Genomic DNA, 72,089 nt, shown 5'->3' on the forward strand with positions numbered 1-72,089 from the left:
TTTTAATTGTAATTTTTTTTTTAATTTTTTCATTTTCATTTTGTGTTTTTCTACATATTTTAATTTTTGATAAAGTTGTCTTGAGGTTTTATATATTTTTGCCTTGTCGTGAAGTGAGAACTGAAAGATTCAATGAGAAATATATCTCTAATGAAATTCCAGGAAATATGTTTAAGTGAAATGCAGGAAAAAATGCGTATAATTTAATATTACGTACAAGGACTTTTTACTATTATTTAATATTTGCCTAAGGCAAGGGATGCCTTCGTCAAGGACTTTCTAAAAAAAACTGTACCGTATGTCACGTTACACATGGGGTAAACCACGAAAACAGCCATGCCCATTCGCGGGATTCGAACCTCGGACCGAACTACCAGTGTTCAGCGACTTTACCGCTCGGCCGCTGGTGAGCTATTTTAGTATAGAAAAAATTACTTAAGAATTATTTCATTTAATGAATTACATTGATTTGTATAATACAATTAGAAATCCTGATTTGTTTTCCACCACCAACTGTCGAATGGTTATAGACGCTAAGTATTGATAGTTTGACTCTCTCCAGTTCAGGAAAATGAGGTTACTGCATGGTTGATTATCGTGGCTTTCTCAATATGTAACATGAATGAGAGTCAATTTCCAATCAAATGTGCTTCCCGAAGATTTGCCTTCACTTTCGAAATGTGCTTTATCATATGAGTATAACCTAACTTAATTTATTTTACAAACTGTGTCAATTTTAGTGCATTATTTTTGCATCCATTTTCGATTAGCAAAATTAATTTAATCTAATAAACTTAATGTAAGTGTTGTAGTGAAATTGAGCAAATGTTAATATATTTACTACTTGATAAAAATGATACTTTTCCAAACAAATTGTATGCAATACAGTTTTTCTATGTCATATGCAGAAAATACAAAGTCTAAAATGATATCAACAGATATTATATCATAAGAAAACAAATTCTTATCATAGTTGTTATTCATTTAAATAAAGGAATAAAAGAGGCAGAAAATATGGTTGGAGATTTAGGAATTCATTGTTTCAGACTATTTTCTCAACACTGTGTTTATTCGACTCCAATAATTTGCGAAGAATGTGTTAAACTTGCATATTTCCAACAATTTGGGTCTGTTAAACAACAGACAAGTCAACAAAGAGTTTCATTTCTCTTATTTGAGATTTTCTAGCGAATTTCTTACTTTGAGATTTTCTTGCGAATTTCTTGTTTTCAGACTTTCGTGCGATTTTATACGTATTTGAAAAACGTGTTAAGTTTTGATTATATTGCGAATTACCATCTTAAGATGAGTTTGAATATGCATTCGTCACACCCATTTACCATCACGTGTTTTCTAGGGAGTGTATTTCTTGCCATACCTTTGGGTACTGCGAAGAGTGTCTCTGGTAAGTTTTCATTCTGGAATAATTTCATGAAATTTATTTGCTCTGCAACATCATTTTCTACCCTTGACACATTTACAGAGTAAAGTGAAGATCAGTTTATGGGCTTAATTTTGTTGTTTGTGCTCACATATTTTGAAAATTATTTTTTTTATAAAATTGAATGCATATTTTGCAACGTAGGTTTCCAACGTACTTTTTATGTATTAAAATTAATAGGAAGAGAATCCAAACTTGACTATGACTGGAGGGAACGATTCAAAACAAACGCTATGAAATTTAATGTTTTACCTCAATCTATAAAATTAATTCTGCCGGTATGTTTCTTGAGAATATTTGCTGTAATGCTATCATTGGATGTCTGAGATAATACGTTGAATGAAATAAAGAGTAATAAATATTTTTTTATTTAAAATATGCTTATTTGCTGTATGAAATAAATGTAATGTTATCTAATAATAATTTATAGATCTTAAAAAGAAATGATTAGCTATTTTAAAAGAGCGTCGCTGGTTTTTCATAAGCTCTAAATACTGTGATCATGAATGTCAAGATTTGAAAAAGTATTCAATGAACATCGTCTCACATTTAATTAAATTTACCAACGTATTACCATATTCCTCTTTCGTCGTCAAATGAGCATAAAATCGTTTTGTTAAATTTAATTTATTTAAAATAAATTTCAAAGAATTTATGAACTCTTTATTTTTACACGCTATAAATTTACATATTAATTCGATAAATATAATTTTTTACTAAATGTATTTATATCATAGTTTTGTTTTCTTAGTGATTATTCTCAATCATGAATTATTTCTATATAAATGTAAATTTCTGTATAATGTGATTATGCTTGTATAAATATTTCTCAGGGAAAACTATTAAACTGCATGTTTCACGAACAGCAATGGAATCGTTTTCAGCCGAAATTAAAATGCAGGAAAATTAGGCAAAACAGCAGTCTTATTTTGTCATAGATTATCAATGAAACTTTAAGGATATTTTATGTAATATATACCCCCAAAATATAGCTGCTGTTTTAAGTATCATGTTGACGTGTTCCTCTTGATGTTTGAAAATGCATTGTTCAAAAGTAAAACTATTGATGTATATTTCAGTATTAATTTAGCCAAATGTAACAAAACATTAATACATATAACGGGAAATTATATGCTTTCATATTATGTCTTTTTTTCCTTTCTGTATTACATTTGAGCACTTTGGTACTATCATAACCACCTTGGGACAACTTTGCGATTTTTATTTAGCACAACTTAGTGGCCTCCCTAGTAAAACGGCGTCCTAGTAAAACCTAAAACCTAAATTGTTCTTTAAAATCATATAAATGCGAGTAATTTATATTATATCTACATTGCTTAGTTTAGAAAGGTAGTCAAATTATTATTTTAAATATTAAAAATTAAAAGTTTTGAGAGAAACATTTCGAGCCATGTCAATGTATTATATTTTTAAAATATACATTTCTTTGTCATAAACCTAATCTAATAATGGCAATGCTTAATTAGTAGATATACTTCGTAATATGTTAAAAAAACCCTCACTATTATTCCTCTAAACAGCAGTATGATTAATACTTAATTCGGCTCTTCTTTGTATGACTTTTTTTTTTTTTTTTTTTTTTTTGCTAATTATTAGAAATTTATTATGGAATATTACATATTTCAAATATTTTTATTTTACTGCCTATTTTACATAAATTTAAAATCTCATATTAGAACTTGGATTAATTGATATAAAACGAGTAATTGCTATTTAACAACACATTTTATTTAAACAATACTTGCTACCTAAATAATATTTACAGAATTTAGCTTTATGCATTTAATTTCAGTTCAAAATTCCAATTTGTAACCTACTCGTACGTTTACATGATTAAAATAACACAAAGGTAATATTAATTAGTTTTAGGTATGACTACTGTAATTACGTACGATAACGTGATTACGGTATTATTATGTAGAAATAGTAATTTTAATTGTAAAAATTATTTTTAAATGATTTTATTGTATTTTATGTTTTCGATATGTTTAAATTTTTAATGAAGATATTTCGAGTTTTTATGTATTTTTGCCTTGCCGTGAAGTGAGAACTAAAATAATTGAATGAAAAATATAACGTTAATGAAATTTAAGAAATTATGTTTAAATGAAATGCCGCAAAAAGTGTGCATAATTTGATATTCCATACAAGGAAGTCATGTGGTGTACACATCAGATTTTTTAAGAAGGTTTTAAGAAGGTTCTTCTATTGGTTACATTTATAAAGTATATTTGTAGAGTAACTTTTTAACCGTTCTTGATTATTTCTTGTAATCGTTTTCTATAGCATTTATTAAAAAGCAGCCTCTAATCTAAAAGTAAGAGAATAAAATTCAGTATTTGGTGTAGCGTGGATTATAACAGAATGAGATTTTACAGAAGAGCTCAAGAAAATTAAAGAGATCAAGGTTTTTTAACAAAACAAATTGTCATTGTCAGAGTAAAGACATTTTTCACAGATAAGTGGCGTCGTACCGGTTTCATAGCCAGTATCTACTGTTTAAACATAACAGCTAGTGCCCACTTCTCAAACAACAAGCAAATACAATTTAGCGTAATTAGAGATCCAAAAACTGCGTCAGTTAAAGCAGTAATGTAAGATTACCTGCGTGGCTTTAGAAGCTGCATTAAGAGCAAATTTCTGAGAATTAATGTTCCAGTAACAAAGTACCTTACGAAAGAATTCAAAGATTCCAGTTTTAATGCTCCTAAAATGTTTCGTCGAAGCCACGCGTAACGATTCTGATCTTCTGATCTAAAACGTTTCAACATTAATCTAAGTGAAAGTGGCAAATATGGGAGTTTTGTTGGAACAGTATCTGAGGAGCACTATATATTATCGCATAGCAAAAATTCATTTAAAAAGTATTTTAGTTTAGTGAATATCATACATTTGCAAGGAGCAATTAGAAATCTCTGATTTGTTTTCCCCATAAGCTGCCGAGTAGTTAAACCCGATGAACTTTGGTAGTCTGGCTCGACCTCCAGTCCAGGCAATCGGGGTGGCTCCGTGGTTGATTTTAGTGGGTTTTCCCATGTGTAACGTGAATGCTGTTCTACTGCACATATACTGCAGGGTGATCTCTTTTAAAGTGACAGTGCTCGGAGCGCCCTGTAGCGCGATCTAATAGCCGAAATGGCACCAAACTTGGTGTTTAGACTAATCAAGACATGGGAAAAAGGATTCCGTGAAAAAAAAAAAAAAAACTTAGTTCCAAAAATAGCCGCTAGGGTTTTTTGTGGCGCTGTTGTAGCTTGGAATAACGAGAATTAACATAAAACACGGGTTGTGCAAACAAGAAAAATGCAAATGTTGTGCGATGACAGGGCCAGTAATAGGTGTTATAAAAGCAAGTAGTAGACACCTCCGACAAATAATCTCAGCTGAAGTAAACGAGCTCCAGTGGACGTGTCTCTCACGTTACCGGAACGTGTGTTATAGGTGAAGCTGTATTACATGAATCAATGAATTGCATCCGCAGCTTCCCTAACCTCACGCTCCGTTCCTCTGACCTCACGAAATGCGATTTTTGGCTCTGAAGTTATTTGAAATCTCAAATTTATGTTGGTGGAGTAATTTATGTTGGTGGAGTATCAAATTTGTCTATTCTAAAGGACAACATAACTAAGACAGTGCGGAATATTCATCGTGATATGTTACATATGGCTGTGCAGAACACATTATTTCTGAGTTATTTCTGAGAATGATTCTAACATTAAATGTGGTCTAATTCCTCACCGGGGAAATTAATGTAGTAAATAAACATTAATAATTTAATTGGGCAATTGTATGTCTTGATGTCCCATGTCTTGATCAGTCTAAATACGAGTTTTGGTGCCATTTCGGCTATTAGATCGCGCTACAGGGCGCTCCAAACACTGTCACTTTAAAAAAGATCACCCTGTATATAGAAGAAGTGAGTACATATGCTAACACTATTCGAACTACTGCCGAGCAATTAGCATTACACAAATAAATATTATGAAATTACGAAATCTGCTCTGTTTCCGACAGCAACTATCGAATGATTATAGCTGCTAAATAATAGTTTAAACCAAAGAGGTGGCTTCTGCCCCGGATATATCTGGGTGTACCCATACGAAATTGAATGCCACCCCAGCAGGGACATGCTTAGGAGGACCAACCCACGGTAACACAACTCCGTGGACACGGCAAATTTAATGTTCTATTACTAATAAAAACAAAAGGGATTCACAACATGGGCACGATTACGGAGCCCTTAAAGAGTTGCTAAAATTCTATTATCATACTGCATAAATCAAGGAAATAAGGGATTACAAGTGAATATGTAAATACATACACTATGGTTGCATTACATATGATTAAAGTGGTACAAGTGCATAGATATACATAGAGTTGCAAGGTTAAAAATAGACATTCATATGATATTGGTGCAATTATATATATATAGAAACAAAGAGGGGTTCACAACATGGCTTACGGGGCTCTTGAAAAGTTGCTAACATTCTATTGTCATACTGCATAAAAAAAAAGTATAAATTTTGTTAGTTTGACTCAAAGTTGAGTCCAGTCAAACGAGGTTGCTGCATGTTCGACTATTGTGCCTTTCGCTATACGTAACATGTAAACATATATGCAGGTCCATTTCCCTTCAAATGTGCTTCATGAAGTTTTCCCTTCCCTTTGGGAATGTAGTTTATCATATAAAATAACCTAACGTAATTGATTTTACAAATTGTGTTTATTTTAGTACATTAATTTTGCATCCATTTTCAATTAGCAAAATGAATTTATGCAATAAAGATTTTTTACGTCATGCGCCGAAATTTCGACGTTAAAATCATATCAACAGTTATTAAATCGTAAGGAATAACATTCGTCTAATCTTTGGAATATGGTAACAGGTAGTTTGGTGACATTTTGGTAAGGCGATAAAGGTTACTAGCTAGGACTTTAGCAGTGTACATGGATAAAGTCAAGAGTGCGCGCAATGCCATTTTTGTGCAATTCTGGGATGTTTTTTTAAGTGAAAATAGGTCGACGTGTACGTGAATGATACCGTTTTTGTGCAATTCTTAAAAACCCGGCAAGCAGTGGGGGATTGTGCATTTTCTCCCAATTTCGCACCTAATCGTCGTCATGATTAAGCACTTTTATTCCATAAAAGTTCTAGCATAAGCGTAATTCGGCTAGCAGATTGTTGGAAAAAAATGTTGAGTAGAGAGAGAGAGAAAAAAAATAAACACGCCCAAAAGAAATAATAAAAACAAAATAGCGTCCAATTTAAAAAACTAGCAGGTTGCTGTAGCAGGGTTGGTCGCCACATTTTCGGCAAATAATCGCCAAGTTACCATAATCCGAAGATTAAACTAACATTCTTTTGATAGCTGTTATTTATTTAAATAAAGGGGGGAAAAGCTTATTTTGAGAAAGGTAGAGAATTTCCTAGGAGTGTTGGGAATTCATTGTCATAGACTATTTTCTCAACACTAAGTTCTTTGACTCCAACAGTTTGCAAATAATGTGTTAAACTTGCATATTTCCAACAATTTGGGTCTGTTAAACAACAGACAAGTCAACAAAGAGTTTCATTTCTCTTATTTGAGATTTTCTAGCGAATTTCTTACTTTGAGATTTTCTTGCGAATTTCTTGTTTTCAGACTTTCGTGCAATTTTATACGTATTTGAAAAACGTGTTAAGTTTTGATTATATTGCGAATTACCATCTTAAGATGAGTTTGAATATGCATTCGTCACACCCATTTACCATCACGTGTTTTCTAGGGAGTGTATTTCTTGCCATACCTTTGGGTACTGCGAAGAGTGTCTCTGGTAAGTTTTCATTCTGGAATAATTTCATGAAATTTATTTGCTCTGCAACATCATTTTCTACTCTTGACACATTTACAGAGTAAAGTGAAGATCAGTTTATGGGCTTAATTTTGTTGTTTGTGCTCACATATTTTGAAAATTATTTTTTTTATAAAATTGAATGCATATTTTGCAACGTAGGTTTCCAACGTACGTTTTATGTATTAAAATTAATAGGAAGAGAATCCAAACTTGACTATGACTGGAGGGAACGATTCAAAACAAACGCTATGAAATTTAATGTTTTACCTCAATCTATAAAATTAATTCTGCCGGTATGTTTCTTGAGAATATTTGCTGTAATGCTATCATTGGATGTCTGAGATAATACGTTGAATGAAATAAAGAGTAATAAATATTTTTTTATTTAAAATATGCTTATTTGCTGTATGAAATAAATGTAATGTTATCTAATAATAATTTATAGATCTTAAAAAGAAATGATTAGCTATTTTAAAAGAGCGTCGCTGGTTTTTCATAAGCTCTAAATACTGTGATCATGAATGTCAAGATTTGAAAAAGTATTCAATGAACATCGTCTCACATTTAATTAAATTTACCAACGTATTACCATATTCCTCTTTCGTCGTCAAATGAGCATAAAATCGTTTTGTTAAATTTAATTTATTTAAAATAAATTTCAAAGAATTTATGAACTCTTTATTTTTACACGCTATAAATTTACATATTAATTCGATAAATATAATTTTTTACTAAATGTATTTATATCATAGTTTTGTTTTCTTAGTGATTATTCTCAATCATGAATTATTTCTATATAAATGTAAATTTCTGTATAATGTGATTATGCTTGTATAAATATTTCTCAGGGAAAACTATTAAACTGCATGTTTCACGAACAGCAATGGAATCGTTTTCAGCCGAAATTAAAATGCAGGAAAATTAGGCAAAACAGCAGTCTTATTTTGTCATAGATTATCAATGAAACTTTAAGGATATTTTATGTAATATATACCCCCAAAATATAGCTGCTGTTTTAAGTATCATGTTGACGTGTTCCTCTTGATGTTTGAAAATGCATTGTTCAAAAGTAAAACTATTGATGTATATTTCAGTATTAATTTAGCCAAATGTAACAAAATTTTAATACATATAACGGGAAATTATATGCTTTCATATTATGTCTTTTTTTCCTTTCTGTATTACATTTCAGCACTTTGGTACTATCATAACCACCTTGGGACAACTTTGCGATTTTTATTTAGCACAACTTAGTGGCCTCCCTAGTAAAACGGCGTCCTAGTAAAACCTAAAACCTAAATTGTTCTTTAAAATCATATAAATGCGAGTAATTTATATTATATCTACATTGCTTAGTTTAGAAAGGTAGTCAAATTATTATTTTAAATATTAAAAATTAAAAGTTTTGAGAGAAACATTTCGAGCCATGTCAATGTATTATATTTTTAAAATATACATTTCTTTGTCATAAACCTAATCTAATAATGGCAATGCTTAATTAGTAGATATACTTCGTAATATGTTAAAAAAACCCTCACTATTATTCCTCTAAACAGCAGTATGATCAATACTTAATTCGGCTCTTCTTTGTATGACTTTTTTTTTTTTTTTTTTTTTTTTTTGCTAATTATTAGAAATTTATTATGGAATATTACATATTTCAAATATTTTTATTTTACTGCCTATTTTACATAAATTTAAAATCTCATATTAGAACTTGGATTAATTGATATAAAACGAGTAATTGCTATTTAACAACACATTTTATTTAAACAATACTTGCTACCTAAATAATATTTACAGAATTTAGCTTTATGCATTTAATTTCAGTTCAAAATTCCAATTTGTAACCTACTCGTACGTTTACATGATTAAAATAACACAAAGGTAATATTAATTAGTTTTAGGTATGACTACTGTAATTACGTACGATAACGTGATTACGGTATTATTATGTAGAAATAGTAATTTTAATTGTAAAAATTATTTTTAAATGATTTTATTGTATTTTATGTTTTCGATATGTTTAAATTTTTAATGAAGATATTTCGAGTTTTTATGTATTTTTGCCTTGCCGTGAAGTGAGAACTAAAATAATTGAATGAAAAATATAACGTTAATGAAATTTAAGAAATTATGTTTAAATGAAATGCCGCAAAAAGTGTGCATAATTTGATATTCCATACAAGGAAGTCATGTGGTGTACACATCAGATTTTTTAAGAAGGTTTTAAGAAGGTTCTTCTATTGGTTACATTTATAAAGTATATTTGTAGAGTAACTTTTTAACCGTTCTTGATTATTTCTTGTAATCGTTTTCTATAGCATTTATTAAAAAGCAGCCTCTAATCTAAAAGTAAGAGAATAAAATTCAGTATTTGGTGTAGCGTGGATTATAACAGAATGAGATTTTACAGAAGAGCTCAAGAAAATTAAAGAGATCAAGGTTTTTTAACAAAACAAATTGTCATTGTCAGAGTAAAGACATTTTTCACAGATAAGTGGCGTCGTACCGGTTTCATAGCCAGTATCTATCACTGTTTAAACATAACAGCTAGTGCCCACTTCTCAAACAACAAGCAAATACAATTTAGCGTAATTAGAGATCCAAAAACTGCGTCAGTTAAAGCAGTAATGTAAGATTACCTGCGTGGCTTTAGAAGCTGCATTAAGAGCAAATTTCTGAGAATGAATGTTCCAGTAACAAAGTACCTTACGAAAGAATTCAAAGATTCCAGTTTTAATGCTCCTAAAATGTTTCGTCGAAGCCACGCGTAACGATTCTGATCTTCTGATCTAAAACGTTTCAACATTAATCTAAGTGAAAGTGGCAAATATGGGAGTTTTGTTGGAACAGTATCTGAGGAGCACTATATATTATCGCATAGCAAAAATTCATTTAAAAAGTATTTTAGTTTAGTGAATATCATACATTTGCAAGGAGCAATTAGAAATCTCTGATTTGTTTTCCCCATAAGCTGCCGAGTAGTTAAACCCGATGAACTTTGGTAGTCTGGCTCGACCTCCAGTCCAGGCAATCGGGGTGGCTCCGTGGTTGATTTTAGTGGGTTTTCCCATGTGTAACGTGAATGCTGTTCTACTGCACATATACTGCAGGGTGATCTCTTTTAAAGTGACAGTGCTCGGAGCGCCCTGTAGCGCGATCTAATAGCCGAAATGGCACCAAACTTGGTGTTTAGACTAATCAAGACATGGGAAAAAGGATTCCGTGAAAAAAAAAAAAAAAACTTAGTTCCAAAAATAGCCGCTAGGGTTTTTTGTGGCGCTGTTGTAGCTTGGAATAACGAGAATTAACATAAAACACGGGTTGTGCAAACAAGAAAAATGCAAATGTTGTGCGATGACAGGGCCAGTAATAGGTGTTATAAAAGCAAGTAGTAGACACCTCCGACAAATAATCTCAGCTGAAGTAAACGAGCTCCAGTGGACGTGTCTCTCACGTTACCGGAACGTGTGTTATAGGTGAAGCTGTATTACATGAATCAATGAATTGCATCCGCAGCTTCCCTAACCTCACGCTCCGTTCCTCTGACCTCACGAAATGCGATTTTTGGCTCTGAAGTTATTTGAAATCTCAAATTTATGTTGGTGGAGTAATTTATGTTGGTGGAGTATCAAATTTGTCTATTCTAAAGGACAACATAACTAAGACAGTGCGGAATATTCATCGTGATATGTTACATATGGCTGTGCAGAACACATTATTTCTGAGTTATTTCTGAGAATGATTCTAACATTAAATGTGGTCTAATTCCTCACCGGGGAAATTAATGTAGTAAATAAACATTAATAATTTAATTGGGCAATTGTATGTCTTGATGTCCCATGTCTTGATCAGTCTAAATACGAGTTTTGGTGCCATTTCGGCTATTAGATCGCGCTACAGGGCGCTCCAAACACTGTCACTTTAAAAAAGATCACCCTGTATATAGAAGAAGTGAGTACATATGCTAACACTATTCGAACTACTGCCGAGCAATTAGCATTACACAAATAAATATTATGAAATTACGAAATCTGCTCTGTTTCCGACAGCAACTATCGAATGATTATAGCTGCTAAATAATAGTTTAAACCAAAGAGGTGGCTTCTGCCCCGGATATATCTGGGTGTACCCATACGAAATTGAATGCCACCCCAGCAGGGACATGCTTAGGAGGACCAACCCACGGTAACACAACTCCGTGGACACGGCAAATTTAATGTTCTATTACTAATAAAAACAAAAGGGATTCACAACATGGGCACGATTACGGAGCCCTTAAAGAGTTGCTAAAATTCTATTATCATACTGCATAAATCAAGGAAATAAGGGATTACAAGTGAATATGTAAATACATACACTATGGTTGCATTACATATGATTAAAGTGGTACAAGTGCATAGATATACATAGAGTTGCAAGGTTAAAAATAGACATTCATATGATATTGGTGCAATTACATATATATAGAAACAAAGAGGGGTTCACAACATGGGTTACGGGGCTCTTGAAAAGTTGCTAACATTCTATTGTCATACTGCATAAAAAAAAAGTATAAATTTTGTTAGTTTGACTCAAAGTTGAGTCCAGTCAAACGAGGTTGCTGCATGTTCGACTATTGTGCCTTTCGCTATACGTAACATGTAAACATATATGCAGGTCCATTTCCCTTCAAATGTGCTTCATGAAGTTTTCCCTTCCCTTTGGGAATGTAGTTTATCATATAAAATAACCTAACGTAATTGATTTTACAAATTGTGTTTATTTTAGTACATTAATTTTGCATCCATTTTCAATTAGCAAAATGAATTTATGCAATAAAGATTTTTTACGTCATGCGCCGAAATTTCGACGTTAAAATCATATCAACAGTTATTAAATCGTAAGGAATAACATTCGTCTAATCTTTGGAATATGGTAACAGGTAGTTTGGTGACATTTTGGTAAGGCGATAAAGGTTACTAGCTAGGACTTTAGCAGTGTACATGGATAAAGTCAAGAGTGTGCGCAATGCCATTTTTGTGCAATTCTGGGATGTTTTTTTAAGTGAAAATAGATCGACGTGTATGTGAATGATACCGTTTTTGTGCAATTCTTAAAAACCCGGCAAGCAGTGGGGGATTGTGCATTTTCTACCAATTTCGCACCTAATCGTCGTCATGATTAAGCACTTTTATTCCATAAAAGTTCTAGCATAAGCGTAATTCGGCTAGCAGATTGTTGGAAAAAAATGTTGAGTAGAGAGAGAGAGAAAAAAAATAAACACGCCCAAAAGAAATAATAAAAACAAAATAGCGTCCAATTTAAAAAACTAGCAGGTTGCTGTAGCAGGGTTGGTCGCCACATTTTCGGCAAATAATCGCCAAGTTACCATAATCCGAAGATTAAACTAACATTCTTTTGATAGCTGTTATTTATTTAAATAAAGGGGGGAAAAGCTTATTTTGAGAAAGGTAGAGAATTTCCTAGGAGTGTTGGGAATTCATTGTCATAGACTATTTTCTCAACACTAAGTTCTTTGACTCCAACAGTTTGCAAATAATGTGTTAAACTTGCATATTTCCAACAATTTGGGTCTGTTAAACAACAGACAAGTCAACAAAGAGTTTCATTTCTCTTATTTGAGATTTTCTAGCGAATTTCTTACTTTGAGATTTTCTTGCGAATTTCTTGTTTTGAGACTTTCGTGCGATTTTATACGTATTTGAAAAACGTGTTAAGTTTTGATTATATTGCGAATTACCATCTTAAGATGCGTTTGAATATTCATTCGCCACACCCATTTACCATCACGTATTTTCTAGGGAGTGTATTTCTTGCCATACCTTTTAGTACTGCGAAAAGTGTCTCTGGTAAGTCTTCAATCTGGAATAATTTCATGAAATTTATTTGCTCTGCAACATCATTTTCTCCCCTTAAAACATTTAAAGAGTAAAGTGAAGATCAGTTTATGGGCTTAATTTTGTTGTTTGTGCTCACATATTTTGAAAATTGTTTTTTTATAAACTTGAATGCATTTTTTGCAACGTAGGTTTCCAACGTACTTTTTATGTATTAAAATTAATAGGAAGAAAATCCAAACATGAATATTTCAAAATAAATGCTATTAAATTTAATGTTTTACCTCAAACTACAAAATTAATTCTGCCGTTATGTTTCTTGATAATATTTGCTCGAATGCTATCATTATATGTCTGATTAGAATACTTTGAGTGAAGTAAAGAGTAATGAATCTTTTGTTACTTAAAATATGCTTATTTCTTGCGCTTAATAAATGTAATACTATTTGATAACAATTTATAGATCTTAAGAAGGAACGATAACTTGTTCCAAATGATGAGAATCTCTGCTTTTATTCATAAACTGTAAAGACTGAGAACGTGAATGTCAAGATTCGTAAAAATAATTCAATGAACATCGTCTCACATTTAATTTAATTCATCAACGTATTATCGTATTCCTCTTCCGTTGTCAAATGTGCATTGAATTTTATTGTTGAATATAATCTATTATAAATAAATTTCAAACAAATTACTTACTTCTTATATTTTAAACACTATAAATTTATATATTAATGTAATAAACATAATTAGTTACTTCATGTATTTAAATTATAGTCCTGTTTTCTTAGTGATTATTCCCAATTAGTGATTATGCTTGTATAAATATTTCTCGGTAAAGACTATTGAACTGCTTGCTTCATGAGCAGGAAGGAAATCGTTTTCAGCCGAAGTAAAAATGCAGTAAAATTAAGCGAACGAGCAGCGTTGTTTTAGCATATACTATAAATAAAATTTTAAAGATATTTTATTTAAAATATACGCGTACGCAAAGTTGCGGTCTGAACTTTAACAATGACGAGTTAGATTTTAAACAAAACTTTAAGCATATTTTATTTAAATATACCCCGAAACCCAAAACATTGCTGTTTTAAGTTTCTCTTTGATGTGTTCCTCTTGATTGTTTGAAAATGCATTGTTCAAACTAAAACTAATTTAAAGTAACTAAAATTATATATATTATAATTTTACATTGGGTGAATAATAACAGAAGTTCAATACATATAACGTGACATTATATGCTTTCATATTATGCCTTTTTATCTGCAATAGATTTGACTACTTTCGTAGTATTGCAATCAACTTGGCGTAACTCAGGTATTTTTTGAAGAAGTAAATAAATTGTAATTTCAAATCAGAGAAATTTATTTCATTATCATACATAATATTATGTACATATTTTTATCTCAGTTCGATAATTATTACGGAAAACAATTTATAAAACAACTTACAAATATTATCTTCCACGTGTATTTATTCCTGTGTACCACAGACTTATCGCCATTTCTAAGTTTTCGAAGCAAAATTTAGCATTCGTTAATTCTTTTCTTCTGCCGTATATAAATCTGATAGATATTATTTTTCATTGTTCCCAAATATGAATTCGGATTTCTGATAGAACTTTCTATATTTACTGTGCCAGCAAATTTCGGTAGTTTGATTAACAACTGCCAATTGTCATTGAAATAATGATTGATAATGCCAAGTATGGTTAATAAGAACTCAGATTGTCTAGTTTGCTCTTCTCTAATTAGCTTGCAAGTTAAGCTAGAAGCAGAAAAAATGCGTAAATTATTACTCAAAGTGCACGTCTCCGCATCACTTTCAGTATCCAGTATTCCTACATTTTTATCCAATAGATGTATTGTCGCATACGCTAAATAAAAATAACTTCCCTTAACGAAAACATCTCATTTGCTAAAGAAAGACTCAGCTTCATTTTTTTTTAAATAAAACAAAATGTTAGCTAAAAAATTTAAGTAACTGTTCAAACATGGATGTGATAATTTTTTAAATTTTTTATATTATTATATATTTTTATATTTTAAACTTTTATATTATTTGTTTTAAAAAATCAAATGTTCAGTAATAAGATTTAAATAACTTAGCTTAAACGGATGTGTAAATAAATGAATTAACCAACGTAGTTCAGTTCACTCAATAGTGACAAATTAATATTTATAACTCAATATTTTTACAAAATGAGTAGAAAATAAACATAACTAAAAACATGCGGAACTAACGGAAAGAAAGCTTCTATATTTTTCGGATCCCAGTACTAATAAATGGATGCCCAAAGTAACACAAATTATTATGACATTAAAATTTAATTAAAGTCAAAATTATGGCATTAAAGTCCTAATTATGACATTAAAGTCCTAATTTTGATCTTTAATGTTATAAGAACTATCAACTTCTTCTGTTTTTAGACGTTTGGTTTTATTCTACCTACAGAATGTTATGAACAGCAATACATTGAAACTTTTCTTCGAATATTTAAATAAGTAATTACAATCTAAAATATACGTTTAGGATATAATATTTGTTTTTTAAAGCCTCATGATATAAACACGTGCATAATTAAAATAGGTCTTTCCTTCGGGGCACACAAGAAGGTTCAGTATTTGAATTCGAAGATTTAGCTCTTGTTCCCTCTAGAGTAGTCATTAGTTTTAGATCGCGATGACAAACAGTTCTATCTGATTAACATATGATCTAACTTCTATACGATCTAAACTGAAGCTTGAAGTTTTACAAAAAGTAAATTTGCGCTCTGTTTATTTTGAAAAGAGATAAGGGATATCTAATTACTGTTAAACCTACTTTTACTTCTAATCCCCATCTTCAATGTACTGTGTTTCACGCAACATGTATTGAATATTTAGCGAAATTCGATGGGAAATATTCTGTATCTTTATAAAAGATGTAAAAAACTATCATACTAATGCTGCTCATGAACATAAAAACGTAATCTCAAAAAGTGAGGGGAAGAACCGGCACGTTATCTTCTTTAGGAAATTGATGCTCCATAAATTCACTCAAATACGAATCTAAGTGATATCGCGCTGTTTCTTCATGTCTTTTTCTGTCCCCGTTTTTGAATTCCACATTGTTTTGAATATTTGAATCAGTATAACCAAGGCCGTAACTTTGAAAATTCTTATTCTTCTGTAGAGAGAAGTTCATGTATCTGAATCCCCCCCTCTCAAAACACATAAGAGAATGCAGAGAAATAGCGGTTACAAAAGGTGTTTACGCATTTCTAGTATGGTTTCGAGGGTATTTAATTAAATTTTCCATTTGAAATTTTCCAATGGAAATTTCGATTTCACTGTCGAGAGCTTTCAATTCGTTACTTCTTTCTATTAAGAGCTCGTAATCGTCTCTTAAATCTTGCTCATCAAGCTCCTCTCCTGACTTTAATTTAGCATCAATTTGATTAATTAAATGGGTTGTTAATTTTCGAACTGTTCTTCTTTTAGTTTCTTTGCTAGTTCTAACGCTGCCATTTTCTTAATACAGTACAACAGAAATACACTGGTGAGCAAAAATTAAGGACGAAAAGTAATTTCATAAACTGTATAAAAAGTTGCATTATGGAACACATACGTTTTCTGCAGTGGCTGCTCCCACAGCTTCTCTCTGCTTTCAGTTTGAACGGTTTGACAATACACAGACTGTTGCAGTTACCAGTAGAGCAGACTGTTACAGTTACATTTACCAGTTTATCTGATCAAGTCCTCAAAGTCCTCAAGCAACCCTCTCTTTCCGTGTAGTGTCTACAGGATTTCGGATTTACATATATTTATATTATTGTGGAGTTAATTATCTTTCCTGGGCAATTATCACCAATTTTTCGAAGGTCATACAAGACCGCAAATGAAACGGTATGGCTGATGCTCTCTTTGGATACGCTTTTGAGATTACGTTCTTCCTTTCTAATTATCTATGACTCCGTAAAGTGATTTGACCTCTTATTCATGATCATATATTATATTATAAGAAGAGCACTGGCTTAATCTGTTAAAACGCTACACACACTTTCTTTCAATTTGCATTTCTTAGCTTAAAGCAATACTTTCATGCTATTTTGGGATGCCAGATGACGTTTTATTTTTCATGGAACACTGGACGATACGCGAATAGCCCTAGTAAGCCGCCCATGTGTCCGTATCCTCTCTAACATGTCACTTGTCATGAAATATTTCAGGATGCGCCATTATTTGACTTATCTTTTGAAATCAAGAAAGCATCTCTGACCGGAATGCTATTGCTCTGTACATGTGAAGAATAATTCAGTTGAGCTGAAAATATCATATGGTATTTCGGTATTGTTTTCTGCAATGGCAGTTGAACTTTCGACGAATGAATTTCAAACGCAAGTTTTAAGTTCAGAATTTCTGTTTCGTGTGAAATTTTCGTCAGCAGTGGTATGCATGTATGGTCAGCAGTCACACAAGGAAATAAATGTATACTTAATTATATTTAGCTGAAAAAGTCTCTTGAACAGAACAATTTATTTACAGTGTATGGGTTATACATTATGGCTGCAAGTAATGAGTTTTTCTATTCTTTGAACTCATATCTTTAAGACAAATATATATTCATTGGCATGAATTAGACATTATGGCTATGTTTTCAACGGAAACTCGTTAATATATTTCTTAAAAAGAGGACCTATCCTGAAAACGCCCATGCAATCACCCGACTGTCTAGAATCGAACTCAGATCGAAGTATGTTCACCAACATTATTCCTTGGCATCGCATAGGTCCATATAGCTTAGTAAGACATCAAGATTGTTTTCCCACCGTCTCAAAATAAATTTGGAAGTTTTATTCTCTTGCAACTAGATGAATTTCAACTGCAATCCAATGAAAACTTTGAAAGAGCGGGTAAAGAACCGGTTTCACACCTTCATGCAGATGCAATTCTACCGCATATAGTAGCACTTCCCTGTAACTTGAAATATTTCCACACTGAGTCTTGCGTTGAGAATTTTCCTAGTGAAATACCAAAGGATCATGGATTATAAATTTCGAAGCACCTACTATCATAAAGATCGTTTCACTTCACATTAGATATTCAAAAAGCGAAGAGAAAAGGTAAACTAAACAATAGCTAAACATGGGAAAATTTAATGTGAATGTAGCACTTTATTGTTGGTCTGCTGCGCTTTACCAGCTAAGATAGTACTTGTAGGTAGTACTTGCCAGTAACCTAAGATTATCCAAGGCGTTGTGGTGAGAAGTCCTATACTGAGGTCTCAAGACAAGTGAACGTGAATACGAGTAAGGAGGAAATGCTTAAGAAGGTATCGTAATAATTTTGTGGAAACATTTATATGGAAGAACGTTTATGAAAGTATAAAGGAACATTACACTAAGAGAGAAAATCTAAATTATTATCAGGTTTTAGCCAACATTTCTGTATATGACAATTCGAAATGGTAATATGAGGAGTATTTTATTCATTTGTGCAAGCATTTTACTTGTATACCAACGAATTCTGACGAAAAATCTGCATAGCTTTATTATCTAATTATTGACACTTCTTGCAAACGTTAAGAAGATCTAACCAGAAAATAATCAAACATCTCAATCAATCATCATCACACACATTCTAAATCTTATTATCTGAATTATCTTCCTGAAAGCATTTACGATGCTAAGCAAACACAAGAAACAATTTAAACACAATACAGAACAGAAGATCTAAGAGAAATATATTTTATTTCAAAGCCACCGCTCTGCCAGGAAAAGACAAAGTAGTTTAATTAAATAAATATGAGAAATATACAGAAGCTGATAATCTGTTTGTACATTTAAATTGTTTAAAGCGCACGAGTATATGACAAAAACTAGTGTATAACACATTGGTTATAATTTTTTTTTATAATAAACTGTGAATATAATGTCAGGCATCGATGGCATCATCGAATGGAGTCCTGCTTCAATGACAGACGCATTTCATTAAAATATATGAAATATTTAAAAAATTCTAAGAACACAATTTTCGAAGTTTGTGACAGCTGAACCTGTATAAGCTTCATTCATTTGTCTGAAAGTTGGTAAAGTGTTATCATAGATTTTCTTGAAACGTTATCAGAGATAAATTTTGGTATTGTTCAATGACGAACCATAATATTATACATGCTCTTGGAAAGAGAGACGAAGTAATTGTGAAACTTTTTCAACGACCGAGTCTCAGTTTTAGTATTTGAATGTTAATCTCTACAAGTCTGACATAATTGACGCGACTCAAATAGGTGCGGAAAATTGACACACACTGTGCAAAAATTGATCTGCATTTTCGTACAAGGCTGTTTTCCTTAAATTTTACCTTTTATAGAACATGTCTGTAATCAATGTGCGCACCGTTTTAATGCTGGAAAACCACTAAAACTTGAATCATCACTATACAAGCTAAAAAAATAGCATATAATTGTGAAAACAAAATACTCTAACAACAACTATAATGATAAGTTATAAAAATAATTCAATCTGTAGCTTCAAATCTTTAAATAAGATTTATATTTCTGATTGTAATCTTATTTAAAGATTCGTAATCTTTGAATAAGATTTAAATTTCAGAGGCTTTACTCATGTTCGATTTTAATGCTAATCAAACTAACGTGAAAAAAGACTCAAAAGTCATTTTTGAATGAACTACATAATCTTATATGTATTCGGATATTTGCATAAATCTATAATGGGCCAGGTATTATTTTGAAGAACTAGAGTCTAAATGGAACGATTACATCGACTACCTGCGAGTGAAGTATGTTAGCAGGGGGATTCGACGAAAACATCGCGTACGAAAACATGGCGGAGAAAACAACGCAAGACGAAAACTCCATCGTAGAAAACATGGTGAGAGAAAAAAAAGCAAGAAAAAAATATCTCAGTTCTAAAACATCGTGGTGCGAAACATCGTCGAAGAAAAGAATGCAGTTCTAAAACTTCGCAGTTTAAAAATATCGTCGTCTAAAATATAGTCCTATAAATAACGTAACTTCAAATCATTGCATGAAGATAACTTTGCATGACACATGTTTTCAACCTTTAAAATTTGCCAGTGCATATTCGAGTAATGAATTTCAAGTGCGAGTAAGAATGAGGAATATTTTACACTATGTACACTGCGCAAAAACAAAAAACAAAAAAGTGGGACAGTTCGATATCCCCCGTTCTCCAATTCAAATTGCGTTTTCCATGTCATGGATGCCCGACTTAAGATATACATTAGATTTATATATAGCAACATTCTAACATAGGTATTTTGACACAAAATCGGACTTTTTCTGAAATGGCATGCCCTTTTTTTTTCCATATTTCAATTTTATTACTCAAATTATGCCAGACTATCAAATTTTGTAAAAATCGCACGAGTAGTTTTTAAAAAATTAGCTCCTCAATGTTAATTGAATTTGGTATACATTTATTAATATCTCATTTTTTATTAAACTTTTATGATTTTTCTTTTCACATTTCAAAATTTATGTTCATTCCAAATAAAAATCACCAATTCTTTTTATTTATTTTTAACATTAGTATTTTAAAATGATTTTTATAAATTTTTCGAAAATAATTTTGAATTATAACCTGTAAAATTTTTGCCAACATCTTAATCCCTTACCATCGTCATTTCTAAGCATACCTGCAGAAATTAGACTTTTTTATTCAGAATTTTGTAAGATATACACGAGTTTACATATTTGCGAGGTTTGAGATTTGGCATCTTTTTTGAGCGATAATAACGCCAAATGTGATTTGTGGAATTTGTTACAGTGAATTGCGACAGCTATTTTTAATCTTAAATTTTTACGGGGAATTAATTATATGAAATTTCTCTCCTCAATGATGCGTAATAAATATTTAGTCATACTATATGAAAAGCTATTTTTTATGGATGCTATTATTCAAGTTGTTAACATATTTTTTCAATTTCTTTCTCTTTTTCTCTTTTTTGTTTAATATTTGTAAGAGTAAATTTCTACCTTATCGTTTGTACCTTATCGTACCTGTTATCGTTTGCTACTTTACTTTAACTTCATTTAAATTCAATTGTCTAAAACTCAGAAACGTTCGTTTGATGTTTATTTTCAGAATGGTTTTAAGCAAAGAAGACGTTGACACTTTGGGTCAGGTCCCGTCTTTAAAAAACATATATACAAACATAAATTTTTACATTAGACCTCTTAGAAAGAATTTTTAAGTAGTAATTTTTCCTCGTGTTGTAGATTATATAAAAAACATCTTCTTTAATAAAAATTTTTAGGCTTAAAAAAACTAAATAATATGATTAAGATTTGCACCCGATATAAGAATCGGGTCACTCTGAAGTAGGATAAGCGCTGCTGGAGTGGTTTATTTCTTTCTCATTTAAGAAAAATCTTTTAGTTCAAATATTTATCATTTGGACTTTGCTTTAAACGTTATTTATAGTTAAAATGTCTAGAAGCTGTCTTCAGCTCAAGCGAATTTAATGCAACTGATATTTTAAAAAATTTGAATTTAAATGGAAGTGTAAGAATCGAAAATTCTTAATTTTCTTGTGTCTGTACTGAAACTAAATGTAGAAGGAAAGAAGGAAATTGGGGAGGGGTTGAAGCAAAAAATTTAAAGGGGAATTTACTTCAAGGAAGTTGGGTGTTCAAAGAAAAAACACTTGGACGTGTACACCAACAAATAGCAGCAATTGAGTTTGTGCTAACGGAAAAGACGAAAACGATATCACTGCAGTTTAAAGTGAAGAGTGACCGGTTTTCGACTATGGTTGCATAAATTAAAATTACGTCATAGAACATCATATCATCATAAACGTAGCATCGCATGATTTCTCAGTCGAATTATTTGAAGATTCAGAAATTTATCCAGTGACGTATATGGAATGTCATCTAAAGACGTCTTCCCTTTTGATGAAACCAGCCTTTCCTTTCATCTCATGCCTTCAAATGCCTAGCCTCTAAAGACTGATAAAGGCTCTGACAAAATACTGATGAAATGGATTGATTTGGATTATTAAGTTACGCCAAAGCCGGGCTATCTGCCTAAAAGGAGGGATGCATCCGTGAAGAACTTTCTAAGCGAAACCAGCTGGTATACACGTTACACATGAGAAAAACCCCGAAAACGCCCAGGCAACCAGCCCGTTCGCTGGGATTCGAACCCGGAGTAAACTATCGGTATTCAGCGACTTTACCGCTCGTCCGTTTCTGGGCCCTTTGAAATGGAAGGAGATAAATTTATTTAAAATTACTGTCAGAAATACCAAGAATTTTAGAAAGGTTGGATGATTTTTAATATACTTGCAGAATGTCTGAAGAAAAAGAGCAAGCCATTAAGAAGAAAAATTAATTTTTGCATAAAATTTAGTGTTTTATTTAATTTAATTTTTTTGAAATTTTATGATGTTTGACTCTTGCGATTTTAAAAATAAAATATTTGACTAAAATATGAATGACATTTTAAGAAATTAAATATACGATGATAAAATTGTGTAAAGCAATGGGCACAATGATAAAACTTTTTTAAAGCAATGTATGCGAGTCATCCTAAATTAAAATGTCGGATATATATCTCTCTTATTTATACGTCTTTTCTGAACGTAACATTTAAAGGCGTGTTAACTGTGTTTTACTGCATTTTCTCTTTTAATATATGCGCTTTACAAACGCATCGTAGTCTGGGTCACAAAGTGTTCTTCCGAAAGAAACTCAATTCAAATTCTTGAAAATTTATATTTATACATATATTTAAAATTCGCAGTTCGAATGAATGAATAGAAAATTTTAAAACAATTATCTGAAGAGACAATGCAACACAAAAAATTAAAATAAAAGTCTAAAATTTTAAAAATTACTAATAATAAAAACTATGAATAAAAAGTATAGTATAAAGAAATGTATTTAAAAAAATATAATGAACGATGCAACTTTTATTTAAACTACGCAGTTCCAATGAGTAAATAGAAATTTTTAAAACAGTTATTTGAAAGAAACCATGCAATTTAAACAATTAAATTGAAATTCGAAAAAGAAAAAAAATAATTAAAATAGTAATATGAAAATATAATATAAAGAACATTATTTGAAAGAAAGAACTATATGATGACTTCCGCCCCCACCAACAATGCAAGAAGGGAAAGAAAAATAGGTTGCCATATATTAAGAAATTCGCCAAGTGAACTGTTCTTGGCGCAAACTGAAAAAAAGCTCCAATATATAAATTTCTGAATTTCTCCGTAAATTTCGCACCAAGTTTTACAAAGTTTAATATTTAGGAATAATTTGAGTCGTAGATTCGAAATATAATTGAAAATTGATATGTTACTTCAGAAAAAGTCCGATTTTGTGTCACAATACCTACGTTAGAATAGTGCTATATATAAATCTGCTATATATCCTAAGTCGCGCTTTCGAGACATGAAAAACGCAATTTGAATAGTAGAACGGGAGATATAGAACTTCCCATTTTGTTTTTCGCAATGTACCTCTTTCCCAATGATGAAAACCGATAAGGTGTTTTCTTAGAAATGTTTCTGCTGCTTTCTTTTTCGGAAGGAATATGAGTTACCAGTTACCTGAGCTTTTCGCTTAGTTGAATCAGAAACAGACATAATTTTATGGTGCTACCTCTTAATGATGAAACAAATGAAGTAGCATAGAGATATATTTCTGCGCTCTGATTTAAATGATTCTTGCATGAATGCTAAAACTTTCGTCTCCGCTCTAGCTTGCAATAACCTGATTTATTATTTACAGCATACATGCTCAACAAATAGTATCTGGTAAAAATGAAGTTTCTTTCATCCGTTACTATATTACTTATAATAAAACTGATAACAACGTATTCTGAGCCTTTTACAAACATCGAAGAAAAATGGAAATGGCTTACAGATAACCACTCGATTACGTAAAATTAAGTTTCGTATCAAGAATCATATCTCAAAGATGTGGTCAACGTTTTATCCGTACTTAATGCATAGCGCTGGTCGCTCGGTTGTAAGGAATATAAATATTTCCATTCTCGTGCCTAATTGTGCTATAATTCGTACTAGATAATTTCTGTTTTGTTCGGGAAAAATTCTGTTGCTAGTTATAGTTCGTATCAGTATGAAATCTGGATTATTTTTCTTTAATAAATAAAATTTAATACCTTGAATTGAAAATTCAAGGTTAATGCTGTTGGATTGCACTTGAGAAGAATAATCCAGTTGAGTTGATAATATCGTATGATATTTCAGTATTTGTTTCTGCAATGACAGTTGAACTTCGACGAATGAAATTCAAGCACATGTTTCAAGTTCAGAATTTGCATTTCGTGTTAACGTTTGCTCAGTCGTGTATTATACAAGTAAGCAAATTTATACTTAATTACATTTAGTTGAAGAAAGTCTCTTGGATAAAACACTTTACTTACAGTGTATGGATTATAAACTATGGCTGCAAGTAATCAGTGTAAGAAATTTTATGTAAAAATATATTTTAATCGCCAAAGAGGACGTAAATCTTTCATTAAAAAGGCATTATAAAGATACATTTACAATTATTAGTTAAGTTAGAATGCTAAGAGTATTAATATTGTATGCTAGTATATTTCTTATTGAAAATGTAATCTTAATGCTACTAATGTTGTATATATTTTATTTAATTGCTCTTTGAAGTAATGTATATTTAATATTTAAAGAAATGTATATATTAGAAAATTCTAAGTTTGTAGAAATGTATAAGTGTATTTAAAATTTAATTTAATTCTGAAGGGAAAAAAACAGCTTTCTTGTAATAATTCTAGTATTTTAGTTGATTTTGAAATGTTATTTGTTTAATGTTACCTTGAGTTATATAAATTCTTGATTTAAATTACGGATGCTTGAACAGGAATGTTATAACAATAATCCTTGATGAAAGAATATTTACTTGACATTCTTGAAATATATGGTAAGTTTTACACGTTCTTGATGTTTATGTGACATTTCTTGATTACAAAAACTTGAATTTGTATTGAAATGCATAATGATACTAGAAAATAATTCTTGAAAATGTTCATGTATCACTGATAATCTTGATTGTTCTGAATTACTGTTCAGCCGGTCCCAGTGTGTAAGAAATTTTATGTGAAAATATATTTTAATAGCCAAAGAGGGCATAAATCTTTCATGATGTATACTTCTTGTTCTTGGATCTGGCAGTACTAGTTGAATGCGTGTTAGACTTGAATAAACTTGGACGTTTAGAAACCTGATTCGTAATGTTCATTTACATTTGTGACGATATGTGTGATTTGAATTAGTGTTTCTTGAACCAGGATAACTTGAATTCTTGAAGCCTATTATAATATTTTATAATGAGTTTATCTATTCTTTGAACTCATATCTTTAAGAGAAATGTATACCCATTAGCATGGATTATATACTACGGCTATGTTTTCAAGGGAAAGTAGTTAGTCTGTTTCTTAAACAGAGGACATATCACGAAAAGCCTATGCAGTCAGTCCGTCTGTTTAGAATCGAGCTCAGGTCGAAGTACCAATATTCAGCAACATTATTGCTCGGCCGCTGATAGGTCCATGTAGCTTGATAATACGTCAACACTGTTTTCATACCATCTCAAAATAAATTTGGAAGTTTCATTCTTTTGCAACTAGTTGAATTGCAGCTGCAGTCTACGTTCACATAAAATCGTTGACAGGGCAAATAAAGAGCCAGTTTTATACCTTGATGCAGATGCAATTTTGCCGCATATGGCAGTACTTCCTTGTAACCTGAAACGCTTCCATACTAGGTCTTTGAGAATTTTCCTAATTAAATAACAAAGGACCAACGATTGTAAATTTCGAAGCACTTACTATCTTAAAGATCGTTTCATTCCACATCCGATATTCAAAAAGTGAACAGAAAAGAGATAGACAATAGCTAAAAATGGGAAAAATTCAATGTGAATATAGCACTTTATTTTTGGTCTCTTGCGCTTTAACAGCTCACATGAAGTGAGAGATAACTGATACTTTGACACATATGTGATTATACTGAGTTTCTGCTGTTTAGGTATTACTTGCCAGTAAGTTCAGATTATCCAACTGTGGGCGTTGTAGTGCTGGAGAACTCACTAAGTCCCTTAGTGAGTTCTCCAGCCGAGTGAAAGGGAATATGAGTAAGCCGGGGAAATGCTTAAATGTAACAATTTGTAGAAACATTTGTGCGGAGTAAAGTTTATAAGAGTATCAACAAATGTTACACTTAGAGAGCAACTCTAAATTATTATTAGGTCACTGCCAAAATTTCTGTGTAAGAAACATCGAAACGGTAACTATGAATATTATATTATTCATTTGTGCGAGCATTTTATTTACGTGTATACCAAATATTCTACCTAAAAATATCCATTGCTTTAATATTTAATTATTGGCACTTGTTGCAGAACATTTTACTTTCTAGTCAAAAACATCTAATCAAAAAATAATCAATCATCTCTGAATCATCGTCACACACGTTCAAAATCTGAATTCTGAATACTCTTCCTGAATGTTTTTGCTGTTAACAGCAAACTGAAAAAACAATTTAACCAGGAAACAAAGCACTAAACAGAAGATAAACATTCTTTATTCCAAAGCCACCGCTCTGCCTGAAATAAGCAAAACAGTTTGATTAAAAAGAAACGTGTTCCGGGTCATCAATATCAAGAATATCAAGTAAAATTTACTTGATATTCTTGATATTGATATTCATCGATATTGATGGAAAGTTATACCTCAATATTATGTCTAGAAGAGATGCATCCAATTATGCGGCAAAAGTAGCAACTATTACAGACCCTTGTAAAATCGGATTAGACTTTCAATGGAAGTAAAATTTGTTCTTTTACTTTAAAAATAACGAAATGCATTCTTCCATTGAGGCCATAACTCTGTTCAGAATAAAGGTTGAAGAAAATTAATCGGCCCACCAAATAATAGCTGAAGACTATCACAGAACCGGCAGAAACATAATTTTTATTACCTGCGTTCGTAGCTGAAAGTAGAAATTTCCCAAAAACTGTAACAGCCCAAAAGAAGTAATAGTAGGCTCAGCACTAGTCTACTTTTCGAAAAACGTAATCCCCGTGTGATGTTTCTAACGTATGGGATAAGAAGAAACTCATTAAAAAAGGTGAAGTAATTTTAGCATGTACTTAATTCACCTGCTTTAAAAGAACCAATAGTCCTTCAAATTCTGTGTATTCGGAGAGCCTAATATCAAAGTTATTCCAGAATGCATAATTGAGCACTGAGAAGAGTGCTTTAGAGAGTGTCGTTCAGTCGAACCAGTTTGACTCAATATATAGATTATCTCATACAGCATACAGGAATCTTCTCCAATACAATCAATAAACATCCAAGACATCTACTTATTGCTAAATAGGAAGCGGAGAGAAACCTGTTAAAGGCCAGGCAAAGAAAACCAAGTTATCGCACGTTCAGCAAGTCCTTGGGCCTTTTATATCGTATTGGTCCAAAAGAATGGTGTCTACAAGATTTTGCCTTGAATGTCATCTTCAAATAGGAAATTACCTGGAAGATGCAATAAAGAAGGTGCAACATAGTGTCCATATAAACTGAAATGAATCTTTTTATTTTTTTTATCAATGATTAAATATGCCATAAAGTGAAATGTCAGTGTGAGATTATGTCAGCCGCACGAATACCAAAAAGAATTCATTAGAATATATTATTTCTCCAGTTTGTTCTTTTTTTGAAATTATTTATCATTATTCATATGTGATAGAGCCCTTTTATATGTTTGGATTGATCTTTCAAATAAAGCCATATATAACAATGTATTATTTCTGAAAGAAACTGTGAAAAGTCTGCGGGAAATCAATTTTTCGTCACTGCGCAATCATCTTGTCTGCATTTTGCATGAGTGAAAGTATGTAATATTTTGCTGAAGAATTCTTTCCGGAGGATTCTTTCCGGAGGATTTCTTTCCTCCGGATTCTTAAGAGCGAAGGCAGAGCCATTTCGTTTTCCTGTGGCATTAAGATCCTACTCAGAGATCTCATTTTCAACGTAAAGTTAATCAGATTGAAATTATTTTAAATTAATTTTTTTTCGCAGCGTTTTCAATCAAAAACATAATTTACTTTCGTACATCGTGTTTTCACTCTTTGAGCTTGTTACGTGTTGGTAAAATTGTAAGTTTATAACTTGTAATTAAAGGTCTTGGTTTGTAGAGTCATTAGGAATTTTTGGAAGCCAGAGAGATGAAAAATTAGCAACCGCCTTCGCCGGGGATCGAACCACGGACCTCTGGAATAACGGCCCAGCGTGCTACCGTTACACCACGAAGGCACGCTAGGGAAGTGGTAAAAATCCTATATATACTCTCCTTTTATAGGGCGACTAGGGTTTTAGGGACCAAATTTTGGGTGCGGAGAATCATCATTCACAACCCTTTTAGTTCGGGCGCCACTTGTAGAGTCATTAGGAATTTTTGGATGCCAGAGAGTGGAAAAATTAGCAACCGCCTTCGCCGGGAATCGAACCACGGTCCTCTGGAATACCGGCCCAGCGTGCTACCGTTACACGACGAAGGCACGCTAGGGAAGTGGGAGAAATACCTTATAGGTTCTTTGCATGTAACAGTGATTGTATCAGATTATTTGATTTTGTTAAAGAGACTTACCGGAAATAATGTTCTCTTGCAGAAAGGTTTAGCAAATGCTGGCTAGTCCAGCAGTGGTTACTGGTATTCGCCGATTGTTACACGGGACGAGTCACAAGACCTTTAGTTAATGTTTTTATATTTCTTCAAAGTGCTTTTCATTTGTTACAGAAATTAAAAGGAATTTAATAATATTTTGCAATGAACTTGTACATTAAACTACTAATGCATTATGCGAATAAAACGAAGTTTCATAATTCAGAATTTTTTTATCCTTATTCGCTGAATGAAGTGGAACGTTGGGAGCTGGAATCACTAGGAATTTTTGAACAAAAACTGAATTCTGAATTTATAACGTTCAAGTCTATTCCAGTTTCAAATCTTTTGTATTTGAAATTGGAAATATTGAAATTTTTACAATATCTAAAAGAAATTGCATTTTTAAAATTCGCTTTGAGGATTTTAAAGATTTTTGGTAAATGGGCTTCCAGAATTCGTGGTATTTTCCTTTGCGTAATTCAATTCCCCACACGCAATCCAAATCCAAGTTTCTTTTCTAGAAATTTAAACATCACTAATATTCGTATATTTCTAATGTTTGATTTAATATTGTAGGAACTGTTGAACAAGGGACATAATGTGTAACTTTGAAACAGTATTATAGATAGTTCGGAAACCAATGAGAGTTCGTTTAGAAAGCCTGGCCCAGGTAATATTAAAATTAGGAAAAGAAACAATAAGACGCATAATTTGTCAATGGTGCTGACTTTATGCACAACGATTGAAAGGTAATCAGATTCCTTTTGTTCAAGGCCCACCAGCGGCCGAGCGGTAAAGTCGCTGAACACTGGTAATTCGGTCCGAGGTTCGAATCCCGCGAACGGGCTGGCTGCATGGGCGTTTTCGTGGTTTTCCCCATGTGTAACGTGTATACGAGCCAGTTTCCCTTAGAAAGTCCTCCACGAAGGCATCCCTCCCCTTAGGCAGTTAGCCCTCGTGTGCTTTGCCATAATTAAATACACCAACACTAACCTTTTGTTCAAATACTAACACTTAAAAAAATTAAAAAAAGAGAAACGTTAAAAAACAAGTAAAGGTCTTATATGGAAAGAAATGAAATGCCAGAAGTAAAAAAAAAGTAAGAAAAGAAGATAAAAGTGGACATGATTAAGGAAAAAGCTAATTTGGACATTAGACTACATAAACTAACTAAGCAATATTGAAGAGGTGACAATTATTCCTAGGCCCACCAGCGCACAAGTGTTTATAGTCGGTAAATGCTGGTAGTACGACGGATCGTTTAAATCCTGGCGAAAGTCCTTGCTGCATCGTTTTTCTCGTGGTTTTTCCCTATGTATGACATATATACGAGCAAGCTTACGAGCAAGTCCTCCAGGATGCAATACTCTCCTAATGCAGAATGGTGATACCCTTCGAACGCTTTGCCGTAATCAAATAAACCATACCAATATAGTAATAATATATAATATCATATATTAACTATATTTTAAAATTTCAGTTTATATTTTACTTTGTTCTAAAATTTAATATTTCCCTATCTTTTATTTTTAAATTCTTGTAAAATTTTGTCTAGGATACAATTATTTTTTCAATCTTTAATTTTAAATTAAATAAATATAAACCATGTAATATGCCTAAGATGTAAGATGTTTTTAAATTTCGAGTTATTAAAGAGTGCTAGATTTTTTAAGAATAAAATTTACAATTTGTTCATTAATAGACAGCTGAACCCAAAATTGTCAGTTTAACTTGAAGATATCACAGGAAACGTAGCATAACTATTTAATGAATCTTATTCAAACTTTCGTGATTAACTGTTTCATGTAAGTAAAAGATATTTCCTAAATTACAGAATTTCTGTACCGATCAGTATTATTGATATTGAATTACACGGACATGCGATAATTTCGCAGTGAGCGTACTCTCTGTGACCATCACTCAGGGTTCTAGACCATCATCCAGTGTTTTATACATTCCAGCAGGAATAGTTGTTAGCGACGCTGACTGCCACACCGAAGGACCCGGGTTCGAATCCCGGAGAAAATATGAATGTTTGTAAATGAATATTGTACCTGCGGCACGAGAGCATTGCAAATATCCGCGCGAGCGGAAAGTCCTCTCTATAGGTTGCATCTAGTGGAAGATTGGAAGGAGACCGTCCGACAAGTCTTCCCGGGGTAGTCCCGTTCAAAATTAAGCACCGAACTGAGCAAAGTCGTAGAATCACCTGTTTGGTGTCAATGATTATAGCCAAATACAGGTGCAAAGCTGAATTCTTGCCACGATGGCTTTCGTGGGCTTGATCTGATTCTGACAAGCGAGATTAGTAACAACAACAACTATTTTATTACAACAGGTCGTCGTTTGAGATTTGTGTTTCATTTTCGATCATAAATAACAAGAATGGCTCATTCAACACTTATTTGGATTTTTACGAAACCTGCTTTGTGATTACTCTTAAGTAGTTGTAAGGGCAACTATTTCTTCACTCTGATAACTTTTCAAGAAAATCTCTGATGCCCCTTTACTAACTTTTAAGCAAATGAATGCAGCATATACAGGTCGAACTGTCAAAATAGTTCGGAAATTTAGATCTTCAAATTTGAAAAAAAAAAAAAGTATTTCTTCATAAAATGCATCTAACATGGGAACAAGTTACGTTCGGTAATGCCAAGGATTTTTAAAATTATAGTTACGGTTTGAGATTATATTTATCATGAAAAAAATCTCATAACCAATTTGTTACTGATTAGTTTTTCCCTATACTCTCGCGCTATATAAGTTTTAAACTTTCAGCGACACTATTCCCTCCATAGAACAATGGTGTGGATATTGGAAGATACGAATTAACGCTCAAAAATCGCAGCTCCTACTCATAAGGAAAAGGAAGAAAAATGTTCCGATCAGGGAAAGTGTTTATCTTTTGAACGAGGCTGTGCCTATCGTGAAACAATCCAAATATCTGGGCATCACCATCAACGACAAGCTCACATGGCAGCATCACATCCAACAAATCAGGGATAAAACGATTAAAGTCATGAAATGTTTATATCCTATGATAGGGAAATATTCAAAACTTTCGTTGGACAAGAAACGACTTATTTATCTAGCCACAATCTGCCCCGTCATGACGTACGCTTCGCCAGCATGGACTACCGCTACGAAGGGTGAAATCCAAAAATTAAAGTTGTGCAAAACCAATTTTTAAGATTTATCACAAATGCACACCCGTATGTGAAGAACAAACGTCTCCATGAAGATTTAAAAATGGATACAATAGTGGAATATTTAAGAAGAACTAACACGGCATTTTATGACGCCGCTGAGGAGTGCCAACATATGGACATTTTCAACCTATTTCACTATGAAATTTTACACGAGGACAGGCACCTTCGTCCATATGCCGCTTTTCTACTCAGTGGAAGCCAGGATTTTCCAACATAATTTGTGTTTTTAAGTATGTAGTACTCTGAAAAACTTATTTGACTTGTAAATAATGATGTTTAGAAATCTTAGCCGGATGATCATGTGACACACACAGCCACGCCAAGATATTACTTATATTTTTCCTGTATATACTATTTTACTTTTTGGAATCGTATTTTATTTTCTGCATTTATGACTGCAACACACACCTTTTATGAACTGATTTAGTACTATTTTATGTATAACTATTGTAAAACTTCAGATTTACAGCGCTACGATGTCTGGATACCTCATCGCCAACCAGATGTCTTATCGCTCATCACGTGACATTGGTCACACCCCCTGCATCTGCTATCCTGTCTCCACGAGAACTACGTTCGGCATTTCCTTACCTGCAGCGCTCCTAGAAGCACCAAAGTTCGATAGCCGGAACACAACCTGCGATTTCGCAGGTTAATCGCAGCAAATAAAGCAAGTTGATCATATTATACATCAAATGCTACGCTGAAAGGGATGATGGAATGCTAAATCAAACTGCTTTGCATAGTTTAGCCAGAGCGGCGGCTTTTGCTTAAATTCAATTTTTGCTGTTTTATTTTTTCATGGTACTTTTCAGCCCAAAGCCTTTTAGGATCTTAATTACAAAATTTGATTTAATGCATGTGCGTTGAGGATTCAATATTTGACATCAAATTAAAACAGTTTTAAAAAACATTCTGTGATCTCTATCTAAGCATGCATTCGTTGATATTTCACTCAAGATAGCTGTTCTGAAGCTCCGCAGAAAGGTGTTGTCAATTGAAATATTTCAATAATAGTTTAGGTTTTCTGTTAAACACTCAAATCTTAAAACGTATCTAACGTGAAAAGCATTTATATAGATTTGTTAGCAAAGTTCGTACATTGTATCTTCATGAAAATCGGTCCTATTTCTTTCTGCGATTCGACCTGAGTCAAACTACCAGTGTTCAGCAGTTTTAAAACTCTGCTCCTGGTTGGTTCGCTTCTATAAGCAAAAAAGACAAAATATTTAATTTTCCACCTGCTCTAATAATACACGAAACTGCATATTTCCCTAGCAAATAATCAAACGGGCCGAAATCATACTCGGACACTCCCTTGAATATAGGCATTCAGCAGTTACATCAAACAGACTCTTATCTGTTTGATGATTTAAGCAACAAGTGCCAGCATTTAGCCACCGAGGACCGCACTAAAACAAGATATTTTATTTCGGGATATAATTTTGAATATAAGTTCTGACTTATGAGCATCGAAATAAGCAAATCATATTACTTGTGTATATTTCATTGACAATTCTCCGGTCTTCTGAAAGAAATTTTTGAACTCCCTTTCTAAGAGAGAAATTTGACTGCGATATTTCTAATTTGCTTAATGAGTGCTTTATATAAGAAAGCGCATCGCAGATGTATAAAATGTAAATTAATCTCTCATTTACTTGATTAATTCGGCGAGCCGTCACTGCCTAATACTAATGACGGCTGATGACAAGAAATAACTTAAAAATATACTTACGTGATTATATAACATTATTAACTTGTGATTTTTGAATATAGTGATAGCGAAGGAGAATTAATTTTCCATTTTACTTGACATTTTACGCATAAAATTTCATTGTACATGTTGATTATAATTACAACAAATCATAAAATTCAGATACTATTCGACATTAAATTTGGGAAACGAATACTTTAATGTCTGGTTCGAACGAATGGGTTGAAATTCTCTGGGACTTCACATCCGTTATTCTGGTTCTAATTTTACTCTTAGTTTGCTTCGCTATCGAAAATATTTCCTCACACATATACATACTGCCGAATAGTCATGACAAAGAATAACGCGAGACTATGCTTTGAGGTATATTTATATCTTCCTAGGCATAATTTATAAAATCCAACAAAGACATGATATTAATTTTTCCTTAAATTGAATATCAGATAGCAAATCTGTCCATTATATTTGAAGATTTGTTGAAAATACCAATATCGATTGTAAGAAGAATAGAAAGATACAATTTTTTTTTATTTGTTTGTAAAGACATTAGGCATTTTTGAAGCAGCACTTGTGACAAAATGAGCAATGCCCGGTATATTTCACAAGTGCACATCAGCGTAGCCACTGAGGGAGGGTTTCTAAAATGGACCAATGAGCTTCTGTTGTTCTTGTGACGCTAAATCTTCTTGCATGTGAGCGTATGTTGCTTACGTTTTATTTTACATTTGTGTCGCAGTTATAAATGTGTGGTGTAATAGCAGAAAATCTTAAAAGTGCTTTCGTTTCATGAGTTTAATTAATCGCTGACAGTTCACTTTCGAGGTTTTTATCACGCATTAATATTTGGATTGATGTTCGCGGCATATTATCGCTCTTTACATTCAGAAAATAACTCAAGCTTCAGTTAGCTTCGGATATTACGCATTTACTAACACCTGTGGATCAAGAGAATTCAAGTTTATAGTTTTTTTTTTTTTAGTTTTTTATTGAGCTGGGAGTGTTACAATGAATCTAATATTTTCTTATTTCAGTGCTTGCATTCTTCTGATTTTTGAAGTGTAAGGTTCAGAATACATATTGTGTAAAACCTGATTATATCCATTGTTAACATTAAAAATTATATGTAAATAAATTGAATATATTCTTCATAAATAAGATAAATTCATTCTGCTTGATGAGTATTTCTTGTGCAGCCAGTACATTTGAAGAGTGAGCAGTTATTAAATGGGAAATTAAACACACTAAATGTATACGAATGCAAATTAGTAAAGTTAACTTTAATGATTCTGCATTGGCAATTATTATAAAACATCTTTTTCATATAAACTGCAATAAAAAGTCCTGACTTCTTTTTACATATATAAAATTGGTGTAAATATTTTTCTCATATGCATAGTTTTATGTAAAGATAGCGTTTTGGTTCAGATGTTTATTACATATTTCTTTCTTTATGTTATTTACCACTTATTAAGTAACATTTCACGTGGATATTTTTGCGGAGTGTCCAACATGCATTTATATTTATTTCAAATTTTTTTAACCAGGTAATGAAATCTTCACATTTCCTAATATTTGATCTAACTTCGCAATGAAAAATTTCAGAAGAAATCGCCGATGATTTAATTATTTTGTGCAGAAGATTGTGTGACAAAATATTTTCAGCCATCTTGCTTAAATTTTAAAGCACACGAAAAGTCATGTAACATGACAGAAAAAGTACTGGATACCCATTGGTCCATCCTAGAAGCCACTCTCTCGGTGACTACATAGATATGCACTTGTGGAATATGCCGCCGAGACTCAAACCACGGACCTCTCGAATACACGCCGAGAATGCTGACCACTACACCTTAAGGCATGCTAAGAAGGTGGAAGAAATACCTTATATACCCCCCTTTTAAAGGGTGAGTGGGGATGAGGGGACCTGGTGGTGGAGATTTATCATCCCCCACCTTTTTTAGTTCGGTCTAAATGTATGATCGTTAGGTATATTTTTAAAGCAGGAGAGATGAAAAATTAGCAATTCCCTCGCCAGGGAACCATGGATCTCTCGAATGCGCGCCGAGCGTGCTGACCGCTACACTACGAAGGCATGCTAAGAAGGCGGGAGAAATACCTTGTATCTTTTCCGTAAATCTTGAAATTTATTTTCATTTTCGTGTAAAAAATGAAAAAGAAAGGCTCCATATTTCTTCCCATTTTTACAGTTACGTTTGTCAAACGTGTTGATATGTAAATAATTATATGCGTTTAATTGGGGTTGCTTTATCTAGCCATTCAGAATGCATACTTTTAATCCATTTGGGATCGCCAAAGAGCCCGTCTCTCAAGTTAAAGGCCAGCCTTTAATGCTGAGCGCAATTGTAAAGTACGTCATCGGGAATGGGCCTTGATATTTCCCTTCCGCTTCGTTCACGTCTCATTTATACTTGCTTTGGTCCATAAAATTGGACGCCCTTCTTTTGATCCTTCGTTACTGACGCTGTTTTTGAGTGGAAACCTATTCACCTCCTATTGGACCATGTTCATATCAGGGTGATATGGCTTTATTTTAAATTCCAGCTGTCCGTAATTCTAATGTAATCTTTAAAATAAGTTTAACTAAAGGATAATCTAACAAATAAAAGAATAATTTAATAGGGAAAAAGTTCCAAATTCTCTCCGAAGCAACTTGAAATGTCAGGAGAATTCCTAAGTTTTCGAAAATTGAATATTTTTAACGGCTACCAAGTGAATTAACAAATTTCAGATATACTTGTACTTATTTTTTAATTCCCGTTACACATGGTGCCTGATGATTCATATTTTAATATATTTATAAGTTATATTAACTAAATTTACGGGAATAATATATTTCACAGTCATTCTACTCCAGTCTCAGCCATAACGTGATCAAACATTACCTTAATTTTGAATCACAGAAATTAAACTCGACTTACCTTAATTCTGATCAGTCTTTACTTTAGTTTTGGATCACAAAAATTGTGTTGAATACTCTAACGAACTCCATAATTTTATACATACTTAGACATATGTCTACTTCCATTTTGTTCTACCCATTGCTTTTTCAAAGAATTCGAGTCTAAGCAGAACGTTTACTTCGACTCCGTGCGAGTGAAGTCTATTAGAAGACGTATCTGTCCATTTGCTGACGAATAAAAGGCTAAGCATTCTTTTAGCAAATTAAAGATGTAAATCTTGTGATGTAAATAAAAATTTCTTCGAAGCATATCTTTACTGATTGAAGTCCTTGAGCTTTTTAAATAACAATAAACATTCTTTTATTTCCAGTTGAAACCTTGCGTTAAAAATTAACACTAATTTTAAGTTTCGGAAGCGGGATAAAATAATTTCACATTTAAAAAGTTTGCGACAACCATTTATATGTTTCACTTATATTTCCATTTACATTTTTATGTCTAACACAATAACACGCAGAATAAATACTAATTCCGAAGTCAAACATAAGGTAAAACCATCGAAACTAGTCCTGTGAAAAATTTGAAAATATAGCGATGATTTTTGTTGTTTGACTTCGGAATTAGTATTTTTATGTCTGTTTGTTTCATACAACACTTACATTTTGATGTAGACAATTCTTTGTTGACGCCACAATTTTTGCTCAGCTCAGAAAGTTTTAAATATTTAAACTACACGCGGCAAAAGTTAGAATTAACTCGGTAATGGGGTGTTCGACACTACCTTAGTAAAAGGTAGTTAATACTAAATCCATTTGAGAGCCAAAAAAATAGTTGCACTGTTAACTGGAAAGCTACGCAAGAGTAGTGTAATGTTAAACTTTCAGTTAAGCTTGGTGTTTATAATACTTCAAACTTAATGATAAGCGAAAATAACCTCATCATTTGTATTGTATTTTCGGTTATAAAACACAGGAATGGCTTAATCCTTTTTTATTTGGATTTTCACCGAACTTACTTTGCCATTGCATTTAGTAGTTGTAAAATTGACTAATATTTCAAAAGGTTAGGATAATTTTAAATTTTAACCCGTTATGTTGTGTGTTTACATTTTTTTTTTTTTTTTTGCATTGTAAAAAGGTTTACCCAACTCAAGTTAACATTGTTTGCAATTAGACTCCCTTGCATTATCTGCTATCTGAAGTTAAAAATGGAATATAAATTCCGAGCTGATGATACAACATATTAGACTGAACTTTTCTTAAAAATTAGCATTTCCTAGGATGTAAAAACACGAAGCCTAAAAGCTAGTGGTCTTAATCTAGAGGCCGTTGGTATAATTTTCACCACCAGCGAATACATTTTCCATTCAGTTAACTCGCGTTGTCATGGCATTAACTATTATCACAATGATTTGCAGAAATTTTAAGTTTTAAATGGTTTTACGTCCTATCTCACATTAGGTTGATTACCATTAAACATGAACATGAGTAACTCCTCTGCAAAATATGCACCTTATTCAAAGATTACAAATCATGGAATAAGATTACAAGTAGAGCTATAAATCTTATTTAAGATATGAAGCCACGTGTTTGATTATTATATGACCTAGCTTTTCGTTAGCTTGTTCAAGTTTCAGTGTTTTTTCAGTATTAAATCGGTGCGCACATTGATTACAGACATGCTGTATAAACAAATGAAATTTAAAGAAAAAAGGGCGTTGTAAGAAAATGGCGATCAATTTTTTTTCACAGTGTGACTCAATTTTTCATTCCTATTTGAGACACCTAAATAATGTCTGACTTGTAGCGATTAATATTAAAATATGAAATCTAAATATCTCTGTGTCTATAAAATGTATTATATTGTCGTTCATTACTTTTGGTCAATATCAGCATTTATCTCTGATAACATATTAGGAAAATCTGTGAAAACCCTTTACTAGCTTTTAAACAAATGAATGCAGCTTATACAAGTTGGGCTCTTAAATGCTTCGTAAATTGTGTTCTTAAAATTAATAAAAATTTTCCGTATTTCTTTATGAAATGCGCCTGACACGGAAACAGGTTTCCATTCGATGATGCCATAGCTATTAAAAATGTATTTATAGTTTGAGATTAGAATTACTATGAAAAAAATGCAACCAATTCGTTACTCACTAGCTTTCTCATATAGCCTTGCGCTTTACGTAATTTAAATTTACATATCGGTGCGACACGCTCTTAACACCACTCTTTATTCTTTAAAGAAACAGCTTTGCCTATTTGAGGCAGAGCGGTGGCTTTCTAATAAAATATCTTATATCTATTGCATAATTTTGTGCTTAAAATTGTTTCTCCAGTTGTTTCTCCCCGCATGTACTTTCAGGAAATCATCTATTTTAGAAAGTGTGCGACAATGCTTCTACTCTTGGTATAAATTCGAGAGAATTTCAAAGATAGTCTAAAAGTTCTCTTCTAAGGATGCATTCTCACTATTGCAAAAAGCGTAAATTGACATACTCAAGCAAAATAAAATTAAGAAATTAGCAGTTTTAAGATTTTAAAATATTAAAAAGCGCATTTAGGCTTTAGGGAAAGGGTCAGCAATTATCATAATAGGACACTTCCCTTAATACAAGAACTCAGCAGCTATATCATAGAGACTGTCTGTTTGACGCTTGCGATATCGGTCGAATATATAGCGAGTGATGCAGTACTTCCCACCCCAATTCATTATATTTTTCCAGTGTTCGTCTTGCACAGTGCGGTCTTGTATTGTCGTGTTGCAGAATGACGCCTTTTCCGTTGACAATCGTCGGATATTTTTCGATTAAAGGTTGGTTCATTAGATCCAGTTGTTCACAATAAAGATCTACATTAACAGTTTTTCCAGATTTCAGCAATTCAAAATGAACAATTCCGCGAATACTCCACCAAACACCCAGAAGTGCCTTTTCGGGATGTAAACCCTTTTAACCGCTATTAAAACTGCCTTTTGAGTTTTGGATTATCATATTGGACTTATGTTTTTGTCTCGACTAATCAAACGATCAAAAAACGGTTCTGTATGGTGCTATTGAAGCAATACGTTGCATGTGATAAATAGGTCGGCTTTGTTCTTTTCGGACAGATTATGAGAGACCTAAAACACCTGCTTTGCATATTTTTCCATTCTGCTTTAAATGTTCTTGGACGGTCGACAAAGGTTGGTTAAGAGTGTTTGACGTGGATTTGCTTCCACTTCAGTATTTAGCGTATTGTTGTCGACATGCGCAGAAACGACATTACTTTCCGGTTCCCCTATTAGTATTCTTCAGATGAGGTATAAACTGAGGTGGGGAAAAATTGGAAACCCATTCCTTCCTGGAAGAAAATGCCAAGACTGGACGGAGCTTATCTACAAGCTTGAATTTTGAATCTATGGCAGTACGTAGTCTTCGACCCAAGGGCTTTTACTATCATAAATTACTTTTGTTCATTAATGATTTCATTTTTGGTGATCTAGGTCCCTGACAAGTGGCGGCACATGTGCGAGCACAGAACTATGAAGGTCCTGTCCTAGAAAACAGCAATTATTATTGAAAGCAATTACATGGCACATGTAGCTGTTGGGTAGCATCAGCGCACTATTTTAGAAAGGTGTGTATTGGTGTGTGTATTTAATTATGGCAAAGCACGCTAGGGCTATCTGCCTGAGGGGAGGGATGTCTTTCGTGGAGGACTTTCTAAGGGAAACTGGCTCGTATACACGTTACACATGGGGAAAACCACGAAAACACCCATGCAGCCAGCCCGTTCGCGGGATTCGAACCTCGGACCGAACTACCAGTGTTCAGCGTCTTTACCGCTCGGCCGCTGGTGGGATATTATATTTTAGAAAGGAAAAATCCTAATTTTTATGGTAAAACTACTAGTGAGGTTTGAATAACTAACTATAGATTTCCTCTTCTCAATCCCAATTACTTAAAAGTTCCAAGTATTTGGCCGGCTTGTTCAGCCAACCAAGTAATCTCCTATTCTTGCATTACTAAAAAAAAAAAAAAAGTAAAATAGCTTAAGATGAAACTGAAATAGATGTAAAATATTTAAAGAAGAATTGAAGATGTTGAGCACGTGACATACGAACTGCAATTTAATTGACCGAATCTTACGCACAATTTTTTTGCAGAAATACAGCGAAACATCGAGACCTTGACCTGCTTCAGCAGGTGAGTAGAGTCAGTAATCCTGCTTTACCAGGAAAATAAATAAATATTATTAAGTAAAGATAAAAATATATACAATATATACACTAGTAATTGGGATTTGAGAAGTAGTCCTCGGCCTTTCCTATGGCTGGATAATTTCAGTACCGTAATTTCCCATTCCTTTGATAATTAAATTATTATGAGTAGCACATCTAATCTAAAATCTCTCAGTGATTCTGAGGATTTCTTGTTAACCTGTGATGATTTATTTTATTACGCACAAATCAACGAGAATTGTATATTATTCTGAGGTGCTTGCTTTGAAGTTGTTGTAAGTTTTGCCGATTTGAACGTGCACCCGCTGATCAGACAGAAGCTGCGTAGAGTATTATTATGCTGATTGCCTGTAAATGCTGATTGCTTGTAGTTTAGAGTATCTGTCGAAGAGAAATTAAAGTCATAAATGCTTTTTGAGCTTTGTCTCTGACAGTCATGATTTATCTATCCGCTGCCTCATAACATTAACATTTAATATTGGTACTTTACTAATGGAACTGCCAGGTAATATCCTAAACTGTTTGACAACTTTACTTTTCCGAGTCTGAAACTGAAGCCATTTGCATTTTCAGACTGTCTTTAACCGAGATCTATTTAAAAGTGGAAAATATCTTCGATACTTCAAAAGCCCTTAATAAATTCTAGCATACATAAAATGTTTTGTATCAGTAATATTCAAACTTTGTGGCAAATAAGACTTCATAGAAATGCAAACAACACCAAAAAAAAAAAAATTTCACGGACGAAAGCAGAGACTCGACCCTTAATTATATAACATCTGTTCAGATTTTTAGGACTTCATTCGCCTTGGGATCTTGCTATAAATTTTAGATATTCCAAATGGGGATTCAACGCGACTGTTTTAAGTAATTTGCATTCTTCGTTTCGACAGAAGTGAATCCTCAATATTTCAAAATGTTGTGCGGTTCTCTATAGAAGATACAAACCATGGATGAATATACAAATGTAAATTAAAACAGATAATGCTATAATAAATAGGCAGACTAATATAAATACTTAGACATGATGCTTTGGTTGCATATTCTGGTTTACAGCGGAAATTAATTCCGCTCTTACCACAGCTTATTACAGAATCCCACGAGGGACCTCACACATAAGGGCTCATCAAGTCGGTCCACCATAAGAGCGTGTACCTTAAGATAAAATAGAGTAAAAATAAGAAAACATTAAGACGCATTGTCTCCGAAATCTCACCGGAGGATGAGGATGCGATGACAGAAATATGTAAGCTTCATAGTGGATAAAATGCTTTCTTTCAAAGAATATATCTTTTAGAACACTGACAAGGCAAATTTGGATTTCATATCTGCCTAGAATATAATAGGAAGAAAATCAAAACAAGGCTTTAAATTTAATAAATACAATCTGCATAGCATTAATTTTCCCATCTTTCTTTAAGCAGTATTAGCATGGGCCAAAGCAATTAATACGTAGAGACAGAAAAAATGTCCTACAAAATAAAATTCTCTGAGCAGATGTGAACGCAGAGTTTTGCGTCCGAAGTTCTAAAAAATTTTGACTGTACGACAGGAAGTGTCGTAAAAACACCATAATCAGTTCACCATATTTCGTTATAATGGTAAGCGTAAATTTATGCATATATTATTTTTTTCATTTTATTCAAGATTCACTTATTTTCGCTTTATGTACTTACTGACAAAGCAGGATTACAGACTTCCCCCCCCCCCTGAAAAAGCAGGGCAGGACTTTCTTTTTTTTTTTTTTTTTTTTTTTTTTTTTTAACTTCAAAAAAATTATTACGAAACTAAATTGTGTATCTTAGAAACTTATTACCTGGTAAAGTAGGTTATAGATTTTCTGGCAAGAAGACTATTGAATTACTTCTCAGATTATTATTACATCTGTATAATATCTCAGAGAGCAAGGCGTTCTTTTACTATGTTTAAGTTGATGTCGTTTCTGGATAGAGAGATAATCAATATACTATTCGAGGCTGGTGAGTAGGCAGTGTAACTTGCAGCCTTCATCGGTCGGCGAGGCGTTCTTGGCGGGCACTATGCACGTCATAAGAGGGATTTATTTGTTTCTTTTTTTTTTAAATATCTATTTAATTATAGAGAAATAAAGAATAATTTGGCAGTAAAGTTGCTAGTCCTGGTGGCATCCGTATAGTGACCTGTGTTAAGATATGGCAATGCAAGCTGCTTGTTTGTTTTGATCACGGGCAAAGGAAAGTACCGAAGATTCGACATTTCTGGGCTGAAATTCTCCTGAATTTGTACCGAACGGAAAAAATTTCTAACAAGTGTATGTCTACAGTCATTGTGTCAGTGTTGAGGTCTGTGGCTGTGTGAGACACTTTACATCTGGAAATTCTACAAAAAAAAATGAGAAAAAAGAACAGTATTAAGTACCATTAATGCCCAGCGCAGTATTTATAGATCAGCATGTTTAAGCTAAAAATTCAATAATAAGAACAGTTATTTTTCTAATCTAAATAACGCAGAACAATTAAAGATGAATTGAAAATGTAGAATACATAATTATATTGAGGTATTGTTGATGATGAAAAGTATAACTTGCTCTTAATTTATTCCCCGTTGAATACAAAATCGGAACCTGCGCTATGAAGCATCTCTTGCCTAACTTCAGACGACTCAGGCGAACGCAGTTCTCGAAGCGGGCTTCCGCGCGTCAGCGCAATCCCAGACTATGCCTTTAGAGATTTCCTAACTGAAATGTGTCTCAGCGTAAATGAGTCCGAATGTATTGTAGTAAATATCAATTATGACAGTCAAAGTGTTTTAGGCAATTAAATTATATGCGAGTTGATGCAGGTCTTTCGCATAATCAAGTAGAAAGAGTCTGAGGAAACACTCTTTGAACCGTTTCCTCTGCCTCACTGCGTTGCCACCTATATGCGCGGAGCATCACTTGGGAAGTGTTCTGAGTGGCTGAAAGAGAGCATGAAAGTAAAAACTATCTGTTCAGTCGGAAAGAAGTGTAAGAGAGTGGTAATTATTGAGCTGTGGGATATTTAAGTTTTAATTTAAACTGGACATTGAATTTTTATTTTAGTATTTTGCATGTACTTTTAAACTAGATCAGCCAATCACAGAGAGTGATTAAAAGATATCATTCCCAGTGGGTGTTTCAATAGCTGGTTTATAAGTACATCGCTGGGAGGTAACGGGTTAATTTCAACTGCTTTTGCGGTAAACAGAAATGGAAACACACAATTTTAAGTACGAAATGCAACATTAAATACAAGAGATCTATAATTTACTCCAAAGCCACCACTCAACCTAAAACAGGCAAGTAGTTTCATTTAAGAACCAATATTCGAAACATAGATTGGTTGCGTTTGTTTTCGTCTAATGTTAAAATACATATGACGCAAGTATACGAAAAAACTAGTAAGTAACAAATCGGATAATAGTAATAGATATCTCAAACTGCAATTACAATTTTAAAAATTCACACTAACCTCAAATCGAAATGTCAGATGCATTTAATGAAAATTATTTAAAATATTGTTGGAATTTGGAGAACTAAGTTTCCCAAGTATTTGACAGTCGAACCAATATAAGCTGCATTTATTTGCTTAGAATTAATAATTTGTTCTCACAGATTTTCTAAAAATGTTATCAGAGGTAAATGCTAATGTTGATCGGTATCAATGAACAAGAATGTCATGCATTTTTTTAGAAACTGAAACGAAATATCTTTGAGATTTCCTGCGCAACTAATATGCAGTTTTAATGTTTGGAATTAATCTACACATGTTTGATATAATTTACGAGACTCAACTAAATACGGAAAAACGGACTGTGAAAAATTTGATCTGCATTTCATGACTACACTTTTTCTCCTAAATTTTGGAAATTGATTCATCATTATACGAGCTGCAATAGAGGTAATACAAAATTACGAAAGTAAGATGTGCTAGCAATGATTGTAATGCAAAGACATACAAATAATCAAATCTGTAACTTCATATCTTTTAATAAGATTTTATATCAGAGTTTATAAACTTTCAGAAAAGTTACAAATTTTCGTTTGTTAATGGCAATCAAAATGATATAAAGTGGACTCGAAACCAGTAAAACATTAAATTTCTCAAAATTCTTGCCATGATAAATAAATCATAATAATGCTAATTAACTGAACAAAAAATTCCCTGGCGGCGTAAGATTGCTTCGACGGCTTCTAATTTCCCAGACCACTGAATTATAGGATTAGAGTTTTTGTACTATTAAGTACTAATTCTTAGTAGATTTTCAGTTTAAAATATCGTCGCTACTATGTCGAATCATCAGCTCGAAATTCACGCTCATTTTGTTAGCCTGAGATAGCGCAAACAGCGTGGCAAATTCATTTGCAAAGACTCTTGCTTTCCATATAGGTGACAGTACGAGTTTCGTCAGTCCCACCCAAAATTTTAAAGGCGTGCAACGCGGGGTTACGGGACAGAGGGTCTGCCACCTCTCTTCTCCTACCAACATTTCTTCGACAGGAGTTTCATCTCGCCGCATATTTGGAGTGCCCTCATGCCGAGCAGGCACTCTATATTTACAGCCACTATACATGCAACATTCATGCTTTCTGCGGGATTCGAAACCGGGCACTTGGGTGCGGCAGCCAGCATCGCTAGCTAATACTATCCCGGTTGCATATTTCACACGTGCACATCTGCGTAGCCACCAAGGGAGTGGCTTCTAGGATGGAGCAATGGGCATACAGCAATATTTCTGTCATGACACATGACCTTTCGCGCACTTTAACATTTAAGCAAGACGGTTGAATGTATTTTGGCACTCAATTTTCTGTACAAAATAATTAAAGCATTGTCGATTTCTTCTCAAAATTTTAACTGCGAAGTTAGATCAAATATAAGCAATTGTGAAGATTTCATTATCTGGTTGAAAGAATTTGAAATAAATACAAACACATGTTGGACAGTCCACAAAAATATGCATGTGAAATATTACTTAATAAGATGAAGAAAAAATATGTGATACACATATGAGTCCAAATGCTATCTTTACATAAAACTATGCATATGAGAAAAATATTTACACCAATTACATATGTAAATAGAACTCGGCACTTTTTACTGCAGTCTATATGAAATATTTTTTTTATCAGTCCATATGAAAAAGTTGCAATAATAAGCAATGCAGAATATTATTCAAAATGAACTTTACTAATCTGCATTCGTATACATTTAGTGTGTTAAATTTCACATTTACTAACACCTTACTCTTAAATGTACTGTCTACACAAAAAATATTCATCAAAGAAGAATGAATTTATCTTATCCACAACGTATATATTGAATTTATTCACATATCTTTTAATATTAACAATGGATATCATCAGATCATACACGGCATGAATTGCGAATCTGACACTTTCAAAATTAAAAGAATGCAAGCACTGAAATAAGAAGAGACTGGGTTCACTGTAACGCTTCTAGTCCCTTTTAGCTCAGTAAAAATAAAACTATACACTTGAGTTTTCTTAATCCACAGGTGTTATTAAATGCATAACATTCGAGGTTAATTGTAGCTTGAGTCATTTCCTCGATGTAAATAGCGATAATATGCCTTGAACCTCAATCCAAATATCAATGCGTGATAAAAATCGCGAAAGTGAAGTATCACTGATTAATTAAGCTCATTAAACAAAAGCACTGTAAGATTTTCTGCTAATACGCCATACATTTATAACTGTGAAAAAAATGCAAATTAAAACGTAAACAGCATACGCTCACACGCATCAAAAGAGCAATAGGAGCTCATTGGTCCATTTTCGAAACCCCTTCCTCAGTGGCTACACTGATGTGCATTTGTGAAATATGCATCCCGGTTAGGTGTGAGAGAAAAAAAATGACCAAGGTCAGGCCTTTTTTACAGTTAAATTTGAGTAACTAATCTCACCCAAAATTGTGGCATGGGCAAAGAAGGATAGATGCAACTGTTAGTGTTCAAAATGCAATTGTTAGTGAAACGTTTGAAATGTTATTTTGTCTCTTAATTTTATTTTAGCCTGATCAATGAGCATTTACTTATAGTTTTGAAAATGCATCCCTACACAAGGACTTTAGAATTTCTCTAAAATTCCCTTAATTTTACATCAAGATAATGCAGAAAAAGCAATTCAAACACAGAAACAAACAGTAGAAACAAAAAACACTCTAATTTATTCCAAAGCCCCCGCTCTTCCGAAAATAGACAACGCAGTTTCATTAAAAAAACTGTGAAAAATACTAATGTCATATCTTGTAATAATCATAAGCTACATATACTGCAAGAGTATACGGAACAACTAGTAAGTTGAAATTTGGGTATGAATTTTTCATAAATTATAATCTTAATCGGTAAATGTAATTTCAAAAGAAAATCCGTGGCAGCATCGAATCGAAACTGTTTCCATGACAGATGCATTTCATAAAGAAATTTAAAATTTGAAGAACTAAATTTCCGAATTATTTGAGAGCCCAACCTGCATAAGGTGTATTCACTTGTTTAAAAGTCACACATTTTCTTAAAACGTTCTTGGAGATAAGTGTTATTATTATGATTGGTAGCAATGAACGAGAATACTAATCCATTTTAATTTATGTTACTTTTATATGAATCTCTACAAGTCAGGCATAATTTAAATGACTCAACTGGGTACGGAAAATGCATTGGCACTGTGAAAAAATTAATCTTAAAATCATTATCTAATCATTTTCTTACAAGATGAATTTCTTAAATTTAATTATTTAAATCAACATGTCTGTAATCAATGTGTGCACTGGTTTAATGACCGAACTTCCCGGAGACTTCGGTCATCATTACACAAGCAGCAATTGAAGTAAAACATGTTTCTGAAAATAAAATATTATACGGATGATTGTAAAGCCAAGTCATATAAATAATTAAATCTGTATCTTTAGATCTTTTAATAAAATTTATATCACACATTGTAGATTTTTCAGAGGAATTATTCATGTTCGTTTTTAATTTTACATCAATTTAAAAGCGTGCAGATTTAAGCTTATATTTGGGGATTAGATTAGGAATTTTGAATTTTGTTACAATTTCCGCGAATTTTAAACTAATTCAATTAACGTCCCTCTCAAGTAAAATCGAACTTCCGAAAAATATCACGAAGACATTTGACAGCGGACCGCATCCTAACAACAACCCAGCTACAGGGCAATGATCTAATTTATGTTCCAAAGCCACCACTTAGACAGAGTGGTTTTGTTTAAACAAAACTTTCAGAAGTATATCAAATGTCGTTTCATCTAATTTTAAATATTTTTTATCACAAAAAGTACGAAAAAACTGGTATTCAGCAAATTCGAAATGACTGATTTTAAGTAGTGTACTATATTTAATTTAAAAATGTATCACATACTGGAAGCTTGTTTCGAAAAATTAAATTAATCATTCTTCATCCGAAATAAAAGTTTAAAAAAAATTGCACTCAGGAAGCTGTGTAAGCTTGCTTCTCTTTTGTAAAATATTTGTAATTAAAATGCATGTCTTACATCTTAGACATGTTTACATACACGGTGTTTCAGCACATCGGTTACAAACTTTCAGGAGAGATTGAGGACTCCTACGCGATGGAAAATCCCATGGCACACTTTATTACTACAAATAAATAACTAAAATTATAAGAAAATTTCTAAAAAATATTAGGAAAGGTCAAAAAAGTGTCGAATCTTTATTTTAACTGTTCTAGAATACTAATTTTTCTTTCTTTAAGCTAAAATAGAAATTTCACTTGATTTTACTATTGAAAATTTCGACAATTTATAGTCAGGACTTTAATGATGGATAGGAGACACTTCAAAATCATATAGCTCAGACTTTGAAGTTGTTTATGCTGTCACAAAACTGGAGTACTGTTGATCGCTAAATTAAAAAGAAAAAAAGAAAACAAGATGATTACCATATTTTTGAAAATTATGCCAGGTACCTCTACAAATAATTTTGCTGCTATAGAATACTTCTTTTCTTTCTTTAGTATCTTCCTTTCTATGCAAATTTTAGGGCGGTAGGCTAAACTAGAAATTTCACTTAATTTTATTGTTAAAAAATTACGACTATTTATATTCAGGATTATCATGATGGATAGGAGACATTCCAAATCATGTAGCTCTGACTTGGACGTTGTTTGAGTTGTCACAAACGAACAAAGCTACTGAGGACTAAAATGAAAAAACACGACTGGTTACCATATTTTTGAAAATTATGAAAATTACTCCTAAAATCATTTTGTAAAATAATTTCGAAGCTTTAAGCATTTTACGACTTGTAGAATTAAAATAGTGGTATGGTGGTTGGCATTTGCCATTTGATTTGCTGACATCTATAGAGAAAGAGATTTATTTCTTACAAAATTCGCCTTCGATGATAAATCTTCTTAATACTTCTTGGACAAACTATTATAAAGTATATACAAGAAAATATTCCGTGTTGCTATGTTTATAAGCAGTTAGAATAAGTAATATTCCGCAAAGAAGGCATCCACGTTAGCCAAAGTTACTCGAACAGAAGTTTAGTAAGATGCAGAAAGGTCCATTAATCTATATTATAATTAATAGAATATAGTAAAAAACTCCCAGGCATTTCAATCCGTATAATTTGGAGGATAAGTTAATATTTTATGTAAATTAAACAGCATTAATAAAAGAATACTTTCAAACAAGAAAGTGGGAATTTTAATTTACACTGCATTTATTTTTTAATTGGATTCAATGCAAAATAGAAGATTAACAGGCGTAAATTTAATATTAATTTGGAATTCAGCAATTTAGTTTGAATGGATGATTTAATAACATACATATGTTTTAATTAGAAATTAAATTAATTGTTTGTAATTAAATTAAGTACGTAGGATTAAATTATGCAATAAAAATCTTTCAAATCATAACGTTTTTTCGTTTCTATTATTACTTCTCATTTTTAAGCTGATTTTCTACTTTTTTGCATTTTTCTGTAGACATATTGCTTCATTAGGATGTTTGGGGCCCACCAGCGGCCGAGCGGTAAAGTCGCTGAACACTGGTAGTTCGGTCCGAGGTTCGAATCTCGCGAACGGGCTGTCTGCATGGTCGTTTCCGTAATTTTCCCAATGTGTAACGTGCATAAGAGCCAGTTTCCTTTAGAAAGTCCTCCACGGAGGCATCCCTCTCCTTAGGCAGATAGCCCTCCACGCTTTACCATAATAGCACACATTATGATGTTTGTGGCAGATATCAGTTCCTTCTTTTCTTATATTTTTTTAACAGGAGTTCTGATAAAGCAAAGTTAACCTTCAAATTGGGAATAGAAATGTTCGTCATTGTTTTTCCTGAAGAAAAGTGTCCCGTGGCTTAATACCCTCGAAATTTATTTTCATTTATTCAGAGCCTTCGCCTCATTCAAACTGGTATTTTGTCTAATGTTTTATAACAAAGGCCCGGTTTAAATGCTCTGGATTACTAATCGGTAACTGATTGTGTTTTTCCCGACATTTTAGTTCATTTTACCTGACATTTTAGTTCATTAATAACTCAGGTACATTAATACCTGACATTTTAGTTCGTTATAGATGAGTTACTCTAAAAGCAAATGCAAAAGCAGATAAAGGTTATAAACATACTTAAGTATTTGTCTAATTATCATGCAGCAAGACGCAAATGTTCTTAATTTTTATTTTAATCGCATGCTTTATTTCTACGTTTTTCCTTGTGATGCTTAGCACATACACTTCTGCAACCAGACAGCTTCTTTTATTTGTTATTGCCTTATTATTACAGATATTAACTCAAACCTCCTGATAATATTATCTGAGAAACAACGAAACATTAAAAGGCTTGGAAACGCAGCGAATTCTCTAAATATAGGGAGAAAATTTCAGGCTCACCTCTAAAGAGTATTATTTTAAATACGGTTTCGAAGGTTAACCCATATTTTACCAATGATGAAAAAAATTAAAATTTTTGTTTGAAATTTCTAATTCTGTTTTATAAATAGGTAAAAAACATAATAAATAGAAAAAGTTATGAAACTTTTATTTCCTTTGAGTTTACAGACTGTCCTATCTATAGGACGATAGTCAAATCTAGTGCTATGAAGTTAGAATGCAATATTTTCTTTCAAGCACTTTCTTTCCAATATAATGGTAAAAATCTGATGTCTACACCACATGACTTCCTTCTACGGGATATTAAATTATACGCATTTTTTCTTGCATTTCATTTAAACTTATTATTTCATTTAAATTTATTGGATTGAATTAAATCTACTTCGCCGACAGAGCATAAACCACAATAGAATAAATGCATTCTTTAAAATTCACTCTATTTGTTTACCATAGCGACACTCTGGCGCTAGATTCACTTAACAGTATTATATTTCGTTCATATTATAATTCAGAACGCACAAAATTTATATCATTTAAAGAATTCCCTAATCGTTGCCACATGTTCTATTCAAATACTATAATAAAGCTAGAACGATGTATAAAAGAAATTAAGCAAACAAAACAAAAAAGAAACAGTTTTTCACAGACGATTGCGTATTTCTCATTCAATTAATTCACTTCTCACTTCGCGACAAGGCGAAAATACATAAAAACACAAAATATCTGTATTAAAAATTACGAAGTAAATCTTAAACACTTATTTCCTCGAAAAAATTCCAGAAAGGATTAAGCACGATTTAATTGGCAATAATAAATGAAGGCGTTATCTTTGTTGTTGTGAAGCTAAGTTTCTATAGATTGGAAAAAAATCCACTAGTCTGCTGTTTCAAATGTAAACAATAAATGGCCGCCATAAAAAAAAAAAAGCTTAGCCGCACTTAAACAACCTTAAAATTGTTGATAATGCTAAAATTCTTGTATGCAGATTTACTAAAGGCATAAAAACCTTAACCGGAAAATAAAGATAACATAATTCAAGCATTTTTAAAGAAAAAATTGTACAATTTAAAAACATATACCAGTAAAGAAACTGAAATCACTGAGCCGGGTAACAGAGTGGATATATATATAAATATATTTATTTACTTTTGGTGCGGCCGATTGCAACCAAAATACGAGGTGCACGTTTACATGTTATAGCAGTCCTATATACAAAATTTCAACGTTCTGAGGCTACTCGTTTTTGAGTTATGTGAGATACGTACGTACATACGTTCGTACAGACGCCACGAAAAATTCTTTTCAGAATTCATTTTAAACCAGTTTTATAATTTTTGTGGAGGAAAAGAGTCTTTTATTCTGTCTTTATGTACAGATATCACTCAAACACATCGTTAAATTGCATTCGATAGCGGTCAAAATGGATATTTTCGTTGAAATATGCTGCCTGAAACTTTTCGCGATTACAATACATCCTTTCTGCTTCGTACAAAGAAGTCAAAACGAACTCAAACGTGAGCTAATATTGCATTTTTTACAATTAGTGGTCGATTTTCTACAACAAATTTTTAATTGAAAATGACGCTGACGTTCATCAGAGTTTTGACAATCAATTTCATTTTCAAGAAATCGGGATTTCTCTGATGCGCACCTAATTTTATGCTTTGAATGTTCCTTGGTATTGATAATTCCAAACAGCTGACTGTTATAGCTGGTCAGAATTCTAGAAAATTAAGAGCTTCAGTTGTGCTGAATAATTTTGTTAATTTCCAGGACGCAATTAATGCATTTCAAAAGCATTTAGGAATAGGGCTAATGCCACTTTTTACCTTGTATAGAGGGACAATATGTCTCCATATAGATGTCAAATAGATCTACGCATTCTTATATTTGTTATAAGTAGGAATACATGCTGGAATATGAGTTTTCGGTCTTTCACCTTTTACTCTTCTTTTTACTTTTGACTTATATCCTGTATCCTCAAATTTTATAAGCATTGATACTACTCTATTATCGTTCCAGCGAACCGTCAAATTATTCATTCCCTCAAATTATTTCATTGTTTGAATCGAATTTCTGATCTACAATATATTTTTCTTTCTGAGTTTTTGTCATTCACATTAATGGTGACCTATATTATTCAAAATAAATCAACACTTTTTATTTTACCTTTTTTTTTTACCCTTTTTTTATGCATTCAAAAAATAAATTGCAAAAAAATCAAAATTAGTCCTTTTTGCATGTTTTTAAAAAACAGATTTTTAAAAGTAAAAATTTGAAAGAAAATTAGCAATCGCATTCGCCGAAAATTGAACCAAGGCTCAGTGTGCTGACCACTACACCACGAAGGCACGCTAGGAAGGCGGGAGAAATACCTTATATCTTCATCAACTAATGTCTTTTTCAGCTGTAGAAATTCTCGACTCATTTTGGATGCGCAAAATAAAATTTACCTCACAAAATAAACATTCAAAGAAGTAAATTTCTTTCATACAAATAAAACGTGTGAAATTGCTTTCAGATGCTAAATATAACTCTTTATAAAAGGGAACGCGAGACAAGAAATAGTTGATCGCTACATTTTACAGTGATGGGACGAAACGGACGTAACCATTTCCCTCCAAAGGGTATTATGTGTTAACGTCATATAATAGCGGATTTTACCATTTTCCTATATATGGGTCGCTCTAAAAAAGAAAGCAAAATGAGGATCTACAATATATTTTTCTTTCGGACTTTTTGTCATTCACATTAATGGTGACCTATTTTATTCAAGATAAATCAACACTTTTATTTTACCCTTTTTTCCCTTTTTTTATGCATTCAAAAAATAAAGTGCAAAAAAATCAAAATTAGTCCTTTTTGTATGTTTTTAAAAAACAGATTTGTAAAAGTAAAAATTTGAAAGAAAATAGCTAATATAACAAGTAGCTTTCTAGCAATAATACAATGTGAAAGAAATAGTTTAAACATTACTACTTTTTCTGAACAGCCATCAAATATGTACTGTCCTGTATATAGGACAATGGTAAAATATGGGTTAATCTGTTACAAATGCTACGCACACTTTCTTTCCGTTTACATTTTTTACCATTAAAACAATACTTTTATTCTATTTTGGGTTGACAGATCACGTAGTTGTCAAACGCTCAAGCCATCCACTATGCGCTCAATCAAAATTTTTATAGAGCCTCCATCAAAACTGACAGCCTCTCCTCTCTCCAGTCTAATAGCAACCCGGAACATTCCTCGGCCATAATCACAGAAATTCAAAATGATCTACGTGAGTACCAAAATAGGAACATCAGAATAGGTTGGGAGAAGGTCCACGCCGACCATGACGGAAATGAAACGGCGGACCGCCTTGCTAAAGAGGCTGCCACAGGAGAGGTACACTCCCATGTCAACATCCCCTGGCCTATTTCCCACCTGAAAAAGTCACTCAGACTCAAAGCTACGGCACAATGGCAGGAAGAGTGGGATTGCAGCACAACAGGCCGCAGGACGTACTATCATTTTGGGTGTGTGGACCCGATGCGATTAGTCACCAACCCACAGCTGATCAGGTATATTACCGGACACGGCCCATTTCCAGAGTACTTCCACAGATTTGGAATCAGTGCAACAGATAGATGCACGTGCGGAGAAGTAGGCACTCCGAAGGACTACCTTACCAGCTGCCCACTCACCACTGCAACGCACATCAGATTCCCTATCACAAATCAACACCCTTTCCGGAAGTTTCTAGTGAAACAACGACATCTAACAATTAAGATTAATAAGATGATGGAAAAATTGTCTGAACTGGATAAGAACCTCTTCCAAGTCGTATAGTATTATCTTAAAACATAAGAGTACCGGGTCTCTCCATTCTAGTGAATTATGCATAATGTGTCTTATTACTACTTTCACCAGCGGCCGAGCGGTAAAGTCGCTGAACACTGGTAGTTCGGTCCGAGGTTCGAATCCCGCGAACGGGCTGGCTGCATGGGCGTTTTCGTGGTTTTCCCCATGTGTAACGTGTATACGAGCCAGTTTCCCTTAGAAAGTCCTCCACGAAAGGCATCCCTCCCCTTAGGCAGATAGCCCTAGTGTACTTTGCCATAATTAAATACACCATACGACACCTTATTACTACTTTTATATTCAGTGAGTGTGAATTCATCATACATGAGAATAATTCAAAGTATGTTTATATGCAGATGTAACGTACTCAATGATGAACGTAATCAAGTATAATTCCCTATATATGCGAATATTTCAACGCATATTTATATGCAGATGCAATGTACTCAAAGTATAATGTGTATGCAATGTATCTCTACTGTATGCGTATCTACTTATCTATACATATGTATTTGGTATTAACATGTATGCGTTACGTATATCTAATAGGTAACTCTACTTATCCAAGTGTACTCTTCATAATTATAATACGCGTAACGCGTGTCAGTGCGTAATGTGCACCACTGTATCTACTTACCCAGGAATATATATATATTTAATGTATTTCTGTAACTGCAATATGTATTTAATGAGGCGACCTCGTAATACCTAGGTCACTTCATTATAACAATAACGTATGCGTATCTACTTATCCATACGTATTATTTATTTATCTCTGTATGTGTATTGTGTATCCAATGTAGAAGACTTATTTATCCAAGTGAATTCATTATAAGCATCATGCGTACGTACTCATCTATGTATATGTTTATTATATATATTTTTCCCTATTATACCCCTGTATGTGTAATGTGTATCGCGTGTACATGATGTGCTCAATAAGCTGTATATAATATACTCAATACACAGGCTGTATATAACATACTCAATACGCAATGCAAATTCAATGTGTATCTAATAACAATGTGTACCTATACCCGATGTGTATCTAAAAGCGTATGTATATTTAATAACGTATGTGTAATTACTCCTCTATGTATATGTTTTTAATCTATCTACTCCTGCATGTGTAATGCGTTTCCAATGTAGGTGACCTCATTTATTTAAGTCAAAACTGCAATTATTATTTAATGCATACCCAATGTACGTGTACCTTATATCCATATATATGTATTTATTTATCTACCCCAGCATGTTTAATGTGCATCTAATAGATGACTATGCATACCCAAGTCACCTCTTTATAATAATTATATGTGTAACGTGTATCAATGCGCACCGTGTGCAATAACTTACTAACCTAGGCTGTATACAATATACCCAATGCGCAATGCATATTCCATGTGTATCGAACGTATGCGTACGCACTTATTCATGCAAATGTATACCCCTGTATGTATATCTAATATAGATGACCTTATTTATCCAAGTCAAAACATTATAACCTTCATTATATGTTTCTAAGTATGCGCAACTAAGTTTACTCAATCATGTTTATGAATTAATTTAATTACCCCAATTAGTGTAATGTCTGGATGTACTATATACTTAATACATAATGCGTCTCCAACATGCATTTAATGTATGCATATTTATTTATTCCTGTATCAGTATTTCTTTACTTATCTATGCATGTGTAATGTTAGTGTAATCCAAGTTATAGGTGAATTTATATATCCAAGACAAATCACTATGTTCATAGCATTTTAAGACAAGTCCTGTTATTTTCTACTATGTGCTAATGTATCCTGAACTGCATAATGTTATGTATTTACCCTGTATTATATTAAGTAGCTACTGCATATATATGTAATGTATATAATCAGTGTTATATCATGCGTATAAGTGTTCAGATTTCTATGCAAATTTTAAGCGTACTTAGAGGTATATTTTAAGCAAGTCATATATTGTCAAAGTATTATTTAAAGTAACAATATGTGTAACTATAATTTGTGCGAGTAATTATAATTTTTATCAAGGTCACCGTAGGAGATCTTGTAATATGTATCTTGAATGACGTATCAGACCCTGTATTTATAAATATAATCAATGCATACTAAATCGGCCAGGCGCCAGTGTGCCCCTTTTTGACATCTGGGGCTGTTCTAGTTAATGGTGGACGTGGTGCTGTACTGATTAACCAGTATGGTAGAGGCACAGTGCCCACGTCCCCCGTCACTTGTACTTGTCGTCGAAAATTTCAAGATGCACCATTATTTGACTCATCTTTTGAAATCAAGAAAGCATCTCTGCCCGGAATGCTATTGGTCTGTACATGTGAAGAAAAAACCAGTTGAGTTGATAATATCGTATGATATTTCAGTACTTCTTTCTGCAATGACAGTTGAACTTTGACGAATGAAATTCAAGTATAAGTTTTAAGTTCAGAATTTGAATTTCGTGCGAAGTTTTGGTCAGCAGTGTACATGTAAAGAAAATTTGCTTAATTATATTTAGTTGAAGAAAGTTCCTTGGGGTGAACAGAGCATGGAGTGCATTTTTATGTAACATAATAGGTGCAGGTAACATAACATATATCATTCGTGTAACATAATAGGTGTATTATTTGATTATGGCAAAGCACGCTTGGGCTGTCTACTTAAAGTCGATGCCTTCTTGGAGGAAATGTTAAGGGAAACTAGTGAGTATATTCCGTAAAACGAAGGGATACCTTTAAAACGACCGTGAAGGCAGCCCGTCTGCCTAGATTCCAGCTCAGGCCAAAGTACCATTATTCAGTAACGTTATTGCTCAGCCGCTTATAGCTCCATGTAGATTGATAATACATCAACACTATTTTAACACTATTTCAAAAATAAATTTGGAAGTCTTATTCTTTTGCAATTAGTTGAATTTCAACTGCAATCAAAGTTCACATGAGCCCTTTGAAAGAGCGATTTAAAGGGCCGGTTTCATACCTTGATGCAGAAGTAATTCTCCCGTACATAACAGTACTTTCCTGTAACCTGAAATATTTCCTGTAACCTGGGTCTTACGTTGTGAACAATCCTAACTAAATACCAAAGAACCAAGGACTAAAAATTTCGAAGCAGCTACTATCATAAAGATCGTTTCATTCCACATCAGATATTCAAAAAGTGAACAAAAAGGGGCAAAATAGACAAAAGCTAAAAAAAGGGAAAATATAATGTGAATATAGCACTTTATTGTCGGTCCGCTGCGCGTTACCAGCTCTGATGAAGTAAGAGATAACTGATACTTCGACCCACATGTCAGATTATACTGAGTCTCTACTGTTTAGATAGTTCTTGCCAGTAACCTAAAATTGCCTAACTTTGGGCTCTGTGGATGAGAAACCCGTTACTGAGTTCTAGAGTTGAGTAAAGGTGAATATAAGTAAGGGGGAAAATGCTTAAATATTGTAAGAATTTTGGGGAACAAAGTTTATAAGAGTCTAAACAAATATTACAACGAGAGATCTACTCTAAATTATTTTTAGGTGACAGCCACAATTTCTGTATATGAATCATCGAAATGGGAACGATGAGGATTATTTTACTCATTTGTGCAAGCATTTTATTTACTTGTATACCGACAAATTCTGTCTAAAAATCTTCATTGTTTTAATATTTAATTAGTGGCACTTCTTGCAGAATATTCTACTTTCCGTACAGAAGATTCCACGAAAAACTAATCAATCAATCAAATCTCTGAATCATCATCACACAACGTTCTAAATCAGATTTCTGAATCACCTTCCGAAATTCTTTTCAGTGGAAACGTAAACTGAAGAAACAATTGAAGCAGAAAAAACAAAGCATCTGATATGCGAAAAACATATTTTAATCGAAAGTCACCGCTCTGCCTGAAATAGGCAAAGCAGTCTTATTAAAGAAAAACTTATCCGTGGGAATCTGCTTAGTAAACAGTTGTAACTTTAAAATAGGTAAAGGGCATGTGTGAAAGAGAAAACTAGTGAGTAACAAATTGGTTATATAATTGTTATCGTAATAACTGTAATCTCAAACTATGAATATAAATTTAAATATCGTTGGCACCATCCGATGGAAACCTTTTTCTATGTCAGACGAATATCAGTAAGTTATTTGAATTTTTTTTAATTTTAAGAACACAATTTCAGAATTATTTGACTTCCCAACCTGTACAAGCTTCATTCGTACAAGACAAACTTATTTTCGTGAAAAATATACCGTTTGTGACATCTTTTAGTTGTACTTTCTATTGTGGCAGCGCAATCGAGGTTTGGTTTGGTTTATTTAATTATGGCAAAGCACACTAGGGCTATCTGCCTAAGGGGATGGATGCCTTCATGGAGGACTTTTCTAAGGGAAAGCGCAATCGAGAAAAAGAAAACTATTAAAGTTGCCATGGAAATTGAAGACGACTTTTTATTCTTAGACAATTCATTAAATTTTGAATAACATACGTTTCCACCCGGATATGGACATATGAAAGCCCAAATTTGCAATTTGGAATTTGTTTTATTATGTATTTACGTTAACGAATTTTTGATTAAGAAACTCAACAGTTTCAAAGCGAGCAACACTGTACGGAATAAAGCATTTTTATCTTCAGCTCACGAGACTGTCTATCGAAAATCCTAAAGATGTGCTGTTTTGAAGTATTTTGTGATTTGCTGTTGAATTGAATTTTATGCTGCATAAGCGCCAAAAGCGTGATTGATATTTGATAAATTAAGTGAATACACAGAATTTCAATAAAAAAAACGTAAGAAAACGGTTTTGTCAGGCCGAATGAATATGATTAACAGAGAAAAGACTGAAAAGAACAGGGGAATGTATGCAATGGTTAACGCCGCTTCGTCAATTCAAACAATACTGATAAGCTCCTTTTAAAATTTCTGTAATTTTTCTGTTGAATTGCATATGGCGTAAATGCGAAGAAAATGATGTTCAATAATAAAACTAAAAAGACACAAAACAAATGGCTTAGTAGGAGTGTGTGTAGCAGCATACTGGTATACTGCGAAGTCAGTGACAGCATAAGAAACCATAACAAACTCTTTTGGGCGATCGTTAAATTTTTAAAACCTCTATATATTTTTTAAATAAATCTTTAATTTCTTAAATTTAGAGACAGGTTTACAACCGCAAAGTAGGAAAACCATTAAACGATATCCGATAATTGAAATATCGTCAATCATAGCCTTACTATGTCTCGCCAATTCTCTAAGGGATATTAAGTATTGGAAAGGTGCTTCAGAAAAATGCATCTTTGTCTAAATTTTTTCATTTTTTGAAAAGGCAAATTTTCGTTCGGAAGGATTTTTTGAATTAGTATCTTCTCGTCTTTCAATATTCAGTACATTTTTAAGATGTTTGAACAATCTTTATTGTGTTATCCTGCAAACGGTAAACGCGCTGTTCTTACGACACATGCAATTAACACACAGCATTTCATAAATGCATACTTTCATAACTGTAAAAACATTGCTAATTCTTACAGAAAATAAAAATCACATACTATTTGAGCTGCAATATTTAGATCTCTTATAAAAAGTACAACTTTATAAAATGTACTGTATATTACACATTTGATAAAATTGCACGTTTCTTCCGAAGTGTTCTCAAACACTTTAGAAAAAATATTTATATGACAGATATTTTTCCTTTGACGAGCAATTTTCTTTTATAATTTGTAATCAAATCAATACCTGCAAGACTAAGACAGTAAAAATGTCGTGCAGTATCATGTCAGTCTACAATCTAATTTTTCCGGGTTAATTTCTCCGATGCGCAGTCTCGCGAGCTAGAGATATTTTTTTTTCGTACAGTGTTGCCATTACTCTCTTCGAAATCGTTGAGTTTGTTAATCAAAAATTCGTTAAAGTTTTACAAAATATGAAATACGTAATAAAACAAATTCCCAATTCGTGCTTCCATATGTCCATATTCGGGTGGAAACGTTCGTTATTCAAAATACGATGGTTCTGGGTCTCGTTGATTTTTCACAGTACGAGAAATTTCATTATTTAATTTCTTTAAATATAATGCAGGGCTCTATTATTTGGTGGCAGCGATTTGAAAAGTGAACCAACATTTATGGTGAATCAGCGCAAAATGCCAAAACGAAATTAGTAGTTCTTGGGGCAAATGGCCCTTTGAACTAATAAAACTTTTTGTTGCTGATTATAGGCACTTGTTAGAAGAATTTATATGGACTGAATTTTAAAAAGAATTCCTTTTACTTACAATCTGCTACCTTTATTTATTAAATATCATAATCTTCGCACTTGAATCTTAAAATTCAATTCAACAGCAATATGGCAAAATAATTTTTAAATGGGCAAAGCTTCAGAATTTCCTATACACAGACTCGCGCGCCGGATGCAATTTTTTTTCCTTGTACAGTGTTGCCATTGCTCGCTTTGAAATCGTTCAGATTGTTAATCAAAAATTCGCTATGTTACAAAATATGAAATCGATAATAAAACAAATTTCAGATTCCGAGTTTGGGCTTCCAGATGACCATATTCGGTAAAAGACAATGTTATTCAAAATTCAATGGCTCCAGGTACCATTGTACGAGAAACATACAAACAATACATACAATACGAGAAACATACAAACATTTATAAACATTCTTCATTATTTAATTTCTTTAAATGTCAAACAGGGCGATAATATTTGGTGGCAACAATGTGAAAAGTAAAGTAACATTTATAGTCAACCAACGCAAAATGCCAAAACGAAATTAATAGTCCTTCAGGGCTAATTGCCCTTTTGGACTAAAAATAAAAAGTCGTCTGCAGCTTAAATCGACAACTTTGTTTTCATGGCAACTTTAATCGTTTTCCTTTCCTTGATCGCGCTGCCACAATAGAAAAGTACAACTAAAAGATGTCATAAACGGTATATTGTCACGGAATGGGGTTTGTCTTTGTATGAGTGAAGCTTATGCAGGTCGGGCTGTCAAATATTTCGGAAATTGTATTCTTAAAATTTGAAAAAAATTCAAATTCCTGAATAAAACTCGTCTGACATAGAAACAGGTTTTCCATCCGAAGATGCCACCGATATTTAAAATTATATTCACAGTTTGAGATTGTAATTATTATGATAAAAATTACATAACCAATTTTTTACTCACTAGCTTTCTCATGTACTCATGCGCTTTATGTATTTTAAAATTACAGCTGAATACAAACTATTTTAAGAATTCTAAAAAAATTGTTCATCTGTAATCAAAGTGCTTTGTCTATTACAGACAGAGCGGCGGTTTCGGAATTAAGTGTACTTTTCTTGCATTTAAGTGCTTTGTTTTCTGTTTAAGCTTAAACTGTTTCTTCAGTTTCCTTTTCTCCGCAAAAGCGTTCGAGGAGGTAATTTAGAAAACTGAATTTCAACGTGTGTGACGATTAATTATTTTTTCCTTAGATGTTTCTTACTGGAAAGTAAAATATTCTGCAAGAATTGCCAATAATCAAATATTAAAGCAAGGGAAATTTTTAGGCAGAATTTGTTTGTATACAAGTAAATAAAATGCTTGCGCAAATGAATAAAATAATCTTCACGGTTACCATTTCGATGTTTCATATACAGAAATTTTGGCTAGGACCTAATAATAATTTAGAGTTGCTCTCTCAGTGTAATTTTTGTGTATACTCTTTTAAACTTTGTTCCACATAAATGTTTCCGCAGAATTATTACAACATTAAGCATTCCCCCAACTCATATTCAGGTTCACTTGGCTCTAGAACTCAATAAGGAACTTCCCACTACAACGCCCACAGTTGGATAATCTGAGGTTAATAATTTTTATATCGCGGTGCCAAACACTTCCTAACTGCTCAACTTTATGTAATCAAAATATGTATTAACTTAGATTATAATCCCATGATATTGTACGTTAGACTGATCATGGATGAAATCAATGCCGTTCCCTTTATGATTGTATTGGTAAAACGTTGATTAGTACTTCTAAGCAAAATGACTGCTGAAGATTCATCTCCTTATTTATACTCTGTGAACGAACATTTTGTAAATAGAAAAGACAATATCTGATTCAGGAATGCATTGTCCGGGCATGCATTCCTTAATGATGGCAAGAGGTAGGAAATATGCTTTCGCGAATTTTGCACATATATAAATAATTTAAGATAAATTATATGTAAAACAGTAGTATATTTTCTATAATTTAACAAGAAATGCCTCAGGAGACGAAGCTCTGCGGAAAAATTAAGATTATAGAGGTGTCTCGTAAACACCAAGGAAATGCCTATCAGATTCAGTTACAGTTTTCAACTGTTTGATTAGAGTCTAATTTCCTGTCTTTAGTAGTTAACAAATATATCGAGTTCTTCTTTTAAAATTACCTTTTCTTAAATGAAATAAATACCGAATTAAATCAAAAGCATTTAAATCAAAAAGCGAGATTAACGGCCTTTAAAGAAGTAAAACTGTGAATTTTAAACGATATACAATATATCACAAACACCCTATCACATTTGTATGAATATATAAATATAATGCATAATCTTAAATCAAACGTTTCTCGAATGTCTCGCCAAATAAAAGACTCGATATAAATATACTCTTAATTTCATGTTAAACAGACCAGGCTTCTAAAATCCATTGATATTCTAAACTTCTTAATTAAAAGAATTTTGAATGTTTTTCAACATAAGTAAAGATTCCTTTATAAAAATGCGACAATAAAACTAAAATCTTTATGTAATTTAGAATGCGTAATTCGTTTTTAAAATAATTCGTTTTTCATCTGAAATGATAGTTTCATTAATTCTTAGAAGAATTCCTCAAGACACCTTCAATCAAAAATGCAAATTTAGAATAGACCTTTTTAACCATCAATACTTTTCTCATTTATTGTTTATATGTTCATTAATTTTCGTGGCATATTTGTCATTAGGTATTACTATTTAAATTATAAACAGAGTTATTATTAAATAAAATTCATTCAGAATTATTTAGCATTTATTTTTATACTTTATTTTGATTACTCGCACACGGACTGCTAGAGAAGAAAATTTCTGTGGATATGGACCAAACAAATTATACACAATATGTAAATTTTTCGTTGTTTATAATTTCTGAAAAACTTTCCACAGATCGAAAATTTGAATTTAAAATTAGACTGTGAACGCAAGACATAATTCAGAAAGCGAGAGTATAATAAAATGTAATAATGAAATTCGAGGAAAAACGTTTAAATGAAATGCAGCACACATTACGTAAAATTGGATATTTCCTACAAGGAATTCATGTGGTCAGATATTTTTTTTATTATTTATTGGATAGATATGCAGCTTCGTGATTTATTGGAGTACATAGACAATTAAAAATTCTTTTTTTGATTACAGTGGGGCTCTCACTGGCAGCCGAGGGATGATATTGCTGATCGCTAGAGGTTTGATCCAGCTCGAATCAACACAGGATGTAGGATGGATTTTCGTGGAGACAAAAAAAGAAGAAAATTTGCTGACAAAACTAGATTACTACGTAACACATTTAAAATACATTTTAACATTTGAAAATTTAGCAAAAAGCCTTTACAGTATTTTAAATACTCCAATTATTAAAACTTACGGAAGTGAGGCTATAGAAATATGCTTCTGAATGAAACATTAAACTTTTTAAAGCCTCCGTCAATGTTTTCAAAAATTTAAAAATCTTCAAATTGTTAATTATTTTCTCTATAAGAATGTGATTTTATGTATTTTCTTGAAAATGCATCTAAATATAAAGATTTTAGAATTTCTTTAAAATTCTGCTAATTTTACTTAAGTCTTCAATCAGCCTCGCACACGCTGTAAATCAAAAGGAAGAAGTTCGTTCTTTAAAAGCTTTTGCAATAAACAAAAAAAAATACGCTCATAAATAAATAAATAAATAAATACTACAATTTATTACATAACCACCGCAATGTCTCATACAGACAACGGAGTTTTCTTTAACAAGTAATCAATCCTTTATTTCCTTAACATCCTTACCATAATATAAATTCCATATAGAGAAAGCGTATACGAAAAAACTACTGATTAATAAGTTTCTTATTAATTTTTCCATAATAAACATAATTTCCAACAGAAATCATTATTTTGAAAATCCATGGCGCCATTACATTTGAAACATCTTTTCACGTCAGATGTATTTCATGAAGAAATTTAAACTCCTTGAAATTTGAAGAACGAATTTTCGGGACGATTTCACTGTCCATCCTGCATAAGGCGCATTCGTTTTTATAAATGTTTTTGAAGGATTACCACAGATTTTTTTAAAAGGTCGAGAATATCATGCATTTTTTTCAAAAACGAAAAGAAGTATTTATGAGATTTGCTGCTCGACCCATTATCAGATCTAATGTTTTTATATTAAATCTAAAAATCTGATATAATTTGCGTGTCTTAACTATGTACGGAAAATTGATTCAGATTATGAAAAAATTCATCTTCTTTTTGTTAGAAGACCTTTTTTCTTAAATTTAATTCTTTATGTATTGAATTATTGCCGAAAGTTCCTTGAGATATCGGTCACCATTATACAAGCTTCAAAAGAAGTAAAATGCAACCATGAAAACAAATGTTTTAGTAACGATGGTAATGCCAAGTCATGTAAATAACCAAGTCTACATTCAGATCTTTGAAATAATAATTATATCACCATTTGCAAATATTCAAACGCGTTACACATGTTTGTTTTTAATGGCAATCACAAATATGTAAAATTGGGCTTAAAGCCATTAAAATCTTAAACTTTCCTCAAATTTTTGCTAGACAAATTAATTTAACTATAATGCAAGTTAACGGAAAGAAAAATGTATTCGCTGGCCGCGTAAGATTGCTTGGACGGCGTCTTGGTTCAGAGCACTGGCTGACAGGATTAGTGTTTTGTTCGCACTGTAGAGTTAAAACGGTAGAATCCGTGAATATGGTTTCTACTGCCAGAAAAATGTCTGATAGTGTATCGCAGGTTCTCTGGTCTTTCTCCTTATTTATATAACATGTATGCATATGATATTTCAAATGATCCATAGATGACGATTGCTCTTTTCGCGGATGGCACGTGAACATGGACCTTATAAGAAATAGACCAGACCAAATGGATTTTCTCCCTCGTCTTACGCGTTCCCGGCTGTCACCCTGATCACATCCGGAGGAGTAGGGACGACTTGCAGAAATTTAACAGTGGTTGCCTATTGCAGCGTGTATAATTGTCAAGAAAAAGCTGGTTGTAGCCCCTCATTTCACAAATTAGAAATTTCTCCATATTTTTATTTTTGAAATTGAAATTGATTTAAAAACATTTTGCATATTTATCGAGCATAATTACGTTCCAAATAATATAAATCTACTGCATGCTTTCAGGGCTGGATATTTTTTCAGCTTTTCCTATGCTGGAAGGAAATTTGTAACTACTTCTTTTAGAAAATAGTATTTTAAATCTGAACTAATAAAAAATTACAAACAAGCAATTTTCTCTTGCAATTTTTATGATTTTTGTTGGTATAAATAGAAAATAAAAATACTAAAATATTTAAAAACGAATTTTTGCAAGTTGTGTTAAAAATTCTAAATTGTGCTGCTTTTTTTAAAATTATAGATGAGTATTATAGCGCAATTTCTATAATGGACTTTTATTTCAATCATACCTCTGATACATCAAAGTGATAAACACTTTTGACTCCTTAATTTTTATACACTTAATTCTAATATTAAAATTATATTTAACCGTAATAATTAATTTTGCTTGTATTTTATAGTGATTATTTTTTTAGTTTATTTTTAGTTCATTTTATTTTATTTACTTTTAATTTACTTTGTTAGCTCGAAACGACATTTCTGCGCTGTTTCACTATAAATGTCCGTGTCTCCTTGCAAATTGTTGTTACCAAATATTACTGCCTTGTATTACATTTATAGAAATTTAATGAAGAATCTGCACGAATACATGTATGTTTCTCGCACTGTGACAAAAACGACGGTATCTAGAGCCATCAAATTTTGAATAATGTAATCCTCCAACCGAACATGGGCATCTGGACGGTTGAATTTGTTTTAATCTATTTCATATTCTGTAAAACTTTAATGAATTTTTTTATTAAGAAACTCAACGAGTTCAAAGCGATCAATGGTAACACTGTACGGAAAATAACATTTCTATCTCCAGTGCGGAAATTCTAAAGATATGCTGTTTTCAAATGTATTTGGTCTACGGGCGAAGAACATGATATTCAATAAATATTGGTACCACACAAAACATTAAAAAAAGGTTCCTTTTGGACGTAATATAAAATCTGAGTGCGTCTATTTAATTTTATCTTTTTTTTTCCCCTTCATTACACTCAGAAAAGTTTTATGCTCCGAATTTTATAAATTCCTAAAATAAAATAAATTTAGTGATGATATATTCAAATAAATAATCGTTTTGTAATGTTATTATAGTTTTGAAAATCACTACCTGAAAATATACATTAAATTAAAAAAAAATATCAGATTTTGTTTAATTTTACCTTATTTATTTGAAAGCATCGCATACTATCAATATTATTTAATTTTATTTTTACGCAAAATTAAGTTCATAAATTTTGTGTTTAGAGTCTTTACCGTTTTACCAAAGTCAAGATGTTTGTACAAGAATTACGCTTGAAAAAAATGCGCGAAATGCAGTAAAAATACTTTAATGAGATTTATTAAATCCTATTTGGAAAAAACTTTGACCTTTCATAATCTCATCACTATACAACGTATCACATTTAATAATTAAAAACAGTTATGGGGTACAAACGCCATAGGTTTCAGTGTTAAAGTAAACCAGATCGTCCCTACTCTTTCTTGCGGACATGTCGGTGACGCGAGCACCGCCCACTGAGTTAGTCTATTTCTTATAACGTCCATGCACGTGAATTATGACCAAGCGTCTGCAATTACAATAGTACTGCTTCAACTACAGCGTTACCTAAATCTTCTGGGAAACTGGTTTACTCTCTGAAGGGTCGCAGTCAATACTAAAAAACACAAAGCAATTATTTTTAGAAAAGGTCACTCAAACTTTAATTCCATCAAGAGCAATAGTATTTGATAATGATACAAACAGGAATGATGAAGTTAAATGTTTAGGAATTATCCTAGATAAAATGTAACATTTCGCAAACAGCTAAGAGAAACTGTTCAAAAATTCAACATAACACTTACAGCAATGCGACCATTAGTTGGAAGAAGGAATAACAGAGCATTTCCTAATACATAGAAACTTGCAAAGATTTGTTCATAGTTTTATTCTGGTCTAGTCTTCGGTCATGCTGCCGAAAGCATTCAACAAATCCAGATTTTGCAAACCAACGCTCTTTGAGAAACTTTCAACACTCCCTGGTTCACCTTCCAAATGGTATACCCACAGAAACCTTAAAAGAGACACTATGCAGCTAAATACAATTAAGTGTATATTTGTTTACTGGTATAATACACAGCTGACCAAAATTTCCCACTGAAAACATAACCTGAAGTAAAACCTTGTGCTTGAATTTCATTCTTCGAAACTCAACTGCCGTTCCAGAAAGGGATACTGAAATATCAGAGAAGATCAACTCAACTGGATTATTCTCCACATATCGCACGACTGTACGTCTCTAACAGCGCAAAACAGAATAAAAGTATCGTTTCAAGGCTAAGGAAATGATAACAGAAAGCGTTTTGACAGATCAAGCAGATGCTATTTTTATAATATATTATGAGACTCTACAAGTAAACTTTCTGGTTTCTATTCATTTCATAGTGAGATGAAATCCATACTGATCATAAAAGTTCCCCCTCGAGAAGCAGATTCGTCGCCTGGCAACACAGTTTGTTTGTATGCAAAAAATGAAATATAAGTGACAGCTGCAAAATATGTAGCTCCCCAAATTAAAATGATTTGATGAACACGTACTAACATAAAAAGAAACACGAAATTATATACAGTACAATCCGGATTCGTCGGGACTTTAGCGATTACATATTTAGCACTTTTCCGTATATTAAATCTTCAGTTTAAATCTAGTAAAATAGCATGAAGAAATTAAAAAATAAAAAATATGAAATTGTGAACTAATGAATCATTTATATCATCTAATGATTGTCAAAATTTACAAAAAAAGGATTAATATTTATTATATTTCTTCCGCAGTACAATATTTGCAAGTATTAACCTATAAAAATGCCATCTGAACGTTTCATATTATTTTTTTACTTCCTTGTACGAAGTAAAAAGGAAGTATTGTAATGGCGAAAAGTTTCCGGCATCACATTTCAACGAAAATATCCATTTTGCCAGCTATCCAATGCGATTTAAAGATGTTTTTGCGTGACATATGTACCTAAGGAAAAAAAAAATAAGACTCTTCCCAAAAAAATTATAAAACTGATTTACAATGAATTCTGAAGAGAATTTTTCGTGGCGTCTGTACGTACGTACGTATCTCACAAAACTCAAAAACGAGTAGAATCAGAACGTTTAAATTTTGTATATAGGACTGCTATAACATGGAGATCTGCACCTCGTATTTGGGTTGAAATAGGCCGCACAAACCGTATATAAATATATTGTATATATATATAGATATATATATATCCATTTTGTTACCCGGCTCAGTAAATTCAGTTTCTTTATTCTTATATGTTTGTAAGTTGTGCAGTTTTTGCTTTAACCACTCAAGGACCAGCGTCGGGAGAACGAAGCGCAGTCACGGGACCGGGCCCGCTAAAGTAGATCGTCACCACCGGCTCGCGTATTTTCAGGATTTAAGCCTAATTTTCTAACACAAATCGTATAAAATCGGCATTTTGTTATTATGGCTTGAATTTTTTCATTTGCTTATCCAATGTACTTGTTTTTAATGTGTATTAATATAAAGAATATCACATTAATAGAAATAAATTAAACAGGCAAAATTCTAAAATCATAACTATACACTCAGAAATAAGTACTATAAACATGAAAAAAATTACAAATAAGAAATTTTAAAAAAAAAATAAACAAGAATTTCCTGTAGGTAACTAAATTCCAATTTTAAAATTCTGCTGTATGTGAAATAATTCAAAACAAGGATCGACACACAGTCCTACATTGCACATTTCGCACTCAAAATACGTTGTTTGCTTTCCTTTTCCTTAGTTTTAGGGCACACAACGCATCTTTCTCCGGGCCTTTATTACCTTTTCCCTCAACGTAAATTTTCGAAATCTGTCTTCCAGTTAGACGGAAAGGTGGAGTGTCCGGTGATTTTGGACAAATTTTTAAGTTTTTAAGTAAGGTCTTTTAGGCATGGCTAACGGAATGAAACTGAATATAACCCCAACATGTCCCAAATCTTCTTCAAAAGACACTCAGAAATATTTCATTCCCAAACCCTATGTGACATTAAGTTTACATTAGAAAACTTCCTGTTTTTCTAAATCGAAAACAGCGTCCCCGATGACCGGAAAGTGATCAAGGAAACACCCCGCTGGCAGGATATCCATTACTGATCACGTCAATCTATATATTATATGTAAATACATTATATACGAAAATAGTATGCCTGTGTCATTATATAAAATGACCATTCAGGGCATTATATATAATGACCTATTAAACTGAGGAAATAAAACAAAAACGCTGGCTATTTCCTGAGAAATGTGAGCAAGACGCATTACGCGTCGAGAAAGCTGATAATCTTTCTCCTTCTGTAATAATGTTGTAATGTTACTTTTTAGTTAACCAAGAAAGCTTATGTTGAGTTTCAAAATAAATAGAAAAAAAAATTCTAACGAAATAGACAAAAAAGCCTGTGCCCCTTTAGTTCATAGGCGAACTTATAAAGAGCCGCGATTTTCAGTTTATTTATTTCAATAAATCTTTCAAAACTAGAAGCACAAAACAGAAACTAATGCCAGTACATGAAGGTCAAATGCCGTATGAATCAACCTATGTGAAAACAATTACAACTTAGCTCCATTTACTGGCTTTAAGAAATTCAAATAAATCGCTCCGTTTTAATGTCGCGTATTACGCGATGCTGGGGTCGTAAGAGCAGAATCGTTGCGTCGCCTATACGGGACACTGGGCTGGTAGGGGTGGAATCGTTGCGTCACGTATACGCGACGCTGGTCCTGAACGGATTAAAAATGATTGAATTAGGTAGTTCTTATCTTCCGGTTAAGTTTTTTTATGCCTTTAGTGAATCTCCATGCAATACTTCTGAAGTTATCAACAACTTAAAAGTTGTTTAAGTGCAGCTAAGCCTAATTATATTTGCGATGGCAGACATGCTTGTTTACATTTCAAACTTGACACAATAGCGGATTGTCGTAAATCTGGAGAAACTAAGCTTCCCGATAACAAAGATAACGCCTTCTTTTATTATTGCGAATTAATTCCTGCTTAATCCATTCTGAAATTTATTGGACGGAATAAGTGTTAAAGATTTATTTTGTAATTTTTAATATAGATATTTTGAGTTTTTATGTACTTTTGCCTTGTCGGGAAGTGAGAACTGAATTAATTGAATGAGAAATACTGAATAGTCTGTGAAAAACTCTTTGCTTTTTGTTTTGTTTCCTTAATTTCTTTTATACATCGTTTTAAATTTATTATAGTATTTGAATAGAGCATGTGGCAACGATTAGTTAATTATTCTAATAATATAAATTTATATGCATTCTGAATTATAATATGAACAAAATGTAACGCTATTACGTGAACCTAGCGACAGAGTGTCGCCATGGTAAACAAATATAGTGAATTTTAAAGAGTGCATTTATTCTATTGTGATTTATGCGCAATCAATGAATTAGATTTAATTCAATCCAATAAATTTAAAATAAAATGCAAGATAAAATGCATATAATTTAATATTCCGTACAAGGATGTCATGTGGTATACAGATCAGCTTTATTATACAAAGTAAAGAATGATATTCAGTATTTTAAAGTACTCTCAATTTTCGTCAAATTTTCCATAATTGTATTGAATAAAAATTTAATTTAAAATAACTCAAATTTACATGGATAAAATCAATTTTTTTATTAAAATTTGTTTTGGTAGATTGCGTTTTACACCTGGATAAAAAGTTTATAACTTTAGTACTAGAAGTGAAGTTTAAAAATAATAAATGCAATGTGAGATAAACAATACCATTTTTATTATTAGATTTTCTTATCTGCTTATATTTATGTACTTATTACGTTAATTTTTTTCTAAAACTTTTGTATTTTAAATATATTTTTGTAGCCCCGTACTATGTCGGAGGTTAAAAAAATTAAAAATAAATTATAACAGTTCCAGACCATATCAGACAGACTGGTTTGAAACATATGGTGCGATTGAAAAGAATAAAAATATTTCTGTCTAACAATAATTATCTTAAAATTGTTTGCAATGATATGTCAAAACTTTGATTTGGCATTTAAAAGCAGTTTTTTGTTTC

General features: G+C 32.5%; 1 non-coding gene across 1 annotated transcript; it reads right to left on the reverse strand.

Annotated features, from left to right (window-relative positions):
* Window positions 1-28,396: 28,396 nt before the first annotated feature.
* Window positions 28,397-28,468, reverse strand: TRNAN-GUU (transfer RNA asparagine (anticodon GUU)). The gene has a single exon. It is a non-coding gene; the product is annotated as a tRNA-Asn (tRNA).
* Between the last annotated feature and the right edge of the window lie 43,621 nt (window positions 28,469-72,089).

Source organism: Stegodyphus dumicola, chromosome 5 (genome assembly GCF_044657685.1).
Source record: "Stegodyphus dumicola isolate Sdum_Otavi_A_Nest chromosome 5, ASM4465768v1".
Taxonomy (NCBI): domain Eukaryota; kingdom Metazoa; phylum Arthropoda; class Arachnida; order Araneae; family Eresidae; genus Stegodyphus; species Stegodyphus dumicola.